Genomic DNA, 72,089 nt, shown 5'->3' with positions numbered 1-72,089 from the left:
TAAATTTTTTGTAAGATATAGGGTCTTGCTATGTTGCCCAGGCTGGTATCAAACTCTTGGCCTCATGTGATCCTCCTGTCTTGGACTCCCAAAGCACCGGGATTACAGGCATGAGCCACTGTGCCTGGCCTACCACACATTTTTAACTAAAATCGCATGTATCACTTTTTTCCTTTATTGCTTCTGGATTTTATGTCACAGTTACACAAGGTTTCTCCACTAGCGTGTTATAAAGAAATTTTTCTGTGCATGTACTTCTGTGGACAGGAGAAAGAAGAGACAGATTTGGATTATATTGGGTGTTGGATATAAAGAGAATCCGTAGGGTCGGTTACCATCATGCAAGAAATATATAAAAACTATTCCATTAAATCAGGAAAATTAGATATCCAGAACAGGGTCCCAGCCTTGTGCTTGTCTTTGACAACTCAGTCTCTACTCTTTTCTGTCTCCTGTGGATCTGAGTTAATCCCCCCATAACTGGGAGACAAGGTCTTACATGAAGTAAAAAAAACCACCCTATTTTCTCAGATGGAGCCTTTGGACAACTAAATGGGAGTGACCACCCTCTTCACCCACTGAGTGAGACCACTTGGCTCCCTGGCTTCAACCCCCTTTCCAGTGGAGTAAACGGTTCTGTCTCGCTGGGGTTCCAGGTGCCACTGGGATACAGAAAAAAAAAAAAAAACTCCTGAGGCTAGCTCGGTATCTGCCTGAACAACGGCCCAGTTTTGTGCTTGAAACCCAGGAACCTGGTGGTGTAGGCACACAAGGGGATCTCCTGGTCTGTGGATTGCCAAAACTGTGGGAAAAGTGTAGTATCTGGGCCAGATAGCACAGTCCTTCATGGCTTCCCTTGGCTGGGAAAGGGAGGCTCCCCCGCTCCTTGCACTTCCCTTGTGAAGCAACGCCCCACCCTGCTTCTGTTTGCCCTCCATGGGATGCACCCACTGTCTAACCAGTCCCAATGAGATGAATAGGGTACCTCAATTGGAAATGCAGAAGTCACCTGCCTTCTGCATTGGTCTTCCTAGGAGCTACAGACCAGAGCTGTTCCTGTTCAGCCATCTTGCCAGCCAAACTCCAGAATTATTTCTTATATTCTTTCTTATCTCTTATATTTCTGCAGTTTTTCACCTTCAATTCCTTCTTAACCTACAGCAGACTACAGCCCCCATCCCTCCAGTAACACTTCTTACATGTGCTGTAAGCTTGATTACTTGTCTGTATACTTCATCAAATTGTAAGCTCTCAGAGGTCAGGGACTATGCCCTCTTATTCATCTTTTTATTTACAATATCGAGTACAATTCCTGGAACATAGTAGGTATTTTGTAAATATGTATTGAATGAGTGGATAAATTTGCTTAAATCAAAGCAAAGCCTTTCTCCTGTTCTGGCTTTTCACTCCAAAAAGATGAAATTTTCCTCTTATTTGGTTTTTCCCTCCAAAAATGACAGATTTTCCAGAATATACATATTCATTCATTATGTGTCAGGGTTCTTATCTCCCCTTATTCATCTTCTTGCTCTATTACTTAAATGAGTGTGTACATGGAATTATAGTGGTCTCTCTTTTCAACATTGTCACACTGAATGACATAGAAAGGAGCCTGATTATAGTAGATGGAAGCAGAAGCCTATGGAATTATTCAGCTGGGCACATGCACTGGTTCGCCTAAGCAGACTCAGACCAATTGGAGGAAGGATGACCTATCCCAGTTGCTTTGGTTGTGATGGATGGTGAATAAACCCTCTTGGTATAGCAGCTGTACTGGGACACTGGAAATCTCCCGGCCTGAAAATATTTGTTTCTGATATCGATACTTGTGACAGTAATCCTTTGGTATGATCAAAGAAAGATGTATTACTTACACACACAGGGAAATCTCAAGGCAAGAGGATGAAAGGTTAGCCCTCTGGGAGAGAGCCTAGGGGCAGGTGAGGAGGGAGAGACAGAGAGAGAGAGAGAGAGAGACTGGCAAGTACACAGGCATTTTATAAAAGAGGAAGTTGCCAGCAAAAAGTTTAAAAGAGGAATCAAGAGGGTGCATTAGCTTGTGGTATGTGTGTGGGGGCAGAGTGACGGTTATCAGGATACTAATGCTAAAGGAAGGCAAAAGACACAGTAGGACAGTAGGAATGTGGCTTCGGGGTTGCTGACACTCAATCAAATATCAGTGGGGATACAAGATTTTTTTTCCTGTGGTCTTCGCAATTATGCCTAAATCTGAGTAAGCACAGCAACTGCTCAGGTTTCCTGTAAATAAACATATACTTTGTCTGAGAGAGATCAAATTTGCAAAGTCGATTCACAATAATTTGACCAGCAACTATTATAGCTCCCTGAAAGATAGGGCAGAGCCAGTCACTGCATGCAGAAGGAGATAGCCAAGAGAAGGTATCAACTGGGGTCTGGAGAATCTCTTAGAGTACTCTTGTAGTATTATTAATTACTTTGGTTTGTTCTATTTGTTTAAATATTCTGGAGACTTGTTCTGTCTTATTAACCTACATGCAGCAGGAGGTCCTCTTTAAGGCAGAAACTTTACCTTGACGTGGCAGTAGGTAGTCCAATGCTAATCTTTTGTCAGCTACCACAGCAACTAGAGGGCTTTGTGCCACATTAAGGGCTTCTAAGGCTTAAGATGCTTACTGTATATGGTCTGCCAGGACTGTGGCAATGTCTGAGTGGCCTTATGAATTCAGTCTGTGTTACAGAATTGAAAATAACTAAATGTGTGCCTGTTATACCAGAGATTGTCATAAGGTCCAATATGATAGAAAAAGATAGGTTGGTGCCTCTTTCTGTGGGGAGGCTAAATGAGAGAGGCTGTTGTGGGTTGCATGTTTGTGTCCCCTCAAAATTAACATGTTTAAACCATAATCCCCAATGGGATTGTATTTGTGAGATCTCTCCATGGTGTCATTCATCAGGGTTTAGGTATGGTCTAGGCAAGTAAGGACCTGCCAATAAGCTTTACTTCTTTGTCAGGTATCCTTAACATTGCATAAATAAGAAGGATATGAAACCACAAAGACACATATAAGCAGGATGGGTGGGATCTTTAGTTAAGCAGTTCACAGTAACCATGGCGGTGTTGGCATCTGGTAGGTAGGAAACAAATATCTGCATAGATTGAAACTTGGGGTATAAGGCAGGAGGTGAGAAATAAGAAAGAGCAGTTGGAAATTATAAGGGATCCAGGTGGGTTTACAGGTGGAGTGAGAGACAGGGTTTGTTTTTGGAAGCAAGGAGGAGATCAAAATCTTTGTTTGGTGGGTTTGGGCATGGAATTTTGGGGCAGGACATCCTAGGGTATCATTGTTAATGCTAGGACTGTCAGTTGTGCTGAGATCATCATTTAGAAAGAGTTGGTCTCTTTGGCAGAGGTCATCATCTTGGAAAAGGTGGATTGACGGTCTGAGGTCATCATTCTTGAGGTGATGATTGTTGGCCTGTGTTGTTCATTACTGCTTGTGGATGTTAACTGTAAAGAACCTAGTGTAGTGGGAGGTCGGGGCTCCTGATATGAGTCTGGAGCTACATTTAAGACCTTGAAGTAAAGTGTTACCTTTGAAAAATTATTACAAAAGTGTCCAGAGATTTGTCTTTTGCCCTAGCAGTTACAGAGTCACTTCTTATAGAAAAACTGTGAACTAATTGAATACTCCAAATAAGAAGGAGGAAAAGAAGCCCAAGGACTTTGGCATTGAGCAGAAGTGGCAAAGTCCACATCCAAACCGTGAACTAAATTCAGTCTTAGCCAGGACAAGCATAACCAGAATAAATGCTCTACAACATTTTCAGGCTTTTGGCATATAGTCCCTGGTATGCTCAGGGTGTTTGTTTATTATGATGAGATTCATGGCTATTGTCATCTTGAATCCTGTAGTGGCTCCTCATTCAACATCACTGTGATGGGTTGGAGCCAGAGCTGGTATCCTACTTAATAATACTGGCTCTGAGAACTAATTTCAGATCTTTTATTCTTCATTGGAAGATCTACACAGTTGTAAGTTTGGGACCAGTTGCAGAGATCTCTATTCCCTGTTAAGAACCTACGTTAGTTAACCAAACTTTAAAACCATTATAATGGAGAATGACTGCAGACTTTGGCAGAATGCCTTTTTGTGGCATATGGAATAAACTTTTGGGGTGGGGGAGGTTCTGGATTTTATTGATCCCCACTCTATTATCTTCCCTAAATCCAGGCATCAATGTGGCATAATTTATGCCAAAATAGAAAAGAGGTAATAAAATGGGAAGGTGTCATTAAGTGGAAGGTGATATTGTATTTGGGTATCATATACCTAGAGTCATAAGTGAGAAGTGCCCATTTTATGGTTAGAAACATGATAATGAATGTTTAAGGAACAAAATGGCAAGTTCATAAAGAGATATAATATATAGATATATTTAATGAAAGCCTGAGTTTAACATTGTTTTGCATGATAATCGACCATAGTTATGTGTTTTCCCCAAGAACTTATTTCCTCATCTTTGAAATAAAAATAAAAGTACAGGCCGGGCGCGGTGGCTCACGCTTGTAATCCCAGCACTTTGGGAGGCCGAGGCGGGCGGATCACGAGGTCAGGAGATCGAGACCATGGTGAAACCCCGTCTCTACTAAAAATACAAAAAATTAGCCGGGCGTGGTGGCGGGCGCCTGTAGTCCCAGCTACTCGGAGAGGCTGAGGCAGGAGAATGGCGTGAACCCGGGAGGCAGCGCTTGCAGTGAGCCGAGATCGCGCCACTGCACTCCAGCCTGGGTGAAAAAGCGAGACTCCGTCTCAAAAAAAAAAAAAAAAGTACAAACAACATAAAAGTGTTGGAAAGTATAAAAGAATGAGTGCCCATATCTTAAGTGGTATTGTTCCTGGCACTTAAATTCTCAATATATGTTAGCTGAATATATCATAATTTGTATTCCTACCAGCCAACCAGAAGGAGAATGAAGATTAGTGGAGATAGAGGAAGTTTAATGCATTTTGTTTAGTCCAGTACCCTCCCTCTGGTACAGTAATCTGAATAGACCCATATAGACCCTAGGCTGGAAAATGGGTGGTCTGGGCAGTTCCTTGGACTGTTGAAGTGCAACTGGTCTGCTCTGGGTGTAAGCAGTTAACATCTTGGCATCTGCTTATGACCACTTAGGTAATCTCTAAGAAGACTGAAGCTTTCTCTACAGCACTCCACTTCTTCTGAGCCTTCACCAGCATCACTCTTAATGCTCCACTCATGGCAATGCAGTCTTTTTCTAGCATGTGCCTCCAAATTCTTTCAGCCTCTACCCATTACCTAGTTCCAAAGCCACTTCTACATTTTTAGATATTAGTTGCAGCAGCACTCCACTTTTGGTACCAGTTTCTGTCTTAGTCTATTCGGGTTGCTATAACAAAATACCCTAGACTGGGTAATCTACAAACAAGAGAAATTTATTACTCACAGTTCTGGAGGCTGAGAAGTCCAAGATCAAGTTGCCAGCAGATTTGATGTCTGGTGAGTGCCTGCTCCCTGCTACAAAGATGACTCCTTTTAGCTGTACCCTCACATGCCAGAAGGGCAAAAGGGGCAAACAAGCTCCTGCAGGCTTCTTTTATAAGGAAACTAATCCTATTCACAAGGCCTCTGCCCTTATGACCTAGTCATTTCCCAAAGACCTCACCTCTTAATATTAACACATTGGGAAATTGATTTCAACATATGAATTTGGGAGGGACACACATTCAGACCATAGCAACTGTCAAAAATTTTGTGGACATGATTTAAAATCACCAGCTTTCCATTTTTTTATTTTACTTTAAGTTCTGGCATACATGTGCAGAAAGTGAAGATTTGTTACATAGGTATACATGTGCCATGGTGGTTTGCTGCACCTATCAACCCCATGCTTCTTTTTTATCCTACTAACTTCCTTCATTTTATCCTACCAACTTTTCACAACAAATACCAACAAGTGATATTGTTTTAAACTTGTTTTTTCATCTTTTTCTACATTAAGAAGAAACTTTTAAAACTGTTTCTTGTTGTTGTTATTGTTGTTGTTATCACTAAATATGTGCTCACTGGTTTTGGAAAGGATTGAAGAAAGTTTACATGGTCCTTGTACTCTGGGAACCCCAGGAACTCCGTGATTGCTGTGTGCCAGGTACTATGCTTGCTCCTTGACACAAATTACCAAAATTATTTCCTTCAGCATAACTATGATCCAGAGTATTATCATTTCTATTCACCAGATGAAATCTTAGGTAACACAGTCACTGTATAGAAAAAATTATATTGTAACTCATGTTCCTATGACATTATATTCAATGTTATTGCCTTTAGTATTAGAGTCATCATTAAAAGAACCTAAGGTAAGACCAACAAAAATATGAGAATTGACTTCATAAGTCATCTGTATTATATACTTGAATGTCTAATGTGAAGACATATTAATAGAAAAAGAGCTATTGAGAGACATTGTAACTGTTCTATAAATCATATGGGTTCTAGAAATGGAAAATGTGGGCCAGGCGCGGTGGCTCATGCCTATAATGCCAGCACTTTGGGATGCCGAGGCAGGTGGATCACAAGGTCAGGAGATTGAGACCATCCTGGCTAACACGGTGAAACCCCGTCTCTCCTAAAAATACAAAAAAAAAAAAAAAATCCAGGTGTAGTGTCACGCACCTGTAATCCTAGCTACTCAGGAGGCTGAGGCAGGAGAATCGCTTGAACCTGGCAGGCAGAGGTTGCAGTGAGCCGAGATCATGCCACTGCACTCCAGCCTGGGTGATAGAGTAAGACTCCAAATCAAAAAAAAAAAAATGGAAAATGTGGCTTGATTTTGTGTATCAAAAAAAGGCTGAGTGTACTGGCTGTGCTCTTATGATCCTGGTACTCTTGTGAGAGTCGTACACTGGGTATCTTGTGATCAATGTCTTGATCAATGATAACCTTGTTGTATAGGTGTGTGGTCTTATGGGAATGAAGTTCTATTTGAAAGAACAATCTTGGTTTGCATTTTAAATTCTGGTGTTGGTGAGAAAGGACAAAAATGCAACTCATTACCCAATTGTTACTTGAGTATAGAAAAGGGGCTTCCAGTTATGAGAAAGAAGACATCATATATAACCTAGGAGGGGAACTGGTCCTTTAAGGCAATGGACACTTTGGTTTGATGAGTACTTGGGTGGACTCTCATTGCATACTATGTTAAACTGGATTCTATTTTGTAGTAAAATGATAACCAATAACTTTAATTCAGGGTGCTTTAAACCACTTCCACATCCTTACCATAAAGCTGGAACCGGTACCTAGGGCTACTGAATCCAAGACTTCTGCTCTTGCTAGTAATTAGCCCCAGTGTGCCTTTTGATGCCGTCATGCCTCAATGTGATGACCCAGAAGATGTTTAAATAAAATAATTTATCTAATCCTCACATTATTCTCCTGCACAATTCTGGATATTTGAGAAGCAGGATAGATAAAATTCAGGCTGACAGGTAAGGTAAAAAAGAGAGGTGAAGGGATTTACACAAGGTTGTTGCAGAGTTACTGGGTTAGATCTCTCACCAGAACCCAGAGAGGTTTCCTGAATTCAGTCCAGTGGACCCTCCAGCAGCCAAAGTACTGAATTTGTTCCTTGATAAGTAGTATCTCATTTTTCAAGGAAAGTTGTGTGTGTGTGTGTGTATGTGTGTGTGTGTTTGCGGTGGGGGGGGAAGGGAAAGAGACTTATCACATTATTTTCAGTATTCAGTGGTTATAGGTTGAATTACCTTATGGAATTAGTAAATAAGAAAAGAATAATTTTATCATTTTCTTTTATTTCATGTATTTTCCTAATCACTGATTTTATCATATAGTGTGATCTAGGAGAAAATTTCCCATTGAGTTCCAAAAGATGGTACAGAGGGACACAGCATAATAGTGGGATCACTTGATAGAAAAATGGATTCAGGAAACCCATGCTGTTGGCCCCATGAATAGTATTCATCATTGTCATTAGGGGTTACTCCCTTCAGGTACCCATTTTGCTAGCACCGTAATAGACTAACCGAGACTGGCTGAAGGTAACTGGCTGGGTTGTCCTGTCTACTTAAGTGTTTAGTATCTTTTCTGTGGTAGATGCTCTCTAGTGGGCATTAATGGGCAATACAAAGATTTTCACTTTCTGCCTATTCCCATTAGTCCATCCACATGCCTCCTCCCCAGACTTTACTGTATTTGATATTCAAATATTTCTCTTTCCAGCACCCTGACCAACCTGACAAGTCATTTTCCACTGCCTGTGAGTTTATATATATATGTGTGTGTGTGTGTGTGTGTGTGTGTGTGTGTGTGTGTGTGTATTCCTACCTCCAGCCAATTCTCCTTACCAGATGCTCTGCCCTGGTATTCCCTATGCACATTGGGAAGCTTTGCCCTTAAAATGGATGTCTTTCAGTTACCTTTGAGTGAGGCTTAGTGCAGCAGCGTTCCATTTTCAGCTTATACCCGCATATTGAGCCAACCCCTCCAGGAATCAGGCTCTGTCATTTTCCTTCTCCATCAGCTAGTCATAAGGGATCTCCCATGGCCATAAATGTGAGCTGAGACCTGAGGCTCTGATGCAACAGTGTTGATAAATTGGAAGTCTGGATCCCCTCTCCAATCGTTTCACTGTGCTTTCTGGACCTGCCTATGCCCAATCGCAGCCGTACCACTACCAATTTACAAAGAAATGTTGCTGGACCACTCAAGTTTATGATCTTGTGTGTCTGACAGTTTCCAGTTTATGATGGGAAATTCTGGCTATATGTTCACTTGATGTTGAAGAATCAGGTGTTCTGTGTCTTTTAAGGCCTAATAATATGACAGGGAATCTTTTTTGAATGCTAATTCTTCACTGCAGATAGCATGGCCCTGATTCAGAACATCAGAGATTATTTGTAAGTCTACTGTTGAAGCTTGCCATAAATTCCACATGGAATCTATTTCCTCCAAATGCACTTCTAATAGTATAAGATCTGTTGGGTCATATGGCCCAAGAAGCAGGGCTACTTGCACTCCAACTTGGACCTGCTTTAGAGTCTTTTCCTGCTTTCAGCCCCAGTCAAAGTTGGTAGTCTTGCATGCCACTCAGTAAGTGGATCAGTGCAGTATTCCTGTTAGAATATATTGCCTCCGCAATCTGAAGCAGTATATCAGGTGTGGTGTTTTCTACTTAGTGGTGGACAACACAAAATACTACAATGTGTGTAATGTTTCTGTAGGATTGTGCCAATATGCCCCAAACCACTGGACCCCTAGAAACTCTACTGACATGAATCTGCAATGATTTTATTCCTCACCCTATGGAGCACATGTGTTTTACTGATGACTTAAATGTACCTGCCAATTATTTCTCGTTTGATCCAATTGATATGGTGTTATCTATATAGTGGATCAAAGCAATGTTCTGCAGAATGTCCACACAGTCCATATCTCTTCAGACTACGTTATAACAGTGGCAGTGTTACCATATCTTTGGGGCAAAGCCCTAAATTAATCCTGTTTTTCAAAGCATGTGAATGTGAACTGCACTTGGTCATTCTTCATGATAGTGATGGGAAATAATTCATTGCTAGATTAGTGGCCACACACCATGTACCTAAAACCATGTTCATCTGTTCTGACAAAAATACCACATCCAGTACAGTAGTTGCATCGGGGCTAATACTTGTTTGAGTTTGTGGTAGTTCACTCTCCTCCTCCATAATCCCTCTAGACTAGTGAATTAAATGGGAAGATGATAGACATCTCTACCCTTACATCATTTAATTCATTAAGAGTGGCACAAATTTATGCCACTCCCCACAGGATTTTTATTTACTTATTTATTTATGTATTTATTTTTGACATGGAGTCTCACTCTGTCACTCAGGCTGGAGTGCAGTGGTACAAACTCCACTCACTGCAACCTCCAGCTACCTGGTTCAAGCGATTCTCCTGCCTCAGCCTCCTGAGTAGCTGGGGCTAGAGGTGTGTGCCACCACACTCGGCTAATTTTTTTTTTTTTTTTTTTTTTTTTTTTTTTTTTGGTATTTTTAGTAGAGACGGGGTTTCACCATGTTGGCCAGGCTGGTCTTGAAATCCTGACCTTAGGTGATCCGCCCACCTTAGCCTCTCAAAGTGTTGGGATTACAGGCATGAGCCACCACACCTGGCCCACACAGGATTTTGTATGGTTGTTTTATTTATTGTTCTGGCTGGAATAGTAGCAGCTCTGAAGCTGCTACTACTGAATTTCCCCAGAATGATAGCTTTCTCCTCACAGGCTAAGGAACAAATGTGGAGATTCTATCATCTGTCATGTATATCCATTCTAATTATATATTAGTGGATCAGGGAAACGACAAGCAGATTAGTTTGTGGATTCATTAGAATGACAGTGAACCAGACCTGAGCAGACTCAGTAGAAACACAGTGAGGGCCTCCAATAGAGGGCCATGATGATGCTTCAGGTCTTCAGGCACCTAGTTGACATAGGGTCAGCTACAACCCTGTGTCCAAAGGCCTAAAAAGTGTATAAGTAATTTCCCTCAGTGTACAGTTAGCTAACTAAACGGTCATAGGTCCCTTTGGAGAAGGACTATCAGAATCATTACCACATAAACTTGCTATAAAGCTGCAAGGTTTTCCCTTCTTGGAACCTCATGTCTGTGCTATCCCTGGAGGCTGAAAAGACACAATACTCAGGGCAGTAGGTCTATTGGATTGAGCACTAAAGTGAGAGTCAGCAGATGTGTATCCCATAAGCAGATACACATCAGTCTTTGCAGCACCTAAAGTAGGTCACTGTCTCTCTTATCATGTTCAGCACTCAGTGAATGACAATTGTTATAATTAGTTAAGTATACTGTGGTGCTTTTGAGTAGTTTTGGAATATGAGGCCCGGTAAAAATGTTCAGACCCTCACCCAAACACTCCTGGAATAGAGTTATTTTAAAATCATTCTTTCCTGAAGAAAAGACTTGTGGTGAGTGGCTCTGTTGAAGAAGAGTTCAAACATCTAGATTTGGTTTAAGTACACACACACACACACACACACACACACATCATCAAGCTAAATTCTCAGCCTCTTCCCTTAGCACAAAATTTCACATTCTATAATTGTCTTAAATTCTTTCAGAATGCCCACCTGAAATACACCCTTTATCAATAACAAAAAAAATGGCTACAATGACATTTATTCTGATGTTCTTTATATCCAGAAGATGATTATTAGCTAGGTTTAGGATCAATATTAAATTTTAAAAATCTAATATACACTATTACATGTCAAATTACTTTTATCTTCATTGTCACTTGAATGCGGAGAACAGTTTTTATCCAAAAGAACAACTCTAGACACTACCTGGAAGGAAAGTTGATGCCTTTTAAAGCAAGACCTGCATGGCGATGTAAAGAGGATGAATAACATAAAATATAAAAATCAGAGATCAGGAAAGCACATGAAACAAAAAGAAAACGGAGTGATGAAATCGTTCACTGACTCCATACTCCACTGTGTGATTAAGTGACCAATGCCTAACTATGTTCTTCCTTTAACCAATTATAAAGGAGAAGCTTAGGTTAAAGGAAAACACTTTCCTATGGTTAAAGTCAAACAGTGAAAACGTTCTGGAACTTTCTAGATGTTTACATAGGAAAGGAAACATTAACAGTGATTCTGGCATAGATCTGGATACGAAATCACATGCTAGGATATTTCCTTCAGACCCTCTCTAGGCTGACAAGATGTGCGTGTGTCTGTGATGAGGGTAGGGAGCAGAGAACAAGAATGAGAATATATGAAAGTGTACACTATGAGACAAATACATTAGGCATACACAGATCTATTTTTATAAAAGTTCTGTATAACTTCTTTTTCATTTAAATATATGTATGTATATATATTTGACAACATTTCATATCAACAAAGATAAATTTCTATAACTTCCATTCCCAACCAGGTACATCATATACTATTGTAATTTTATCTATCACTATTAATCCTGAAACAATGGGGAAATATATGCATTAATTGGCTTGTAGTTTCATCTTAAGCCTGACTTACCACAGGGTATCTACTCATAGTATATTCATATATACTTTCCAGATATGTTTTATGTGTGTTTATATATAATTCAAAAGCTATATGTTCATATGTGCAAATACATTTTTGTTCAAAATTGAGTCACATTATACATACTGCTATTGTCTCAATGTTCCCCAAAATTCATTTGTTGAAACTTAATTGTCAATGTAATAGTGTTAAGTGGTAGTGCCTTTGGGAGGTGATTATTTGTATATCTCAATGTATCTTTTTATTTGTCTTTAATTTTAGTATTGTTGAACAACTTTGGATGTTTGCCATTGCTTCTCACTTTTGAATCATTTGTTAATAAAATTAAACATTACTATTATACCTAGTCAGATTCATTCCTATGTCAGTCATATTACTTATATGCTATTAAATTCTGTTTGGATTATTTCTCCCATTTTCTGATGCCTTTAAATGTATTGTGGGCCAGGCACGGTGGCTCACGCCTGTAATCCCAGCACTTTGGGAGGCCGAGACGGGAGGATCACGAGGTCAGGAAATCGAGACCATCCTGGCTAACACGGTGAAACCCCGTCTCTACTAAAAATACAAAAAATTAGCCGGGCACGGTGGCAGGCGCCTATAGTCCCAGCTACTTGGGAGGCTGAGGCAGGACAATGGCGTGAACCCGGGAGGCGGAGCTTGCAGTGAGCCAAGATCGCACCACTGCACTCCAGCCTGGGAGACAGAGCGAGACTCCGTTTCAAAAATAAATAAATAAATAAATAAATAAATAAATAAATAAATAAATAAAAATGTATTGTGTTTGTTGATAATGGCTTTTCAATTTCCCCATATTATTCCAAATGAGGTATGTTATATTTCACTGCAAATATAGTGAAATGACCACTGGTATGCTTTTTGTTTTTTGCTGATTTCTCACATATGCAAAAATATTCTCTTTTATTTCTTTTTAGCACCTCTACCCCTACCTTACACCCAACTTCCCTCCCCTAATCCCACCCTTGTTTCCTTTCTATGATTTGGGGGACCGGTAGTTGAAATTCATTTCAATTAATACAGTCTCCTCCCTGTGGGTCAATGATATAAACAGACCATTTTAATCAATAAGTAAAGAACCATGGAGAAGTTATTTACACTCACGAGACTGAGTTTTGCGTTTTTAAATGGAATTAATGAGCCCAATATAACATCACTTTTGTGAGAAGACTGAGAAATTCTAGGAAATGTCTGGCCCATAGCAGGCTTTCCTTAATTACTACTCTCTGCTATATTCCACCTCCTCTTTCCTGTGAGATAAATTACGTTGGCATTCACTTAATAACATTACTGTCATAGAGAGCAATGATAAGTATAAGAGGAGGAAAAGGAAGTGTGTGCTTATTGTCACAGTGCATGACTGAGGTTTGGTGGCATTTTCATGTTATGGCATGTCACCAAATGCAGTTGAAGGATGGGGAGAAAATTAACTAATAATTGTATTTTATTTTGTGCATTATCCTACCACTTCTTTTTACCGTTAAAGTGGCAGAGACAGAATTTTCCGTGGATCCTAAGAAGGACAAAGTAATTCCATAATTTAATATATATTTGTTGACTGATACAGTTGTTACTGTCAGACAGAGGTCAGGGAACTGCAGAAAACCACTGCTAATCTCATAGATCCTCCAAAGCCTTTGAGTACAAGACTTACAGAAGAATGCTAGGGTCATGAAAAAAATTTGTTTTATATCTGCCAGATTCCACATAAAGAACGGTTTTTATTTCCTTTCTATTTAAAAAATATCATACAAATACATAGCATTGGTGATACCTAAACCATATTCAGAATCCTGCTGGCAAGAAGTTTAGGAAATGTAATTCATAGGATTCCAGCTTCTGCAACAGAGGAGAGAACATAGAAGAGGATGAAAAAGCTCTGCAACAAAGGAGAGAACATAGACGAGGATGAAAAAGCTTCCAACTGCCAGATGACCTTATCTGCGTAAGTCTCCTGGATTTTACTTCTTTAACCTTTCTGATTCTTTTAAGTACCTGATATTCTACATTAAATATTTTCTGTTTGAAATACCTAGTGTAGTTTCTTTTCTGCTGACTGAATCTTGAGTGATGCTCACTCCTCCAGAGATTCTGATTGAATATTTCTTACATAAGTGGATTGTGATTCATATTTCAAAAAAACAATGTTTTTGAGAGATCCCTCCATATCAGAAGGAATAAAATCACACCCCATTTGTATGCTTGCCTTGTCCTACTAGCTACTTGAGCAGATTATTTCTTGTGTCTGGCCTATCCAGTAATTTCCTTGACGAATAAAATTTGATCTAACTTACATAAGGACAAGGTAGAAGTCTAGAGAAACTACCCATTGACTCAGGTAATCTTCGGTAAATTATTGAACCACAAAAAACAACATAAAGATAAGTGCTTAAAAGCCCAGAACTCCCAGTCTCTCTAATTGGTTATTCAGCTCTAGCCAACTGTAGCCATTCAGGAATGCACAGCCAGTACTGCCAAATCTTCATGTTGTTAAGAGACTTTTATTTTGCATGAAATACCCCTTTCAAATGTTGATGAGGACATGAATAAACAATTGTGTACGTAGAAGAAAACATACCATAAGCCAGATCTGGGGACTTAGAGACCTGGGCCTAGGGATCCCTGCCTTTCAACTTCTGTCCTAGGACTTTACTGGGCTGGAGCATGAGTCATCGAAAATAAGACGCTGTCTTTTGTCTCAAATGGTCCCAGGTTATTGAGAAGTACAAAGTATATAATTCATTACAATAAAAATACAAGCCAGATATAGGTGTAGCACAAAAGAAGGCGAAATTAACTCTAAGGAGAGACAGAACAGGTTACTTGGTGAAGAGATGTGTTGTCTAGGTTTCTAAGGGTGTATAGGATTTCATTAGGCAAGTGCCTAAAGTGGGGGAAAAGGTGTTTCAGGAAGAGAGAAGAGCATATACAATAACATTACATCATGAAATAACATGGTCTTCACAGGAATCTTTTTTTTTTTTTTTTTTGAGACAGATTCTCGCTTTGTCGCCCAGGCTGGAGTGCAGTGGCACAATCTTGACTTACTGCAAGCTCCACCTCCTGGGTTCAAGCCATTCTCCTGCCTCAGCCTCCCAAGTAGCTGGGACTACAGGTGCCCGCCACCATGCCCAGCTAATTTTTTTTGTATTTTTAGTAGAGACAGGGTTTCATTGTGTTAGCCAAGATGGTCTTGATCTCCTGGCCTCGTGATCTGCCCGCCTCGGCCTCCCAAAGTGCCGGGATTACAGGCGTGAACCACCATGCCTGGCGGTCTTCACAGGAATCTAAGAAGATTTAGGGATTGCTAAATCAAAGTAAAAGCAGAGGGGAGAGATGGGGACAGTGGAAAGAGATGAGGTCAAAGAGGGGAATGGGGAGACTAACAGGGCAAAACTGTGTCTTTTGACTCTGTCCAATAAGCACTGGACAGCCAGTGACGACTGGCAACAATATGGTAATAGATTGGAGGGATTGAGATCAGAGGAAAGAAGACCAGTGGGGTAGATGCCACACTTCTGACCATATATCATGAGGACTTGAAATACAGCAATGGATCTAAGACTGGAAAGGAGAGAATACTTAAAGGAGACTTGCACAAATGCACCAGGAGGTGTGCCCATCAATAAGGAAAAGGGTGAGATATTCTACAGCATCGACAGTGCATAACTACAGCTACAAGCAACAACATAGATGAATCTTAGAAACAGAGTGTTGTGTGAAGGAAACAAGTCCCAGGCCAAGCATGGTGGCTCCTTCCTGTAATCCCAGCTACTCCAGAGGCTGAGGTGGAAGTATTGCTTGAGGGAAAAAAAGCAGAAACAAGTCCCAGAATGCTACCTAGAAAAAGATATAAATATTTGTGAAAATTGAAAACAATCAAAACTAAACAACACTATTTAGGCACATATCTATGTGATAAGAATATATGTTAAAATGCAAAGAAATAATAAATATAAATCAGGATATTGGTTTCTTTGAGAGGAGAGGTTGAGGGGACAAGATGAAATTTAAATTATCAGTAATATTCTAGTACTTCTATTGGGTGCTGAATTCACAGGAATTTATTGTAATTAAGATGGGCAGATCTGTAGACAGGCAGTCCTTTAAGAGGCCACGAAAACAATGTGTCAGGACCAAAGATTCTGTTCTATTCTCTGTACTAAGTGCTTTAAGAAAGCCAGGGGCCGGGCATGGTGGCTCACGCCTGTAATTCCAGCACTTTGGGAGGCCGAGGCAGGTGGATCACGAGGTCAGGAGTTCAAGACTAGCCTGGCCAACATAGTGAAACCCCATCTCTACTAAAAATACAAAAATTAGCTGGGCATGGTGGCGCATGCCTATAATCCCAGGTACTCGGGAGACTGAGGCAAAATTGCTTGAACCAGGACCCGAGAGGCAGAGGTAGCAGGGAGTGAGATGGCACCACTGCACTTCAGCCTGGGCTACAGAGTGAGACTCTCCCTCAAAAAAAAAAAAAAAAAGAAAAGAAAAAAGAAAAAGAAAAAAAAAGCCAGATGAAGATATATTTCAGAGATATTTTGGAGGTGAAATCAATAGGTTTCCTATTGATATCCTGAAATCAACAGGTTGAGACATTTTTTCCTCTTAAATTGGTTCTAGCTTAGCTCTCCAAAGAAGCCTCACTGTGCGAGGCCCACGTGCTTTTACATCCCGCGCTTTTTGCCCTTTGCCCTTGGCCGTCATTGCTTCCCCTCCAAAGGGAGGTGAGGTGACGCAAGGCAGTGGGGGAGGGGGAAACGGCCGGCTGCTTAAAGCTCTCCGATTGGTGGACTGAGGAGCGAGAACGAGGCTCGAGCTGAAGCGTTGAAAAGAGGGACAAAGGGGGTGGGGCTAACGGAAGGCGGGGCTAAAGGAGCTTAACGGAATCGAGACGCAAGTGCAATTGTCCGCGCGCCTCGCTGCGATGGCGGCGGCGCCGAGCACAGTCAGCCCGCTGGCGGCGGAGTCTTCCCCTCAGGAAGCTACCGTCTCTGCCGCCTCCTCCTCCTCCTACACCGCCTGCGCGGCGGCGGCGGCGGCGGCGGCGGCGGCAGTAATTGTTCCTGCCTCCTCCGCCACCTCCGCCCCTGCCTGCCCGCCTGCCGGTGGCTGTGGCGACGGCGGCGGCGGCGGCTTTGGCGGCTCCACTATGGCGGCGGCGGGGAGGGGGGGCAGTAGTTTTAAAGTAGACACCCGCCCTTGCCTCAGAGAAGGTGAGTTCCCGTCCCGGGGTGCGGGGGCGGCCCCATCTCCTTCGCTGCCTCTCTTCAGCCCGTCCGAGATTGGGCTGGGCGCGGTTCGCCACTGCCCCACCCCCCACCTGCCGTGGCGCAGTAAAGGCCAAGCTCGCCCCGCCCCGCCCCGCCGTATTAGCCCCGAGTGTGCAAGATGGACTGAAGCAGAGAGGGCCTTCCCTACCTCTCCCACCTGTAAAGGATGGGGGCCCCCAGGCAAAAGAATTGCAGGTACTCATGAGGCAGGAGTTTGAAGGGAAAAAAAAAAAACCACATAATTTCTCTCCCAGCCAGGACACCTTAGTGTGCTGTAGGAAGCTGAGGTGTGATTTGGAAGAGAGAGGAGGCAAGGTAGAAGTGCTGTGGGCCAAGAGGGTCAAGGATAAGGGAAGGGGGACCGATGGAGAAAGGGGCGGAGATAAAAGAGGAAATGCCGAAGAAATAAGGGGGAGTAAACCCCCCTTTGGTGTTCAACGTCCTGCAGTGTAGAAACTCGAAGTAGAATATTTACAGAGAGATGGCGTTAGAAATTTGGGCAGGTTACAAGTGTATACTTGAGCTTTAAAGTAAGATTGTCGGATTTTAGGAAGGTAAGGTCTGGTGGAGGGGACTCTACTAGGGAAAGAGGAAGAGAGTGTGGCAGAAGTACAGATTTCAGGAATCACTTTGGAGAGTTTTCTTTGGCTATTTGAGGATGTGACCTAGTAAAGCAAGGTTTACAGGTCCATCTTTAAGGTGGTTTGGCTTTTAATAAGTTCTGTTGTACCTACCAACACATATTACTCCTAACATAAAAAGATTTCTTGACTGTCTCAATATAAGCGGTATTCACACAAAGTTCTGTATACTTGTAAACAGCCTACTAATAGCAAACTGTAAAATTTGCCATTGAAATGTGTTTTTAAGCAGTTTGGGAAATGTTCTTAGCTGGTGGAGACCATTCCACTGCAGAGCATCCCAGTAAAGCATTTTGCCATGTAAATTTCGTAATTAATTTCCAGAATTTGCTGTGTTACCTTATGTTGCTAACTTGCCTCCAAAGTGAAAGATTGTGGACACCAAAATAGAGGAAAATAAGTTCCTTTTTCTTAGGAAGATACCCCATTAAAATTATCGCATAAAAATAATCTCTTCTTCACATTCTTAAATGATATATCCCTGTGTGCTATTCCATAACCTTTCACACCTTTCACTTTGGAGGAATGGCAAAGTAGAAAAAAAACCCTTACAATATTTGTATAGGCACATTACATAAATGCCACTTATTAAATATGGAAGTTAGAAATACACTAATGTTTTGTTTATCAACTCTCTAAAGCCAACCTTTGAAAGACTCCATTTAGTGTCTTCAATCAGCCTTAATGGATGGAAACATGAAATCTGGATTTTAAATTTTTATATCAACCTCTATGTCCATAACCAGCTAGTAGGCAAGAGCAGTTTTATAGGCATCAAGATCACAATTCAATTTGGTTCTCATCGTCTGTTCACAGTAAGGTTTAAGACCAGTATCTCATGGAAAAAAAAAATATGGCTTTTTGCCTGGTGATGTAACTGGTTTGTTTGCAGTATCTTTTAATATATGCAAATATTAAAGGCTTTCAGAGAGCTAATTTCATAAAGTAGGAGCAATACCTTACTTATATTATTGCTAGGCAGTAAAATGAGGAGCACCCTGGCATAGGAGTGTGATGCAGTTAACGTAGGTTCAGCTGCTAATTAATTCACTGGACTTTGTGACCCTGAACAGGCCCCATGCCCTCTCGATTTGGGTTTTGACATTTTTGAAATAAGGGAATAAAACTACCCACACTCTGAGGGTTGATTTCAGATCTGAAAGTATCAACCATGATTTTGCTGTTCTGGATTGATACTCTTTCAATCACATTTCCATGGTTGTGCCCTAGAACAATAACTCATAAATCGTAAGAAACCTTTTCTGATAGTTATCACCTGACATTCAGTGAATAATGAGATCTATGTTGAGTTAGTATTGAGACAATTTACTAGCATATGAAAAACCAAATATAATTGTTAACCTAAAAATTCTCTTACCATTTCATTTTAGCTAAATATCCTTCATTCACTATTCAGTCCAAACTAAAATTCTCTCACCTTTTCACTTAACAAATGGCAAACATTTTATATATTGCACTGTTCGAAACACTACTAGGCCTCAAAATATTTTTGTTTTTCTCTCTCTCTCTCTCTCTTTATATATATAGAATATATATATATATACACATATGCCATAAATGGTTGTCAATTATGATGGCGGATCGAGGAGAAGAAAGGAAAATGTTACTTGGTGGTGTGCCAGTATCTTTTGCTTGTTTAAGTCCTAGTTAAGAGATTGCTCTAAAAGGTGTCAAAGAATTGTCAAGATTCAATTATTGCAAGTCCACTCCTTACAGGATCATTAAAAGTGGTTTGGAAAAGCATTTGCTGATCCATTTTGAACTGTAGCTGTTATTCTTGAGGATTTCATCTGTCTTGGGGTGGATAATGAACAAATGTCAATGGAGATTAGAAACTAGCAAACAGGGAATATTAGAAGCTTTGAAAGATTACAAATGGGACATTGAGCAGTAAACCTAGAAATAGAACAAAGAAAGAAAAGAAATGTCATCTGAAAAGACACATATACACTCAGAATTCACAGTAAAGGGAATTATGAGATTTCGTAGGACACTTCATATTTCATTTTTCAAAAATGTTTAATGGCTCAAAAATGAATTTTCACTCAGGAATAATGTTCTGGTATATTCATAGTAAAAAAAATATTGCTTATTTACCTCTTCCTTTTAAGAAAAAATATATCAAATGTATCCTGTTTTAGATTGGAAGACCTTCTGGCTTTTTATTTAGCTATTAATCCGTTTGTGTAGCAATGACCTAACAAGACTATCATTTGTCTCCATATTATTCAGTAAAGTTTCAAGTTAAATGATAGTAAGACCACCATAAGAAAATCTAGTGGGTAGGCTGGGCACGGAGGCTCACACCTGTAATCCCAACACTTTGGAAGGCGGAGGTGGGCAGATCACGAGGTCAGGGGATGGAGACCATCCTGGCTAACACGGTGAAACCCCGTCTCTACTAAAAATACAAAAGATTAGCCGGGCGTGATGGCACACGCCTATAGTCACAGCCACTCGGGAGACTGAGGCAGAAGAATCACTTGAACCCGGGAGTGGGAGGTTGCAGTGACCCGAGATTACGCCACTGCACTCCAGTCTGGGCAACAGAGCGAGGCCCCGTCTCAAAAACAAAAAAAGAAAGAAAAAGAAAATCTAGTGGGTAACCTTTCATGTATTCAGGAATCATTTATTGAACACTTCTATGTGTGTGTGCCAGGCACTATGCTTAGTGTTAAGGATATACGGACAAATTAAACACAGCTATACTAAACAACTCAATAATAGTGTTTGATAGTAAAATTATAAAATATTTAAATAAGGGAAGGAATGCAGTTTTAAATGTTACTAGTCAGAATCCTGAGCCACAGGACCATTCCATTGTTTATTATAAATCTGTACTCTGTAGCTCATAGTATTTTATATACTACAGGCACAGTAAAGCAAATTATACTGTAAATCTAATGTTGGTGTGAGGGAAGAATAGTTAGTAAACTGTTACAGAATTAGTTTTTAATTCTCTGCATTGGCAGGTGGAGATGTCTGGAGAGAGGTAAATTATTATTTGTTCGTTTCTGACCCTCTCTATTAGATTTCAGTGTGTGAAAATACTAAGCTTGTTTTAAAGACTAACTTAAGCATACCCCTTACTATATTTATTACATATCGGTTAAGATAAAAACTTTGATTCTTTCCCATCTGAAACCAGCCTTGCAGATTCATTCACATTTACTAACCTGTCGGAATGAATGCCATGTATTTGGTGGCTTTCTGATGCAAAGTAGCTGTCATGGGACCAAGTGTATTAATGGATTTACACAGTACCTTAATTCAGTTTCTGACTTCACAAGCATGAACCCTGAGCTGGCTAGCCACAAAGTGCTTATGATTATGAAGGTAAAGGACTTGGTTTAAATAAAGACAATGTAAATGTTAAACATATAACTAGTACTCCCAATTATTTTGTTAATTCTGTTGTAATTTATAATTGTTAACATGCCATGGGAAACCCTTCATTATTTGTTTGATTGTGTTAACTGTGTAAAGTAGCTAAAACTTGGCAAACTCATAAGTCAGGTGTTAATCTTAGGAGCTGAAAAACTAAGGACACTAGATAGCGTTATAGCTGTGAGTCATCATGCTGAGAGGTACAGATCTGCATTTCTACCACAGCTATTATTCTTGAAAACTCCTTAAACAGAGTGTGACCCTTAGGGGAAAAAGAGTTAAAACGTTTTGTGTAGGTTAACTCAGTTCCCCAGTCTCCTATAACTTAGTGCTGTGCTCTGCTCATTCTTTTCTAAGATTATGATGGTATTAAAAGATGGCAAAGGTCAAGTCAGTTTTTTTTAATTCTATTTAATCAAGAATGCTTGAGGGAGTTTAAAAGTGTAATCATGGAAAATATAGCATATGTGCTCTTTGCACAATTAAAATGATTATTTCTCAGATTTTTTTAATGCCTGACTTTAAATCTGTGACTGAGAATGAGATTTATGTTTATGATATTGCAGCCAGTCCTGAAGTTTGCTCCATTTTTGTTACTTTATTAAAATAGTATATACAACGAATCTTTTACAATGCTAGATGTTTTTGCATCAAGATCAGTTGGCCTGTGAACTTCCCACTTCAGCAAAGCATTAAAACTTCTAATAGCAAGTTTTTCCCATAAACATCTGACGGGTTATCCTGAGGAGGAAATTTGGGGGTTTGTGCAACTCAACCTAATTGTCATTTAACAAATCCAAGTGAGATTCATTTTATTAAATATAGCCAGTTATATCTAAAATAGAGTCACCTAATTTGAATAGCTTAAACTTGGGGGTTAACAAAGAACATTTAATTGGAATGAACAGAGAATTCTCTTGCCCGGAACTGAAGAAATATGGTAATTTTCTGGTTCCTTTCCTCAGAGATCCTGCATGGTTTACAATTCCATAAGCACGGGTGGACCAAATTCATTATTCTCACTCAAGCCATAAATGTTTTATTTTTGTCATAAAAATGCATTTCATCTTAAATTGCCTGTTGTTATGTAGTAGCATTAATTAGAAAGTTTCAAATATGATAATTTGGATTTCACACTCAGCTGCATTTCTGAATGCAGAAGTTAATGTTACTTTACTTTCACATAATAGTGCTGCTATTTGGAGTAGGCACAATCCAACAAAAGTAGCTAAAAAGTAAGTTTCTATCAAGTCAACCTCTTGGCTTTTTATATCATTGAAGGCAGATATTCTGGTCCAAACTGAATTGAGTATTTTATATCAACATAAGGGATTTTAGTAATGCCCAAGTCCATAGAATGTTAGCTATTAGTACTCCTAATTGCATTTTACTGACTTAAGAACATCCCTCTACTATTACTATTGTCTCTTCCCAGACTACTAGAATTTTTTGATAGACCAAATCCACCTGAGTCTAGAATCATATGTTTTACATTTTACCTCCCTCAATTCTTTAATTCCTATTACCTTTCTGGGCCTTAGCTTCCTCATTTATGAAATGAGGACATTGGATTGGTGCTAAACTGGAGGCAGTTTTGCCTCATGGGATATTTGACGTTGTTTGGAGATATTTTTGGTTGTCACAACTATGGAATGCTACCTGCATCTGATTGGCAGAGGCCAAAGATGCTGCCAAATATCCTACAATGCATAGGACAGGCTCCTCACCACAATCAATTATCCGGCCCAAAGTGACAATAGTGCCGAGTTTCAGAAACCATGAACTAGATGACCTCTAAAATAACTCTGGTCTAAATAAAATGATTATGTATAATATTAAGTAAAAAGTTCAAAGCTTCTGGATTAGTGAACAAGCATACTTTATCAAGTGCCTACATGTGTTGAACGTTTTAAAAATGATTTCATTTAACATTCACCAAATCCTAGAATTCAAAATTACACATTGTATTTCTGTACCTTTTAGGTGAAATAAAAAACGGTCCATAGTGGTTACATAATTTGCTGAAGGCTATATAGTTGTGGGTAAAGATGGGATTTGAATCTATTTGACCAGCTCAGAATCTTATTTATTTTTTTCTACATCCCAGTGCTGTAGGTCATAGTTTTTCTCCCCATTACAAATTATTATGAAAGATTTCTTTTCTTAGGTCATGAAAACATTTCTTGTAAGAGGGAAATGAAGAGGTAAAACACTCTTATTTATAGAAAATTGGAGTTTATTCATTCTCCTACCAAATGCTGAAGCCGCACTTACATGTAATCAAATACATTACGTGGAATATATGAGCTCTCTGATCAGATCCCATTTATAATTTGTCACAAAACTACGATTTCATTTCAAATAACCATCATAAATGTTATTCAAAAGTGGATTGTTTATGTCATGGTAGCAAAACAACCATCACTTGCTCATGCAGTTTCCTCTGAGCAGCAGGTTGACTCTACAGGGCAGCCGTCCTTCATGCAGTGATTCAGATGCTTTTATCTTTTATTTTTTTCAATATTTTATTTTATGTTTTATTGTGGTAAAATATGCACACCATAAACTTTGCCATTTTAAGGGTGAAATTCAGTGGCATTAAGTACATTTACATTGTCAAGCAAGCTTCACCACTGTCCATCTCCAGAACTTTTTCATCATCCCAAATTGAAACTCTGTACATATAGGTCATAGTTTTGTTATATGACCATATTTCTCCACTCTGAAGAACTTTGTGATGTATTTAATTTATGGAAAGTAATGTATATTTAAAAGTTACGCTTAATTTGTTAACAGTTGGCAACTTGAATAGTTTCTTATTACCACAAAGCACAGCATTGCAAAGCAATTTTACCCTCTTATATCCTGAGTATAAATGGGACCATCTAGTAAACACTGGTCTTATCTTTTCCACATCTTACTATTTTTAAACCCTTACTTCATTATCACATGTAGGTTATCTTCCCATTTTGAACCTAGTTTTTGATAGTACTTTCTTATTCCCCATTGTTTTTGTTTCATGTTAAAATGGAAATAAATGATATCAGCATCAGAAATTCCTGTATATTTTAAAGATGGTACATTCCACTTCATATTTGAGAGCATGCCTTTGTGTCATTAAGATCTCAATACCAAGTTTCACTAAAGTAGGCTTTGATTCTGATTATAAAATCTTGCTCCTCGGCCGGGCATGGTGGCTCACGCCTGTAATCCCAGCACTTTGGGAGGCTGAGGTGAGTGGATCACGTGCGGTCAAGAGTTTGAGACCAGCCTGGCCAACATGGTGAAACCCCATCTCTACTAAAATTACAAAAATTAGCCAGGCACAGTGGTGCATGCCTGTAATCCCGGCTACTTGGGAGGCTGAGGCAGGAGAATCACTTGAACTCGGGAGGCAGACGTTGCAGTGAGCCAAGATCTCACCACTGCACTCCAGCCTGGGCGGCAGAGTGAGACTTCATCTCAAAAAACAAACAAAAAAAACTTGCTCCTCTATCCTTATCTCTTTTCCAAGTTTATAGTAGCATAAAAAAGTTCAAATGTACCAGGGAATGAAGAACAGTTGAAAAATTCTAGGCTAGAAATATTGAAAAAATATGCCTAAAATTAACCAGGAAGTATTTACCATACCATGTTCAAAGAAGTGTATTTTTTCCAGATGAGACTTGAAATCATACTTCACAATATTCAGTATATTGTCATTTGATATTCTAATGTGTAATCTGTTTATATTTTTAATTCTAGCTCTCCTAATTTCTTACTTACTTAGATTGAAAGATAAAAGACCATCTGCCATGAATTTTGTACATTTATCATTGGGGAAAACTCAACTATTGTACCTAAATCATAACCAAAATATTAATTTTGCAGAAAAATTTCTTTTTAACTCGAGTTGCAATTATTAAAATATTACACTTGGTAATAGAAATGCCTCATGGATTTTTACAAAGAGATATTTTGGAGAGAGCCAGCTTTAGGGTTAGGATATAGACAAGAAAATAAAGATAATGGAGGAGTAGAAGAAGAAATATTGGGACCCTTTGATTTTTTAGGCCCTTAAAGGTTTGTGTTATCTGTATAGCTGCTTAAAACTTTAAATCATCTTCTGTGCTTCGTATTTGGAAGCAGCTAGGTGTTTGGGTCCTCTGTTAAGTACCCCACCAAAATTTTGCTTCTGTATATATTCCCATCTAAGATACATTTTTTCATTGATCACCATCAACCCATATAAAGTCAGGTAGAAACAGAAATCTGAAAGGCTGTGATATGTTCTTAGTCACACAGCTAGTTAATAGCAGGGTGAAAACTAATGCAGTCTCTCTCATCCTAATGCTTTTTACAACTCTTAACTACTTTTGGAATTAAGAATCAGTATAAACCCACACTTAACAACCAACCAATAAAAATAAATTTATTTCATATTCTAATCAGTTAAGGAAGAGAAAAGACATGGGGAGAGTATAAAGAAGAAAAGAGAGGAAGATGCCCCTAAGTTTCTTCAGCTATCCCTTGGTTCCCATTTCTACTAGAATCAGCTCTTAAGTCCCAATTCTATGCCAGAACAGTTCTATTCCTGGCAGGTAGTGAGTTCTCAGTAAACATTAGTTCCTTCCCAGTCATCTTCCTCACAGTCAACATTATCTGCTCACCTATCTAATTTAACATCTGCTCCCTGAGGCTGGCCTTTCCTCTAAGCTGTCACCCTGAAACAGGCTGAAAGACATCTGTATTGTCACCAGTTTCCTCTCGACTTTCAGAATTGGCTATTGGTCATTTTTTTCTGGGAGTCCAAAAATCATGTCTCAAATAGTGGGGGTTGGGGGTTGGGTGGATCGAAAGAAACATTTAGCATCTCTTGTGAATTAGACATATTTCTTACATATGTCAAGCCTGGAGATGACGTCTCTTTTTAAGATTAGCCTTGCCTGTAATCCCAGCACTTTGGGAGGCCAAGGCAGGCGGATCACCTGAGGTCAGGAATTTAAGACCAGCCTGGCCAACATAATGAAACCCCGTCTCTACTAAAAATACAAAAATTTGTCAGGCATGGTGGCGCACGCCTGTAGTCCAGCTACTTGGGAGGCTGAGGCAGAAGAATCACTTGAACCCCGGAGGCAGAGGTTGCAGTGAGCCAAGATCACACCACTGCACTCCAGCCTGGACGACATAGCAAGATTCCATCTCGGAAAAAATAAAAAAGACTAGCCTTTTTAAGAGCAAGCTCAGGGAAACCTTGGGCAGACTTAGATTTGAATCCTGGCTTTGACACTTACCAGCTGTGTGACTTTGGGCAAACTGTTTAACCTCTCCAAGCCTTAGGTATGACTTTTAGAAAGTAGACATCATCAAATTCATGTCAAATTTAGAGGAAATGCAACCTGAGGAGAATTTGGCAGTATACAGTAGCCTCTGGAAAACAACACCCATTTTATAAATTTGTTCTCAGTGGAAACCCCCCTTCCATGAGCCTCCTGGTGGCAGATTCTAGAAGATCCAAAAAGATCTTGAAAGCCTGGAAATGGTGGTTTGACTCTAACAAGGTAAAACTTAAAATCAAAAATATAAGTATATATTGGATCTGTTTTGGGATCCAGAAGAATTTCTATCTAACTATGTCCTGGAGGGATATATTTTAGCCAGTTCTAGATCAAAAAGAACCATGTATTTAACCGAAAGTTAGCTGAGCATGAGTCAACAGTATGATATGACCATCAAAAAATGGTGAAGCTATTGTAGACTATATTAATAGAAGATAAATATTCAAAATAAGGAGTTAAATATACTTAATACTACTGAATTGTACACTTAAAATGGTTGAGATAGTAATTTTACATGGATTTTACCACAATTTAAAAAAATAAGTACCCCACCAAAATTTTGCTTCCGTATGTATTCCCATCTAAAATATATTTTTTCATTGATCACCATCAACCCATATAAAGTCAGGTAGAAACAGAAATCTGAAAGGCTGTGATATGTTCTTAGTCATACAGCTAGTTAATAGCAGAGTGAAAAAGGTGGTCCCATTTTACTTATTTGTTGTTATTACAGTATTAAAGTGATTGTGTTTAGGTTATATCTTATGAGTGGCAGGGATTTAGGCAAACTAATAAAATGATTAGAAATTATGACATACTGGGATTAATTCACAAATAGGGCAGAAAGGGAGGGAAGAATAAATATGTCCTAAATAAATAATGCTGTCTTAAAATATTGAAGGATTGTCATTTTAGAAGAAGGTTTATACTTACCCTTGTTGTATCACCTGGGAAGCTTTAAGAAACAAAACAAATAGTAAAATATGACTGGGAACCGCTCTCAGAGATTCTAATTAGTCTGGAGTGGATCCTGGGCACTGGTATGTTTTAATTGGTGATTCTGGTGTGCAGCTAGGCTTGAAAACAACCGTGGTGGAAGGTTGAACCAAACGACTAGTTTGGCTAAGAGATTATGGCCAAATATAGGCTAAAAGCGGAGATTATTTAGCCTCAACTTCGGAGAATTAAGTAGATTTGAAGTAGTGCAAAAAAGATGTACATTTATATATCCTTATTTTTTTTCAAAAATCTCTTCATGTTAGACTAAAGCATAATTTAGCTTGATAAGTACCATTCTAGATGGCAAGACTTTTATATCAATCAGCTTAGTCACCAAATAGATACTGGACAGCTATTATGTGTAAGATTCTAGGCCTGTCCTATAGGGCAACGATTCCCATCCTAACTGATCATAAGAATCACTTATGGATGAATTGAACCACTCACAGATACTTTGATTTTAATTCAGCATGTATGATTTTGAAAAGCTATGTGTGTGGATGTGATAGAAAACCCTGATTAATAATTATTTTTACATTAGGATTTGTTCCTGAATATTTGAGTAGATATAAACCATTTGACTGAATTAGGAAAGTATGCTACTTAGAAAAAATTTGGATAAATCCTTTTAAGTACATTTTAATTTTTCTTTTTTTTCCTTTATTTTCTCCTTGCAGAACTCACAGTCTACCTTTTAAATACATTGTAAATGTGAATCATCATTCCAATATCTTTTATAATTTCATGTTTTCATGTATTTTAATTTTCAATTACTGAAATCAGAGCATCAACACATTTATTTTATTACACCCATAAACAGAATTTGTCATTGACAATTGTAGACGAATTTATTGCATGTAAAGTCAAAGCTCCATCTCCTGCATCAGGAACAATATTGCTTAAGCTTAAATGTAATAGATCTAGGCCGGGCACAGTGGCTCACACCTGTAGTCCCAGTACATTGGGAGGCAGAGGCAGAGGCAGGCAGATCATTTCAGCCCAGGAGTTTGAGACCAGCCTAGGCAACATGGTGAAACCCTGTCTCTACAAAAAATAAAAAAAATTAGCTGAGCATGGTGGTGTGTGCCTGTAGTCCCAGCTACTTGGGAGGCTGAGGTGGGAGAATTGCTTAGCCCAGGAGGTGGAGGCTGCAGTGAGCCATGATTGTGCCACTGCACTCCAGCCCGAGTAAAGAGTAGGACCTTGTTTCAAAAAAAAAATGTAATAAATCTAAAAGATTATTGTATTCATAGCAAGTTCTAAACTCAAGCTTTAATTCTCTCTAGTTTTGATATACCTCTTCTATTCTTTCCTTCCATTCTGTGCCCACTACCCTTCTTCTGGTTCAATCCTGAAGCCTGAAACTGACCCCTGGTATACCCACTTTAAGTCACTCCTTTCCCCCCGTTGAATGCAGAATTAAGTCCATATGCCCTTGTGAAGCCCATCATGACTTGGCTTTATTCTAAGCTTTCCATTATTGTCGTTCATACTCTTGCCTCCCCTGAAATACTTTTATTCCACTCTTTTTGTTTGAATTTTACACATCTTTTAAAGTTTAGCTCAAAATCAGTTCTACTCCAGAAACCTTTTTTTCCCCCCAAATTCCTCAGCAGGAGCACACTGTACCTTCTTGTGTCTTATAACACTTAGACCATGTTGGTCTTGGGATCATAGTTCTTTTGATACACATCTCATCTTCCTTACTAAATTGTCAATTTCATGAAATTAGGGATTGCATCACGTAGTTTGTCGTCTCCAACATGTGGAACAGTTATGAACAGCATAATGAAAAGAGTCAAGATAATGCAAAGTTAAGTTCCAGCTAAACCAAATGACATGTGACAAGTTATTTTGATTTCACTGAATCCTAATTTTCTATTCTTCAAAATTTTTTAACATTTAGACAAATGTGCCACTTACCTTGCACATTTGTCTTAAGGTCTAAAGGGATAATCTATCATTTTTGACATACAGAGGGCCTTATTAAATGTTTGTTCTTTCTTATCTCTCAAAAATATCTACCATAATACTTTGAAACTAAGCTCAATACATAACAATAAAACTATATGATACCCAGGACACTGAGGGCCTGAACTAGGTAGTGTTATGAATTAAAAGGAAAAGGTAGATGTTGAAAAATGTTATAAGCCAAAATTGATATGAGTCAATAATTTTCTGGGGAGAAGAATGACTGAGATTTTAATTCTAGGAATATTATGCCATTTGATTAAAAAAAAAAGAGACCAAGAACTTGTTTGAGGAAGAGTCAAAGGAAGTAAGTCTAGGCAATGCCATTCTAAATGAAAAATTACAAGAGCACTAGTATTTTCATAGGCTTCATGGAAATGATCTGGAGCCCCAGTCGTGAAAGGGTGTGTTTAAAAAAAAAAAACAGCATTGATATTTATGAACTTGAGTGTCAGTTTCAAACTTGGAGAAGTCTGGAATTAAGGGTTGATCTAGGAGAGAAATAAGTGTTAAATTTTAGGAATTCTTGAACCTTTAATAGTTTCCTTTTGTTTCCTTAAAATAAATGGTTCATCTATAATAAGTTATATTGTAATCAAAGAGTAATATTTACTTACTTTCTTTTTAATTTTTACTTTTCTTTTTTTTTTTTTGAGATGGAGTCTTGCTCTGTCACCAGGCTGGAGTGCAGTGGCGCAATCTCAGCTCACTGCAGCCTCCACCTCCCAGGTTCAAGCGATTCCCCTGCCTCAGCCTCCCAAATAGCTGGGACTACAGGCGTGCAAGAACACGCCCAGCTAATTTGTTTTTGTGTGTGTGTATTTTAGTAGAGATGGGGTTTCACCATGTTGGCCAAGATGGGTCAATCTCTTGACCTTGTGATCCACCCACCTTGGCTTCCCAAAGTGCTGGGATTACAGGCATGAGCCACCATGCCCAGCCTTTACTTTTCATGGGTACATAGTAGGTGTATATATTTGTAGGATACATGAGATGTTTTGATACAGGCGTGCAGTGTGAAATAAGCACATCATGAATAATGGGGTATCCATCCCCTAATCTATCCATTGAGTTTCAAACAACCCAATTACTGTTTACATTATTTAAAAATATATGGTTATTACTGACAATAGGCACCTTGTTTTGCTATCAAATAACTAGGCTTATTCATTCTGTTTATTTTGTGCCCATTAACCATCTCTACCTCCCCACCAACCCCCCACTACCATTCCCAGCCTCTGGTAACTATCCTTCTAATCTGTATGTCTGTGAATTCAGTTGTTTTGATTTTTAGATCCCACAAATAAGTGAGAATATGCAATATTTGTCTTTCTGTGCCTGGTTTATTTCACTTAACATAATCTCCGGTTCCATTCATGATGTTGCAAATGGCTGAATCTCATTCATTTTATGGCTGAATAGTACTCCATTGTGTATATGTACCACATTTTCTTTATCCATTCATCTGTTGGTGGACACTTCGGTTGCTTCCAAATCTTAGTTATTGTAAACAGTGCCGCAACAAATATAGCAGTGCAGATATCTCTTTGATACACTGATTTCCTCTCTTTGGGGTAAATACCCAGTGGTGAGATTGCTGAATCATATGGTAGCTCAATTTAGTTTTTTGAGGAACCTCCAAACTGGTCTCCTTAGTAGTTGTACTAATTTACATTCCCACCAACAGTGTATCAGGATTCCCTTTTCTCCACATCCTTGCCAGCATTTGCTATTGCCTGTCTTTTAGATATAAGCCATTTTAACAGGTGAGATGTTATTTCATTGTAGCTTTGATTTGCATTTTACTGATGATTAATTACGTTGAACACCTTTTCATATGCATGTTTGCCATTTGTATGTCTTGTTTTGAGTGCTGTCTATGCAAATCATTTGCCCATGTTTTGATTGGATTATTAGATGTTTTTTCCATTGGAGTTCTTTGAGTTCCTTCTATATTCTGGTTACTAATCTTTTGTCAGATGGGTGGTTTGAAAATATTTTCTCCCATTCTGTGAATTGTCTCTTCACTTTGTTGATTATATCCTTTGCTGTGCAGAAGCTTTTTAACTTGATATGATCTCATTTGTCCATTTTTATGTTGTTGCCTGTGCTTGTGGGGTATTGCTCAAGAAATTTTTGCCAAGACCAGTGTCCTGGAGATTTTCGTCAATGTTTTCTTGTAGTAATTTTATGGTTTGAGGTCTTACATTTAAGTCTTTAATGCATTTTGATTTTAATTTTGTATATAGAGATAGGGGTCTAGCTGCATTTTTCTGCATATGGATATCCAATTTTCCCAGCACTGTTTATTGATGAGATTATCTTTCCCCAGATTATGTTCTTGGAACCTTTCTCAAAAATGAGGTCACTGTAGGTGTGTGGATTTGTTTCTGGGTTCTCTATTCTGTTCCACTGGTCTGTGTGTCTGCTTTTATGCCAGTACCACAGTGTTTTGGTTGCTTTAGCTCTGTAGTATAATTTGAAGTCAGGTAATGGAGGAACAATTCCTCCAGTTTTGTTCTTTTTACTTAGGATAACTTTGGCTATTCTGGGTCTTTTGTAATTCCATATAAATTTTGAGATTTTTTTCTATCTCTGTGAAGAATGTCATTGGTGTTTTGATAGGGATTGCTTTGAATCTGTAGATTGCTTTGGGTCCTATGGAGATTTTAACAATATTGATTCTTCCAATCCATGAACATGGAATATTTTTCTATTTTTTGGTGTCCTCTTCAATATCATTCATCAGTGTTTTACAGTTTTCATTATAGAGATCTTGCATTTCTTTGCTTAAGTTAATGCCTAGGTATTTAATTTTATGTGTGGCTATTGTAAATTGGATTACTTTTTAAAATTTTTTAAATTTTACTTTAAATTCCAGAATACAAGTACAGAACATGTAGGTTTGTTACATAGGTATATATGTGCCATAGTTTGCTGGACCTATCAACCCATAATCTAGGTTTTAAGCCCTGCATGTATTAGCTATTTGCCCTAATGCTCTCCCTCCTTTCGCCCCCACCCGCCAACTGGCCCCAGTGTGTGTTATTCCCCTCACTGTGTCCATGTGTTCTCATTATTCAACTCCCACTTATGAGTGAGAAATGCGGTGTTTGGTTTTCTGTTCATGTGTTAGTTTGCTGAGAATTATGGCTTCCAGCTTCATCCATGTCCCTGCAGAGAACATGATCTCATTCCTTTTTGTGGCTGCATAGTATTCCACGGTGTATATGTACCACATTTTCTTTATCCAGTCTATCATTGATGGGCATTTGGGTTGGTTCCATGTCTTTGATGTTGTAAATAGTGCTGCAATAAACATACATGTGCATGTGTCTTTATAGCAGAATGATTTATAATCCTTTGGCTATATATCCAGTAATGGGATTTCTGGGTCAAATGGTATTTCTCATTCTAGGTCCTTGAGAATCACTACACTGTCTTCCACAATGGTTGAAATAATTTGCATTCCCACCAATAGTGTAATAGTGTTCCTATTTCTCCACAGCCTTGCCACCATCTGTTGTTTCTTGACTTTTTAGTAATCACCATTATGACTGGCATGAGATAAAAACTATGGAATGCTTCATGAATTTGTGTGTCATCCATGTGCAGGGGCCATGCTAATTTTCTCTGTATCATTCCAATTTTAGTATATGTGCTGTTGAAGTAAGCATTTGAATTATTTTTTAATTTCTTTTTCAGATTGTTCATTGTTGGCATATAGAAATGCTAGTCCTTTTTGTGTGTTGATTTTGTTTCCTGAAAATTTACTGATTTTGTTTATCAGTTCTAATAGTTTTCTTGTGGAGACTGTAGGTTTTCCCAAATATAAGATCATATCATCATCTGCAAACAAGGATAATTTGACTTCTTCCTTTCCCATTTGGATGCCCTTTATACCTTTTTTTTTTTTTGTCTGATTGCTCTAGCTAGGACTTCTAGTACTATGCTGAATAACAGTTTTGACACCGAGCATCCTTGTCAAGTTCCAGATCTTAGAGGAAAACCTTTCAGTTTTTCCCCATTCATTGCAATACTAGCTGTGGGTCTGTTGTATATGGCTTTTATTATGTTGAAGTATGTTCCTTCTATCCCCAGTTTTGTGAGGGTTTTTATCACAAAGGAATGTTGAATTATGTCAAATGCTTTGTCAGCATCAATTGAATGGATCATATGGTTTTTAATCCTTTATTCTATTAATATGATGTATCTCATTGATTAATTTGTATATGTTGAACCATCCTTGCATCCCAGGAAAAACATCCTACTAGGTCACGATGAATGATCATTCTAATGTAGTGCTGAATTCTGTTTGCTACTATTTTGTTGAGAACTTTTGCATCAATATTCATCAGAGATCTTGGCCTGTAGTTTTCTTTTTTGGATGTCTCTTTGTCTGGTTTTGGTATCAGGGTAATACTGGCATCATAGAATGAGTTTGGAAGTATTGCTTCCTCCTCTATTTTTCAGAATAGTTTTAGTAGGATTGGTCTTAGTTCTTTAAATGTTTGCTAGAATTTAGCAGTTAGGTCCCAGGCTTTTCTTTACTGAGAATTTTATTTTATTATGGCTTCTATCTCATTACTTGTTGTTGGCCTGAATGGTTTTGGATTTCTTCCTGGTTCAATGTCAGTAAGCTGTATCTATCAAGGAATTTGTCCATTTCCTTTAGATTTTCCAAATTACTGGCATATAGTTGCTCATGGTAGACACTAATGATCCTTTGAATTTCTGCAGTATCGGTTGTAATGTCTCCTTTTTCATTTCTGATTTGATATATTTGGATCTTCTTGCTTTTTTTCTAGGTAGTCTGGCTAACAGTTTGTCAATTTTGTTTAACTTTTCAAAAAAACCCAGCTTTTTGTTTCATTGATCTTTTGTATTTTTAATTTCAATTTCATTTATTTCTGCTTGATATTTATTATTTCTTTTGTTCTACTAATTTAGGGGTTGTTTTGCTGTTTTTTTCTAGTTCTTTAAAATCCATCATTTGATTATTTATTTGAAGTTTTTCTAAACTCTTTTTAAATGTAGAGACTTATAGCTATAAACTTCCCTCTGAGTACTGCTTTTGCTGTATTCCATAGGTTTTGGCATGTTGTGTTTCTATTGTTATTTGTTTCAAGAAATTTTTCAATATCCTTCTTAATTTCTTCATTGAACCACTGGTTATTCAGGAGAATATTGTTTAATTTCCATGTATTTGTATAGTTTTCAAAATTCCTATTATTATTGATTTCTAGTTTTATTCCATTGTGGTTCGAGAAGATGCTTGATATTATTTCAGTTTTTTTGAGTGTTTTAAGAGTTGTTTTGTGACCTAACATATGGTCTATTCTTGAGAAAGACCTTTGTGCTAAGGAAAAGAATGTGTATTCTGCAGTTGTTACATGACATGTTCTGTAACTATCTGTTAGATCCATTTCGTCTGTAGTGCAGATTACATCTGCTGTTTCTTTGTTGACTTTCTGTCTGGAAGATCTTTCTAAAGCTGAAAGTGGGGTGTTGAAGTCTCCAGCTGTTATTGTATTGGGGCCTATCTCTTTCACTTGAGTAATATTTCCTTTATATATCTGGGCACTGCAGTGTTGGGTGCATATCTATTTAAAATTGTTATGTCCTCCCTCTGGTTGAACTGACCCCTTTATCATCATATAATGTCCTTCTTTGTCTCTTCTTACAGTTTTGGTCTTGAAATCTATTTTCTCTGATCTAAGTATAGTGACTCCTGTTCTGTTTTAGTTTCATTGGCATGGAATGTCTATTTCTATCCTTTCATTTTCAGTCTATGTGTCTGTATAGGTGAAGTATGTTTCCTCTAGGCAACAGATTGGTGGGTCTTGTTTTATCATCCATTCAGTTAGTCAGTGTCTTTTGATTGGGAAGTTTAGTCCATTTACCTTCAGTATTATTATTGATAAGTAAGGACCTAGTTCTTCCCTTGTGATTTTTGTTTCCTGGTTGTTTTGTGGTCTTCTCTTCCTTCTTTCTTTCATTTCTGTCTTCCTCTAGTGAAGATGATTTTCTCTGATAATATGATTTAATTTCTTGCTTTTTATTTTTAGTGTATCTATTGTATGTTTTTTGGTTTGAGATTCCCATGAGGCTTGCAGATACCTTCTCATAACTTATAACCCATTATTTTAAACTGCTAACAACTTAACACTATTTACATAAATAAACAAGCAAAAAGAAAACTAATAAAAACTCACCTTAACTTCATCCCCCCACTTTTTTTTTCTAACATGAATTTGCTATTGCTTATAAGATGATGGCTTAACAAAGGAACAATCTCCCTTTTTGTAAAACAAATATCTGTGTTTCTAACGTGAGTTCTGCAGAGAAATATAGAGGGAGAACAGAGCAGCAAAAGCCATCTCAAAATCAGTGAGACTCTATGGAAGCAGCTTTACATTTTGAGTCTTCCCATACAAAGCTTTCCAATCTCATTGCATATAAAGATTAATTGCAAAAATAATGCAGGGATATCTAAAAACCTGTTTATAGTACACTGATACTTTGTCATATGGAATTCCAATCTGTGACTGGCTGCCATGTGCCCTGATCAAACAATATACACACAAACCAGACAGCTTTTTACTGAGACGGTCAGTATCCATAGTGATTCCATAAAAATGCCACTCTCATTTCTGGAACACTCTGCCATATTGTCATTTGGGAATGAATATCAGAGTCAACCTGCACCATTCATAAGCACTTTCCCCCCAAAAAATGTAATGTGCAATAATGGCAAATTCTGACTTCATTATATGAAAGGCATTTGTTGGGTTTCTCACCAATTTGAGCATCTCTGGTTTGGAATACAATGAATCCTTGGACAAAAGCTTTCCCTGAATCCACTACACTTGTTCCATTTCTTTTTTGTAGGTTCTATAATGTAGCACTAATGGGCGTTTGAGGCTGAAGGTCCTAAGGGTTGATTATCTCCACATTTCCCTACTATTTGGATGCAGGGATGGATGACCTAGAGCTTGCTGGTCCCATGGTCATTTCCCATCAGTGTGGACTCTCTGAGGGTGTCTGAGGGGAGTGCTGTGTGAAAAGGCTTGTGTGTGAATATACGTTTCTCATGTGTATGATTGGGTCAAATCTAGAAAGGGATGAGCTATGGCTTAAGGTCTTCCTATGTCCGTAGCACATGTGGAATGGGTTTATCCAGTGTGAGTTCTCTGGTGCTTGGTAAGGGAGGAGCTGTGTGTAAAGGCCTTTCCACAGTCCCTGCACACATATGGCTTATCTCCTGTGTGGATCCTCCGGTGCTGAGTGAGGTGGGTGCTCTGCCTAAAGGACTTTCCACAATCGTGACACTCATAGGGCTTTTCCCCAGTGTGCGTCCTTTCGTGCTGGCTGAGCAAGGAGCTGTGGCTGAAGGATTTCCCACACTCATTGCACCCATAGGGCTTTTCCTTGGTGTGAATCCTCTGGTGTTCGATGAGAAGGGAGCTCTGGCTGAAGGCTCTGCCACACTGGTTACATTCATAGGGTTTCTCTCCTATGTGGATCCTCTGATGCTGAATGAGGGGAGAGCAAGCTGGCTGAAGACTCTGCCATACTGGTTGCATTTGTAGGGCTTCTCCCCAGTGTGGATTCGCTGATGTTTGGTGAGGGACGAGCTGTGACTGATTGCCTTGCTGCAGTCATTGCATTCATAGGGCTTCTCCCCTGTGTGGATTCGCTGGTGTTGGGTGAGGTGACTTTTTAACTTTTTATCGTTTTTACTTATATCTTACTGTACTATGTCTTGAAAAGTTGTAGTTATTCTTTTTGATTGGTTCATTATTCAGTCTTTCTACTTAGGATAAGAGTAGTTTATACACCTCTGTTACAGTATTATAATATTCTGTGGTTTTCTGTGTATTTACTATTACTAGTGAGTTTTGTAACTTCAGGTGATTATTTATTACTCATTAATGTCCCTTTCTTTCTGTTGAAGTACTCCATTTAGCATTTCTTTTAGCACAGGTCTGGTATTGATGAAATCCCTCAGCTTTTGTTTGTCTTGGAAAGTACTTCTCCTTCATGTTTAGGGATATTTTCACTGAATATACTATTCTAGGGTAAAAGGGTTTTTTTTTCTTTAGCATTTAAATATATGATGCCACTGTCTTCTATCCTGTAAGGTTTCCATTGAAAAGTCTGCTGCCTGACATATTGGAGCTCCATTGTATGTTATTTGTTTCTTTTCTCTTGCTGGTTTTAGGATCCTTTCTTTATTCTTGACCTTTGGGTACTTGATTATTAAATGCCTTGGGGTAGTCTTCTTTGAATTAAATCTGCTTGGTGTTCTATAATGTTCTTGTACTTGGATATTGATATCTTTATCTAGATTTCAGAAGTTCTCATTATTATCCCTTCGAATAAACTTCCTACCTTATTTCTTTCTCTACCTCCTCTTTCAGGCCAACAACTCATAAATTTGCCTTTTTCAGTCTATTTTCTAGTTCCTGTAGGTGTGTGTCGTTGTTTTGTATTCTTTTTTCTTTTGTCTCCTCTGTATATTTTCAGGTAGCCTATCTTCAAGCTCACTAATTCTTTCTTCTGCTTTATCCGTTCTGCTATTAAAGGACTCTGATTCATTCTTCAGTATGCTAGTTGATTTTTCAGCTCCAGTATTTCTGCCTGATTCTTTTTAATTATTTCAATCTCTTTGTTAAATTTATCTGATACAATTCTGAATTCCTTCTCTCTGTTATCTTGAATTTCTTTGAGTTTCCTCAACACAGCTACTTTGAATTCTCTCTGTGAAAGTCTCTGTTTCTCCAGGATTGGTCCCTGGTGCCTTTTTTTTTTTTTTTTTTTTTTTGAGATGGAGTCTCGCTCTGTCGCCCAGGCTGGAGCGCAGTGGCGCAATCTCGGCTCACTGCAAGCTCCGCCTCCCGGGTTCACGCCATTCTCCTGCCTCAGCCTCTCCGAGTAGCTGGGACTACAGGCGCCCGCCACCACGCCCGGCTAATTTTTTGTATTTTTAGTAGAGACAGGGTTTCACTGTGGTCTTGATCTCCTGACCTCGTGATCCGCCCGCCTCAGCCTCCCAAAGTGCTAGGATTACAAGTGTGAGCCACCGCGCCCGGCCCCTGGTGCCTTTTTAAGTTTATTTGGTGAGGTCATGTTTTTTGGAATCGTGTTGATGCTAGTAGATGTTCTTCGGTGTCTGGGCATCAAAGAGTTAGGCATTTAATGTAGTCTTCACTGTCTGGGCTTATTTGTAGCTGTCCTTCTTGGGAAGGCTTACCAGATATTTGAAAGGACCTGGGTGTTGTGATCTAAGCTGTGTCTTCTTTCTGGGGCACCCAGGCCCTGTAACACTGTGGTTCTCGCAGACTCATAGAGGTGCTGCCCTGATGGTCTTGAACATGATCTGGGAGAATTCTCTATATGACCAGGCAGATGGTCTTGAACATGATCTGGGAGAATTCTCTATATGACCAGGCAGATAATCTTTTTCTCTTCCCTTACTTTCTCCCAAACTTACAGAGTCTGTCTGTTCTGAGTCACCTAAATCAGGGGATGGATTGACAGAAGCATCCCTGTGGCCACCACCACTGTGACTATGCTGGGTCACATCTGAAGCCAGCACAGAGCTGAGTCTTGCCTAAGGCCCATTGTAACCACTCCCTTACTACTGCCTATGTTTTCTCAAGGCCCTGGGGCTCTACAATCCACAAGTAGCAAAGCCAGCCAGGCCTGTGTCCTTCCTTTCAGGGCGGCAAGGTCCCCTGATCTCTGGGTGAGTCTAGAAGTGTTGTCTGGGAGTCAGAGACTAGAGTTAAAAAAACCTTAGAAGTCTACCTGGTATTCTATTGTATTGCAGCTGAGCTGGTACTCAAACCACAAGACTCAGTCTTTCTTATCCTTCCTTCACTTTCCAAAAGCAGAGCCTCACCCCATAGCCACGGCCGCCCCTGGCCACAAGGCAAGGTGTACTGCCAGATTACCACTGGTGTTCCCTTAAGCAGGGGCTCGTAAGTGCACTTGTGGTGAATGCTGCCTGGCTTGGGACTCACATTTCAGCACTGGGAGCTTGCCTCTGGCCCAGGGCAGTCCCAGAAATGCTGTCCAACAGTCAACTCTAGAATCAGGGACCCCAGGAGCCTGCTTGATGCTCTACCCCACTGTGGTGGTGTTGGTACCTAAGGGGCAAGACAAAGTCCTCTTTACTTTTCCCTCTGCTTTTCTAAAGGAGAAGGAGTTTTGCCCCATAGCACCACAGCTGGTAATTTGCTGAGCCCCACCTGAAGCCAGCACGTGTCAGAGGCTCAACAAAGCCCTCAAGGTAGTTCCTGGGTATCACTGCTGGTTATTCAGGTCCCAAGGGCTCTTCAGTTAGCAGATGATGAATGCTGTAAGGATTGGGTCCTTTCCTTCAAGTCAGGGAATACCCTTCTGGCTCAGGATGTGTCTTGAAATGTCATTTGGGAGCTATGGCCTGGAACAGGGTCCTCACAGCTCTCACTGGTGCCCTATCCTTGTGTGGCTGAGCTGGTAACCAAGATGCAAGGCAAAGTCCTCTCCTCTCTTACCTCTCCTCTCCTCAAGCTGAAGGAAGAGGTCTCTTTTGGAGCCTCAAACCATGCAGCCTGGGATTAAGGGAGGGGTGATTTCAGCCCTTCCTTGGCTGCCCCAGCTGGTGTCTCAGTATGTCATGTGCCCCGCCCCCTCACCCCAGTCCACTGTCTCTGGGCCTAGTTCAGCCCTAGGACTCGCCTATGAATTGCAGTACTTATGGCCTAGACTGCCTTTCAGGTTTACTTAGAGACTGAGAGCACTTTGGCCCTCAGAGGTAAGGTTTGTGGGCACTCAACTTTGAACCACTGGGATCAACAACTCCTCTGGCTAGAGCTGGTTTAAATGCTCCTTCCCTGGTTGGGTACCAGCTGAGTTTGGTCTGGTTTTCCTTTCTGCTCTAACAGGACAGCACCGAGTTCATTGCATAACAATTGCTGTGTTCTCCCTTCCAGCATCCAGAAATGCTCTCTGCACCAGGCTGCAGCTGCAGGGATTGGGGAGGGGTGGCATCAGCTATTCAGGACCTTTTTTTTTTTTCTATCTCTTAAGTGCCTCTTTCAGTGATCTGAAGTTAAAATTGGGTGCTTTGAGCTCTCACCTGATTTTTGGTTCTTGTGAAGGTGCTTTTTTCTGTGTAGATAGTTGTTAACTTGGTGTCCTTGTGGGGTTGGGGGACAATCGGTAGAGCTTTCTATTCTGCCATCTTGCTCTGCCTTCTATATTTACTTATTCTTATTAAAGATTTTAATGAATGGGTTCAAGATGATACCACTATGCTCAATTTGCACATAGTAGTTAATCCTGAAAAAGGGAAGTCATGAAATGCATTTTAATCAACTTCTTTACATTGCTGATGTTAGAATCAAAGATAAATCATATATTCTAAAATAATCTCAAAAATAATTGAGGTGATACTATATGTAATAGAGATAAATTTGTAACTATTCATTGTTATTTTTTACACATTTCTAGTTACATTTATTCTTGAGTATGCACTTTTAAAAGTAAGCCTTTATAGTCCATGTAATGGTATTGAAAATTAGGTGAAGATATCTAACATAACTTTTAAAATAAATATCTTCAACGGTTTCTATCTAATATAGGTATAGTTATTCCTGCTCTGTTTTAGTTTTTCCTTTTCATATTTTTCTTGTTTTCTCCTCTTACTGTATATTTTCAAATAGCTTATCTTTGAGTTCATAGATTATTTCTTTTGCCTGATTAATTCTAAGGTTGATGCTATTGCATTTTTCATTTCATTCATTGTATTTTTAAGCTCCTGAATTTATTTGATACTTTTAAAATATAATTTCAGCCCCTCTGTTAAATGTCTAATTTGGTCATTTATTATTTTCTTTTATTTCATTAAATTCCCTATTTTTTTGAAGTTTATTGAGATTTCTGAAAACAGTTATTTTGAATCTTTGTCAGACAGTTTGTATAGAGGTCAGCTACTAAGAAATTGTGTTCTTGTGGTGGTGGTATGTCTCTTGGTTTTTCATGTTTCTCATTGCCTTACATTAATGTCTGCACATTTAAAGAAATGTAAGGACTTATTCCAATTTTTGCAGACTTAATTTTTCTGGGAAAGCCCTTCACCAGTCAGCCCATCCAGAGATTCCTGGGCAGGCCATCTGGTATGATCCCTGATGTGCTTGTTGCTGGAGTCCTTGGGCAGGCTGGCTGGCTAACTGGGTCAGCAGATGGGTGGGCCTGGTATCTGGGTCTTCAGGGTTGGGCCTGAAGCCTGAATCCACTGGGGTGGACCTGTTGATTGGGTCTTGAGGAATGGGCCTAAAGCCTGTGTCCATGAGGGCAGGCCTGGAGCCTGTATCCACAGGAGCCAGCCTGAAGCCTGGTCCACAGGGGCTCACCTGGTGCTGGGGTAGGCCTTGAACCTGAGTCTATAGGGGATGGCTGAACACTGGATGGGCCTGACACCTAGGTCCACTGGCATGGGCCTGGAGCTTGAGTCCATGGAGGCTAGCCTAGCACTGGGGTGTCTTGGATTATTGAAATGATCACTGAGGTGCCTGGTTCCTGGGATCACTGAGATAGACCTGGAGCCTGAGTCTGCAGGGTGGTCTTGGAGCCTCAGTCCAAGGGGTCCTGCCTGGTACTGGGGTCTACAGGAGTGGGCATGGACCCTGGGTCTTCTAGAATAAGCCTGGAGCCTGGGTCCTCTGGAGCCTGGGGCCTGGTGCTGGGACCAGTGTGGAACCTGTAACCAGAGTCTCATCTGGAGTCCAGGGTTGTGGATGCTAGCCCAATGCCTGGAGCTACTGGGGCTGCCCTGGAGCCTGAGTCTGCAGAAGCAAGCCTGGAGGCTGGGTGTGCAAGGGCTAGCTTAGAGGCTAGGTCCCTGGGGCCTAATGTGGGTCTTGGAGCCACAGGGCCAGCTTAGGACCTGGGCACACAGGGATGGTCCTGGCATCTGGGTCCACAGGGGCAAGCCCAGCACTGTGGTCTACTGGAACTGGCCTGGGCCCTGGGTCTGCTGGAACACTGAGATGCAGGAGCTCCAGTAAGGGCTACAGGAGCCAGCCTGGAGGGCAGGGCTGTGGGATCCTGCCTGGTTCTGGGGTGGGCCTGGAGGCTGAGTCTGTGGGTACCAGCCTCTTGGGGCCTATATTAGCTCCCTTCAGGGGCTGGCCTGGAGGCTGAGTCTGCAGGTGCCAGCCTTATGACTAGGGCTGTGGGAGTTGGCCGGGTGCTGGGGCTGACCCTGGCCTAAAGCCAGGAGCCTTGGGAGCTAGTCCAATGCTGGAGATGGTCGAGGGCATGGTACTGCTGAGGTTGGCCTGATGTTAGGGTAACCTGGAAACCAAGTCTACTGTGCAGGCCTGGAGCTTGGGGTTGAATGATTCAGCTTGGCACTGGAGCAGGCCTGGAGGCTGAGTCCACTCGTACTGTCCTGAAGTCTGGGGCTATGGGGGCCTTCCTAGCACTGGATATTACTGGGGTGGTTCCAGTTTTGGAGTTGGAATCAAAGTTCGGTGCTCACTTCCCTCTCCTTCTCTCACACAGAGGGTATCTCTCTCCACTCTATGCTGGGCTTGGTAGAGGGCTGATGCTGATAGCGTAAAACTCTCTTTCCTACCTTCTTGAACGCACCTTATTTCTGTGCTACACCCAGGTGCTGATATAATCTCCTACATATTTGTTTTGTTTTTTTAGTTTTTTGGCTCTTGTGAAGATATTTTCATTTGTGGATAGTTATTTTAATTGATGTTTCTGTAGAGAGATGAGTGCTGAAGAGTCCTATTCCACCATCTTGATGATGTCCGTCCTAATGGTTTTTTAATTAGAAAGTCCTGCATGCTTTTCTGCAAAAATTAAGACAGTTGTACAGAGAGTTAAACATTAAGTTGTCTCTCCTTGTTCCTTTTCTAGGCCCACTTACCAGAGTTAACCATTTTTAAATTCAGTTTATTTTATTCCAGATTTTTCTGTGCATATATGTGCATATGTTTAATTTTTGTTAGTATTGGATTGGATGTATTGTATTTGTTCTATAGCTTTTTATTCATTTAATAAGCAATTGGCATCTCTCTGTGAAAGCATGTGGTACCAACTTATTCATTTTGATAGCCAAATAACAATGAGAATTTTGATGTTTGTGACTCATACTGTATAAAAAATGGATAAACTTTGGCAGAATACATTGTAGTTCTTAAGAATTTTAGATGACACTATAGACCTCAAGTGTAAATGCAGAAAGTTTTGGCATGTGTTATTTATTACAGTGAGAAACACTTTAGCATACATTTCTAGATATGTATACGAACATTACATTATAGCTTTGAGGGGCTTGTGTGAGACTTGTTTGGCCACATTAGTAGGCTAGTGTTTGTACAATGATGAAGGATGTTTGCCCACTATGGGCAAAGATAGTTTGTGGTTCCTTGTGATTTCTAGATAACATTGAAGGCATAGCTTCATGTTTCTTGGACCTATAAAATGAGAGTGGTAAAAATCTCTTGATTCTTAACGAGAATCCTGTGACAAATGACAGTCCTAAAACAAAGCATTTCTTAGGATTGTCTGCTGTTAAACACAAAATATCAAGCCTGTTTTTTGTTTGTTTGGTTGTTTTTCAGGTTTGTTTTTTGTTTGTTTGTTTATTTGAAACAGTGTCTTGCTGTCGCCCAGGCTGGAAGACACAATCATAGCTCACTGCAGCCTTGACCTCCTGGGCTCAAGTGATCATCTCAGCCTCTGGAGTAGCTAGGACCACAGGCGCGTGCCACCATGCCCAGCTAATTTTTATTTCTATTTTTTTTAGAGATTGTGTCCCAGGCTGGTCTCAAACTCCTGACCTCAAGTGGTCCTCCTACCTCAGCTTCCCAAAGTGCTGGGATTACAGGCATGAGCCACCACACCTGGCCAAGCCTGGGTTTTTAAATCCAGCCTTTAATTACTGGTGTCCCAAGTCATTCCATGAAGCTCATGAAGTTACTGGTGCCCCCATAATGATTCCTTTAGAATGCCATTGCCTAGACTTATCATACTAAATAAATAACTCTTGCCATATCTGACATTAGAGGGATACTTAGTATGTGCATATTAAATTGCACACTCGAACAAAAAGCTGTTACTGTAGCCTCACAAGCACTCAAATTTGAAGTGTCATATGAAATCATATATAGTTGAGGAATGAAAAATGATACCTCTAAATATTTATTAATGTGATATATTTGTCTTCCCTTTTTTATTCACAGATGCCATTTGGAATGAACAGGAAAAGGCTGAACTTTTTACAGATAAGTTTTGTCAAGTATGTGGAGTGATGCTACAGTTTGAATCACAAAGAATTTCACATTATGAGGTAGGTTAAAAATAATGGAAATAGGGTCTAAAGCAGGTTTTTAAATGTAGCAAGTAAACTTCCTGTAAGTCATCTTACTTGATTCTTATGAGAATCCTGTGAAAAAGGTAGTATTATTTTCCTTTGACGGATGAGGAGATTGGCTCAGAAAGGGACAGTAATATACTACTTTAAGTTCGGGGAATTCAGATTTAAACTCAGTCTTTTTACTCCAAAGCTTGTTTTCTTCTCTTCACACCACTCCCTTTGCATCCATCAAGCCATCTACCCTTGTATTAAATATAAGTGAGGCATTATGAAGCTTGCATAGGAAACTACTAATGTGAATCAAGGGATATTATGTAGAACTCCCAGAGTCTTCCTTTACAGCAAATAAAGACTATAAAAACAAAATGAACCAGTCTTGCACTTGATTGAACCACGTGTTTTTAGACACAGGAATGTAGAATCCTAGAGCTAAAAGAGAGAATGTTTAATGTCCTTACTCTCTTAGTTTATAGATTAGAAAACTGAGACCAAGAGGGTTAATACTTCTCCATGGCTAGTCACTGGTGTGACTAAGCCTAAAAATGATTTCTTCTGATTTCATATCCGGTGTTCTTTCCCTTCATTTGGTGTTGCTTCATGTTTCTACATCATCTAATGAGCTGTTGGATTTCTTTCATATCTGGTATCTAGGTTACCAAAAATACTAGATACATTCAATTAAAACTAATGTAATGCCAGTTCTACTTTTTTAAACATCTCATCTTGTTCTTCCCATTGCTAATCTTATTGGTAATTATATTTTAGTCCTAATGTTGGTTGAAATTAATTTACTATAATTACAGATAGGGAAATTGTGTGACTGTGGATTGAGAGGAGGTAGGGTTAAGTCTTAATTCCACCGTTGACTAGTTACATAAGCTTTGGCAAGTCACTTTACCTTTCTGAGCATGTTTCTTGGACCTGTAAAATGAGAGTGGTGAAAACCTCTTACTATACTTGTGAGAATTAAGTGAAATCAAATGTATGAGAGTGCCTAGCACATCTTTAGACTCCATAGATCAAAGATTTAGAATTAGTAACAGAGACAGACAGTCCAGGGGCTCTGTGATAACTACAATTTATCCATTTGGACCATTTTAATTTATATTGGAAAAACAGCTTTTTATGGAATCATAAAGTACTATTCAGTCTAGAAAATAGGCAAAAATACAAGAAAATGAATATAAATTATAATTCTATCACTTGTAGTTAACCATTATTGAATTTCTCTTTTGCTTCTGTGATTCCAGTATGATTTCTGAACACACACACACACATATACACATGCATTTTTACAAAAAAGATATACAGACTCTCTCAGTATTGTAAAATATAACAGTATTGCAGAAGTTTTGAATTTTAATGAGGTTGTATTTATTAATATTTCTTTTGTGTCTGTGCTTATGTGTTTAATAAACCATTCTATGCACTTTTGTCATATACTTTCCTCTATTTTCTTCTAAAACTTTGAAGATTTATTTATTATTTTATAATCCATCTGGTATTGATTTTCGTGTATGGAGGGTGACAACAGGTTTTTCATATGGATAGCCAGTTGTTCCAGCACTATTTATTGTATAGTCCATCCTTACCTCATTGATTTGTAGTGGCACCTCTATCGTATGCTAATTTCCACATATATATTGGTTTGTTTTGAGGCTTTTATCCTGTTTTATTGTATTGGCCTGGTTTCCTATATCTACAACAATTTCACCTTTAAAATAAGTCACAGCTTTCAAATGAGTCACAATATCTGTAGAAGAAATTTATATGACGTTAAAAATTTTAAAATCATAAACTAAATTAAAAATATATGCCACACATTAGTTGATATTTATAACCTATATAACTAACGAAGGATTCGTGTCTAGAATATAGAAAGGACTACAAATCAATTAGAACAAGAAGCAAGTAGAAAAATGGGAAAGTGATGTGAACAGTCCATAGAATAGATACTCAGCTTCACTAGTGACCACACAGGACATGCAAGTTAAAATAATAAACTATCATATAAGAACCTTAATACTGGCAAAAATTAAAATCTAATAACACTTAACACTTCAAGATAATATAGGGAAACAAACACTCTCATCACTGCATTTGGAGATGTAAACTGCTTCAAAATTTTATAATACCTAGTAAAGTTGAAAATCCACACTCCTTATAGGCCAAGAATTCCACTTCTAGGTATCTATTCTAAAGGAACTTTTGAACATGTATATTGGGAGATCTATTTATATATGTTAATTGCAGCAATGCTTGTGTTAGCAAAATAAACTGAAACATAATTGTCCTAAACAGGGAACTGGATAGGTAGCATATGGAGTAGAATATTATAGCATGAATGAACTAGAGCTATATGTATCAATATCAATAAATCTCATAAATAAAATACTGTTTTAAAAAGCAATTTGGAAAGAATATTTATCAAATAATTCCACTTTTTATAATCAATTTTTACAAGACAGTAATATATAAAACTATTTATGGATACGTGTGTATAGTAAAAGAATAAAAGCATGAAAGGAAATCAGGTACACCAACTTTAAGAGAGACAGAGGAAGAAAGGATTGTGAGCAGGAGGGTATAGGATTGTATCTGTAAAATTTTACCTCTTTTAAAGGAAATTTGAGAGAAATGCAACAAAGCGTTAAAACTGAATAGTGGGTATGGGTTTCGAGTATATTGTTTCCTGTTCTTTCCTATACAATGGGTATATTTCACATTTTAAAATTATGTAGACCATCTATGACAAACCCACAGCTAATATAATACTGAATGGGGAAAAGTTGAAAGGCGTTCCCTCTGAGGAATGGAACAAGACAAGGATGCCCACTCTCACCACTCCTCTTCAACATAGTACTGGAAGTCCTAACCAGAGCAATCAGACAAAGAAAGAAATCAAGGGCATCCAAATCTGTAAAGAGGAAGTCAAACTGTCACTGTTTGCTGATGATATGATTGTTCACCTTGAAAACCCTAAAGACTCCTCCAGAAAGCCCCTAGAATTGATAAAAGAATTCAGCAAAGTTTCCAGATACAAGATTAATGTACACAAATCAGTAGCTCTTCTATACACCAACAGCGACCAAGCAGAGAATCAAATCAAGAACTCAACCCCTTTTACAATAACTGCAAAGAAAAAAAAATCAGGAATATACCTAACCAAGGAGTCAAAAGATCTCTATAAGGAAAACTACAAAACACTGCTGAAAGAAATGATAGATGACACAAACAAATGAAAACATATCCCATGCTCATGAATGGATAGAATCAATACTGTGAAAATGCAATCTACAAATTCTGTGCCAAAAGCAATCTACAAATTCAATGCAGTCCCCATCAAAATACCACCGTCATTCTTCACAGAATTACAAAAAACAATTCTAAAATTCATATGGAACCAAAAAGCCCACATAGCCAAAGCAAGACTAAGCAAAAAGAACAAATCTAGAGGCATGACACTACCTGATTTCAAACTATACTGTAAGGCCATAGTCACCAAAATAGCATGGTACTGGTATAAAAATAGGCACATAGACCAATGGAACATAATAGAGAACTCAGAAATAAACCCTAATACTTAAAGCCAACTGATCTTCAACAAAGTAAACAAAAACATCAACTGGGGAAACGACACTCTATTCATCAAATGGTGCTGGGATAATTGGCTAGCCACATGTAGGAGAATGAAACCGGATCCTCATCTCTCACCTTATACAAAAATCAACTCAACATGGATTAAAGACTTAAACCTAAGACCTGAAATTATAAAAATTCTGGATGATAACATTGAAAAAACCCTTCTAGATACTGGCTTAGGCAAGGATTTCATGACCAAGAACCCAAAAGCAAATGCAATAAAATCAAAGATAAATAGCTGGGACCTAATTAAACTAAAGAGCTTTTGCACACCAAAAGGAACAGTCAGTAGAGTAAACAGACAACCTACAGGGTGGGAGAAGATCTTCACAATCTATACATCTGGCAAAGGACTAATATCCAGAATCTACAACAAACTCAAACAAATCAGTAAGAAACAAACAAACAATCCCATCAAAAAGTGGGCTAAGGACATGAATAGATGATTCTCAAAAGAAGATATGCAAATGGCCAACAAACACAAGAAAAAACGCTCAACGTCACTAATGATCAGGGAAATGCAAATCAAAACCACAATGCGATACCACCTTACTCCCGCAAGAATGGCCGTAATCAAAAAATCAAATAACAGTAGTGTTGGCGTGGATGTGGTGAACAGGGAACACTTCTACACTGCTGGTGGTAATATAAACTAGTACGGCCACTATGGAAAACATTGTGGAGATTCCTTAAAGAACTAAGAATAGAACTATCATTTCATCCAGCAATCCCACTACTGGCTGTCTACCCAGAGAAAAAGAAGTCGTTATTCGAAAAAGATGCTTGCACACGCATATTTATAGCAGCACAATTCACAATTGCAAAATCGTGGAACCAACCCAAATGCCCATCAGTCACTGAGTGGATAAAGAAACTGTGGTATATATACACTGGAATACCACTCAGCCATAAAAAGGAATGAATTAACAGCATTTGCAGTTATCTGGATGAGATTGGAGACTATTATTCTAAGTGAAGTAACTCAGGAATGGAAAATCAAACATGTTCTCTCTGATATGTGGGAGCTAAGCTATGAGGATGCAAGGCATAAGAATGATACAGTGGACTTTGGGGACTTGGGGGGAAGAGTGGAAGGGAGGCGAGGGATAAAAGACTACAAATATGGCACAGTGTATACTGCCCGGGTGTTGGGTGCACTAAAATCTCACAAATCACCACTAAAGAACTTACTCATGTAACCAAATGTCACCTGTACCCTAATAACTTATGGAAAAATACAATTAAATTAAATTTTAAAAATAAATAAAGTTCTGTAGAGAGAGTGATTATCTCATATTATGTGCTCAGGAAATGTTAGTTTCCCTTCCCCCTATACCAACATCTTAGTTATTCTTACATATTTGGTTATATATTTGTTAGAGATTATTTCTAATGTCTCTTAAACCCAGAAGGATTTCTTTTCTCACATAAAAGAATTTGCAAGGGAGGTAGTAGAGGGCTGATATGACAACTTTATAACATTATCAGGGACCTAGGCATTTTTTTTTTTTTTGAGACAGAGCCTCACTCTGTCGCCTAGGCTGGAGTGCAGTGGCGCAATCTCAGCTCGCTGCAACCTCCACCTCCCAGGTTCAAGTGATTCTCCTGCCTCAGCCTCCTGAGTAGCTGAGATTACAGGCGCACACCACCACGCCCAGCTAATTTTTGTATTTTTAGTAGAGACGGGGTTTCACCATGTTGGTAAGGCTGGTCTCGAACTCCTGACCTTGTGATCCGCCCACTTCGGCCTCCCAAAGTGCTCGGATTACAGGCGTGAGCCACCACACCCGGCGGGCATTTTCTGTCTTTCTGCTCTGATGGACTGGTTTTCCTCCTCAATGTCCACCATGGTCCAAAGATGACTGTTGGAACTCCATCCTTTGTATTTTAATTCCAAAAGCAGTAAGGAAGAAGGGTAGAATAAGGGCTTATGGCCCAGTCATTTCAGGAGGCTTCCCAGAAGTTCTACATAACACTTTAAATTATATCTTACTGACCAGAATCTAGTTACATGGATACATCTTGCTGAAAGGAAGGCCTAAAAACATAGTCTTTTAACTGGGTACATTGCTCAAGATCTGTAACTAAGTAAAAAGAAGATATTTGATATTGGGCAGCAACTAGGAATCAATTTCAAAAACAAGAATCTAAAAGTTATTGGCTTCTAAATTTAGCATTATTTTCATTTTAACTGACATTTAGAGATTTGAAATCATGTGAGTCTGTACCAAGTTTGACTAAATATATTAACACACATGAGTGCTATCCTCAAATTCAGAAAGGTGTGAATTTTGAATGACTCTTTTATTGAATAAACAAAGTCATATTATATCTTTTTTCAGGGTGAAAAACATGCTCAAAATGTTAGTTTTTATTTTCAAATGCATGGGGAACAAAATGAAGTGCCTGGTAAGAAAATGAAGATGCATGTTGAGAATTTTCAGGTGAGTGATGTGTGTTGGTATTGTAATCTAAACTTTGAGTTATTGAATCTTTCTAACAAGATTGTGCCTATTTCAGGTGCATAGGTATGAAGGAGTGGACAAAAACAAATTTTGTGATCTCTGCAACATGATGTTTAGCTCTCCACTTATTGCTCAGTCTCACTATGTGGGAAAGGTCCATGCTAAAAAACTGAAGCAATTAATGGAGGAACATGATCAGGCATCTCCATCAGGATTTCAACCAGAGATGGGTAAGGTTCCATTCACCTCTTGATCTTCAATGCAGGATCTACCTATCATGTTTTGTCTAACTGTGCCATATCCTTTTTATTGGGGGAGACTTTCACCCCAGTTGAAATAACTTGATTATTATTCTTCTTCCCAGTTAATCTCTGTGTCTGTCTTTGTCATTTAATATGGAGATTTGAATTGCTAGTTGATTTTTAAGAAATGTTATGACCTCTCCTTTTCAGTTCACCAAATTCAAACAAAAGCAAGTTATTTGCTATACTGCTATAAGGAAACAACAGTAAGCAGCTGGAGCTTTGTCAGTTTCTAATCAAATAATAAAATCTTCACTTTTTACTTCTTCCCCTTGGCATCTTTTTTGCGTTAGTATTTTCCAAAACATTATCTCACATGAGTGTTCAAATCAATGTCTTCACCATAATGTAGATATGTGTTTCCTACTAACTGTAGGCAAAAAAAAAGTTACTCTCTTTCTATTATGACGGCCTATTTCTTTCTTCCTATAAATATAAAGTACTACCAGCATCATCAGTTAGTTACTGAGTACTTATTTTATGTTAAATCCTGAAGATACAGGGAATTATAAAAACATTGCGTCTTTCCTTCTTCTGGTGATGTTGGGTCACCAGCACATATGAGAAAACTGACTCAAAGTTGCCCAAGATGACAGAGTATACCCTGGAAAACCCAACTTGTATTTTTATAAATGCATGTGCTAGAACAAGAAAAGATGATTAATCCTCTGTAGTAAATAATTTACCACGTTCTTTGTAGCTTCAACACTTTAGGACTAAGGCATGCCGCATGGAAAATTCACCAACATCAATTTTGAACTCATAGTATAATTTGAACTCATCAATTTTGAACTCATAGTCACCCAGCAAAGGCAATGCCACAAGATATGTTATTAAAACTTTTCTTAATAAATGAAGCCAGAATTGTTTTTTTTTAATTTAGTCTCTAATTTTTATACATTTTTTCTGCCTGTCATTCCAAAGACAGACAGAATCAGTTTGCCCTAAAAGAAAAAACATCCTGTAAAAGCTTTATCTTCAGTCCCAAAATTTATCAACTTGGGCTCAGAGAGGAGGATAAATGAAAGAGCTATGAAATACTGGAATTGTAGGAACATGTATAGTTTTATAGTCTTAAACAACTACATAGATTTTATTCTGATGCAGACATCACAAATATAGAATGAATAGACGCCTTACTTTGTTACTCAAGAAAGACTAACTTAGAAGTTAGTATCATATGTTTTATCCTCACTAATTTTAAAGAATCATAAGATGGCTATCATATTTTCACTGATTTTTATATGAATATAAGTAGGCAATGCCTAATACAGAATACTACTTCCTTCTCATATCAAACTTGGTGACAAATTCATATTCACATTTTCATTCTCACAGAAGGAAATTCTTTTTTACTTTAGACGCTTTATCCAGCAGCTGTCTGTTGAAAAAAAAAATCCGGGGAGTGGGTTTTTAGAGAATTATAAATTTCCCCAGTACTTTACAATAAATGCAGTTCTAATATCTGAAAATGTGTTTATCACTTCTTATTACAACTATTTCAGCAGGAGTGCCTCTTACTACTTCTGCAGAGTCAACATTCCTGAAGCCCCTTCCCGTCAAGCCTCCTCCAGGTGGGATTAAAAATAAGACTATGCCTTCCTCTCCCAGCAGTGATTTGGGTTTGAATAATCTGAACAAATTTTGCAAGCTCTATCCTGCTTCTTTAATAGTCCAGTAATGACTCAACAACGTTACATTGGGAAAAAAAAAAAAACACAAAAGAAATGAAGCCAGGGAGATATTTGTAGACTAAATAAGAGAGAAATCTCTTCCAGCAAAATCAAATGCAAATGGTAAACATAAAATTATCCCAAAACTTTTTCATAGGAAGTTTGTATTTTATAAAACATACTAGCTTATTTACATACCATTTTACTCTTCTTGAGAGGTTGATAGTATTCATGGAATCATAGAATTTTATAAGGACTTACAAGTCCATCTAACTTGATCTATTCATTCTCTAGGAAATGAGAACCTGAATGGTTTAGATGACCCCTCTTAATTTTAGAATCAAATATAGGAATTCTCATGGTTTCATGTTATTTTAGGTAAATAAGGATCCTTAGGTATATACATAAGGAAGCATTTTAAATTAATATCATGTGGTTATATCATTTTTACTAAGTATGTTTTAAGTGTCTCTGGTGCTAGGCTAGTCATTCTTGGGGATACAGTTCCCTAAAGGAGCAAGCGTGTAAACTAGTTAGGTTAATAATACTTCATTGCAAGAGCCGACAGGCACATTTTTGTGTACATATTTTTGGTAACTAGATGAGTGAAGCATAATGGTCCAGAAAAATCTTCATATATTTAGATAATTTTCAATGGATAGAAGTGGGAAGAAGAAAGGATGAACCAAAGGGCTTGGAGCTAAGAAAGAGTGGCAAGAATTCAGGCACAGTAAAGAGACTGATCCTGACTGGAATGATCCACTTGCTCTTCTAACCATATATTTTTTTTCATTTTTCCCCCCACAGGCACCTTCTCACTACTAGTGTATTTTATTCCCCGTTCATATTCTCTCTTCCACCCACTTCTTTTCGTCCACTCACTATTATTTTTCAGATCTTTCTTTACCTAGCCTTTCTCCTTCATGTGAAAATGTTCATTCTTCTCTCCTCCTTGAAGCTCTATTCTTTGTCATATGTAACTATGCTCTGGTTATTCTCCTCTATTTCTGTTTCTTTTTTGTTTTCTCTATGGGCTCTTTTTTTATTCATTACCTAGATGTAGGTATTCCCATGGTTTCATCCTTGACCTTACTCTACAAACACGATTTCTATTTCCCTGGTTTCATTTCTCATCTGTATGCTTATGACCTTTCTGTCAAGCATTAGATTCACATATCCAAATGGCAGCTACTGCTTCACCTGGATGCCTCATAGCCATTTCAAATCTACCTAGTCATTCAAAGTAGAAACGTGCAGGTAACTATGAACCCCCAAACACCACCTTCTTCACTTCGTATATCTAATGAAGCACCAAGCTGTGACTCTTTTACCTCCTGAATACTACTCTCCCCTTCTCTCCAGCCCTGCCTTCCCACATTAGTTCAGGTCCTCAAGATCTTTCCTAGAGGTTTGCTACTCAGTGTGTGGGTTGTGGATCAACACCATTGGCATCACCTGGGAATTCGTTAGAACAATGACTCTCAGGCCCCACTGCAGACCTACGGAATCAGAATCTGCATTTTAACAAGATCTGTAGGTGATTTGTACTAAATAAGTTTTGAGAAGTGATTGCCACAACTTCCTAACTACTCTTTCTGCCTCCAGTTTTGTTTCCACAAACCCACCCCCAATTTAACCACTAGAGTGTTTCACTTAAAGTGTAAGTATTTCCACGTCATTCCCTTCTTTAAAACCCTTCATTGTTCCTTCATCGTCTAAATATAAAATCTAACCTTCATAGCTCTCCACCATCTTGTTTCTGCCTGCCTTCTCCGGGCTTATCCCCTGCTACTTCCTGGCATGATCTATGTGGGTCAGTACCTGCAAACTACATATGGTTTCCAGAAACTATTACGCTGTTTTTTGTGTCTATGCCCTCGTTCATGCTGCCACTTTGTCTGGAATATCCCTATAACACTTCCCCTGGCTAACTCCCACTCATTCAATTACTTCAAGGTTAATCTTATGTGCTTCCTTAACCTGCATTTCTAAGTATCTCTCCACGTGTCTGTCTCCAATTAGAATGTAAGGTCTTTGAGGCAAGGGACTTCATCTAATTCATCTATATTTCCAGTGCTATAGATAGAAACTCGCACAGAAATAGGACCACTTCAATAGAGATTAGCTTAATATATGCATCAGATAACTATTAATTATCTTTATTTGTTGAGTGCTTATCCTGTTTTCTACTCTCTCGGGTTTCTACTTAGTGTGATTCAGCATATCCCAGAAAGTTACATAGAGATACGTGTTTTTATCTAGGATTATGAAGAATGTTGATTTAGGCAAGTGTAAAATACAAGTGCTAGGGCTTCTGAAAGTAGGAGTGTATGTTCAGAGAAATGACAACTTTCACTTGTTAAGGTAATTTTCCTGTTGCTAGGTTGAGTGTATCTGAAATAAGGGGCTTCTAATTTTTTAGCATTAGGTAAATTTGAACTGAGTTAACTATGAGAAGTGTGTGCACTCCTGTCACTTCTAAATGGGGGGGGCCATTTTGGCACTCTGAAGTTTTAATGTTATTAGAATGAGGAAAGAAGGATTTTGGTGAAATTATCATCTAATGGTGGAGGAGAGGGGATGATCATCAGCATAATTTAATCCAGTCATTGGAATCACTTTACATTAGCCTCTGAAGCTAGAGCTCAACAGATTTTTCAACCCTACCTTGGCTCTTTCATTTTGAGAGCAGTAAACATTTGAACATTAAAAAATACCTGGATAATTTTAACTAGCTAATGAGAATTTCAAAGAACAGTAACAGCAGATGCCCTCATTACAAGTGAGCAAGTGGTAATAATTTAACACATGCCACCTTAACTGTTTCACTCATCACCCATTTTCTTCTGTCTGCCTTCCTCTCCATCTACTATTGTTTATATATGTTTCTCCCATATCTAATCTTTCTCTTTTTCTTCATCATTCTCACTGCTTTCTTCATGTCCCTCATCCAGCTCAGATCTTATTAGCACAGGAATGGCTACCATAACGATATGGAACTAAAGTATGTATGTATTTTTTATTTATTGTATTTGTTTTGTTTATCTTACTAATTTTTGGCCCCATTATTGCACGCAGATGCCTCACCTTCACCTATAACTCAACATACCTAAAACGGAATTAATAATCTTCTCTACAATCAACTTGAATTTCCCAAGTTTTCTCTTTGCTAGTAGTTCCAATGTTTATTAGTCACCTACACTTGAATCTTTGAGGCTATCCTTGACTACTTAATTATCTATATTCTATCCATTAGCAAATCTTATCAAATTTTAGAACTATTTCTCCTTTCTGTAGCCATTCATTACATTTCTACTACCATCACCTCACACCTTAATGCTGTAACAACCTTCTGGAAAGCTTTACTTGTACCTCATTGTTATTCTCTCACTCCCTAGTAGCAGGATTTCAACCCTGGATCAGTTCCACCCTCTACATTTTCTACTTCTGCATAAAGCCTACTGAGTGATGCTGTGGAAAATTATAAAGTATAGAGATTGGGTATGTTTTCAGAGTCTTGGTACCTAACCTCTTTGAGCCTTTAGTCCTACTTAATCTGTTTCCTTTTCCTTCACTTTCCCCTTAGCAACAATTTTAAACCTATATCATTCTTCAAGACTCTCTTCCTCTGCTCTACACTCCTTCTCTTCACACTTCTCAGACAAGCTCCTTTGTGATTTCATCAAGAAAAATTTGGCCATCAGATGTGGATTACTACCAAGTATCTTGGTTTAACTAAATCCTCCTGTAACCCTGAGTTCTCCTTTAACTACTACATTCTCCCCTTCCCTTCTTAACCAAGTTATTTTTAAAATGTAGTCCACTCTTACTGTCTCCACTTATTATTTACTCAACTCACTGCCGTTATTTGGCACTTATTCCCTCAGCCTTCACACCACCAATCTACCACCTCACTGTAACTAGTACTCACAGTGGCAAAGTGACTTCTAAATTTGTAAGTCCAATGAACATCTTTATTTAGCTCCTTTGACATCACTCTCTCCTGTTCATTCTTATAATTCGCTGTCCTTTGCTTTGGTGGACTTTTCATAGGCTCGTCGTTCTCTACCATCTTTCTTTAAAGAATGGCATTCTCCAGGGTTTTATCAGTATGTTGCTATTCCTGTGCCCACCCATACATTACCTTCAGGAGATTCCATCCACTCTGATTATTTTGACTCTCCACCCCCATGTTCTGACATCTCCAAAATCTCTCTGACCTATCTTCTGCCTTTCATACTCCTGTATATAACTGGCTGTTGGACACCTTTACATGAAAGTTTTGTAGATATCTTAGACTCTGTGTTCAGACTTACACTATTCACCATTGCCTACTCTCCCACCCATTAAAACAACACATACATCTGAAGTTCCAATTTCAGTTAATGGGATCACCACCCACCCACTTACCAAATTAGGTTTCTGGGAATTATTTTAGACTTTAGATTCTTTCCTCTCCCCAATCCGTCATATTCATTCTGTCGCTAACTTTTGCCAGTTTTAAAGTTAAATGTTATACCAATCTCCTTGCTTTTTTCAACCCCTACTGAGACCCATCTAGTCCATGTCCTCATCGTGTCTTGCCTGATCTCCTTACTTCTAGGCTTACTTTTCTTTAATTAACCCTTTGTATTGCAGCCACAGAAGAGACTCATCTAAAACACACAATTGACCAACCATATCACTTAATACATAAACCACTTCGAGGTTTCCCAAAGCACAGAATAAAAAATTTAGGCTCCTTAGCATAATATATAAGTCTTTCTTTGATCTGACCCATTTTGCCTCTTCCCATCTCTTTCCCTTATGTTTTACTCTACAACAATTCCAAATTTTAAGAAGTTCCTGTAAGCACTTCTATGCTTTTTTCATGAATTTTTGTACCTAAAACACTCTTCTCAACTCTTTTCAGGTTAACTATTCATCATCCCTCCAAGTTTAGCTAAGACATTATCTCTTCCAGTAGCCTTTTTCAGACCCCTGTATTATGCTAAGTGCCCCTGCTTCTTTGTGCTTGCATACCTCTTAAACATACCTCTCTTACTTTTACCAAGTGAGACTGAAATTTTTTGTTCATGTGTCTTTCTCACACTGGATTTGTGAACAACTTGGCTGTTTCATTCATCTTGTATCCCTGGCATTTAACCTGATGCTTGGTGCCACATAGGTATTCAGTGTTTGTTAAACCGATTATTTGGATTCAATACATTGTGCTCATTTCTGTCTCTGCCATACTTGATATTATTTTCATCCCCTGGAATGCCCTTACCTGCGTTCTTACAAATTCAAATCTTTTCTGTCCTCAAAGATCCATCACAATTTCTCTTACTGTTCTAGTTCTTTGTGTCCTCCCCTTTCTCTGATTTCTCATAGGCTTTACTGTTCATTGACAATTGATACAATTATAGCCCCTCAAGGGAATTAGCTTCTCTGAGACAAAGGATTATATTTTATTCTGCAGTATCCTTCTTAGTGCTTTATATGGTAATGAGGACATAATTTTTTCTCAATTCATATTTGCAAATTGTTTATTGAGAGTCAGTGTTGTATAGAGGGATAAACATAGATTTGGAGATATACTGATAGTCACTTGCCAAGTTGCACCACAGATTCCTCTGGTATAAAATGAAAATAATGTGACTGTACAGGATTGAATAATAATTAACTGAAGTGGTATATATAGAACCTATCACAGAATAGGTTTGTAACAAATGTTAGGTTTGTAAAAATGTTTTGTCCTGTCATAATTTTAAAATAGGTAAATTGGACATTTTCTATTTTTCTTTATAACATAAATCCGATATTCACATGCAGTTTTTTTCCAACTTTTATTTTACGTTCATGGGTGCATGTGCAGATGTGAAGGTTTGTTATATAAATAAATGTGTGCCATGGTGGTTTTGCTGCACAGATCATCCCATCACCTAGGTATTAAGCCCAGCGTCCATTAGCAATTCTTCCTGACAGCTGCAGTTTTGATTATGTGCAGCTCTCAATTGGCTTTTCCCCGTCTAAGATGTTAGACCAGTGGTTCTCAGCCTTGACTAATTAGAATCATGTTAGGAGCTTTTAGAACTCCCATTGCTCAGGCCATCCCTCCAATCAATTAAATTACCATCTCTGGGACTTACACATTCATGTTTTGTTTTCTCTTTTTTAACTCCCTAAGTGATTTTTATATTGAACCAAGATTGAAAATAGTGTTAGACATGCACTTTCCCAATTTGTGCTTTGAAAACAAAGACCTTAGTTCAGAGACTTATGAGATAGGGTTATGATTAGGGGAAGAGTAGGCCCCACAAGTTTTAGGTTAGTGAAGATTCTGAAAGGTACAAGCTGTAAAGGAGCCTGAGTTTCTGGGTGAACTCAGAAACAAGGAATCCTAGAAGGGCTGAGAGCAGAACAGCCAACAACAGAACAGAACCTCAGAATAGTCTCTGAAATAAAAGAGTGGAGAGTATAAGAAACAGAATGGAGGCAGGCGCCAGGAGGATTCAATCAGGAATTCTGACCTTGGGGCCATAAATAGGTTTCATATCTTCACAGAAAGGGTTTACACAACTTTTATATATCATTTTCTGAGATGTCTGAATCCTAGAAAAAGATAAAGAACATCAGTATGTGAAAAAGCCAAGGGCTAAGGTAATGGTAATCAGACTACAGTTCTAGAAATGCCTCTGAATCTTTAATACATGACTGGCAGCTCTTCTAAACCTCTATGTTACCTCTATTAGAATATTATTTCTGATGTAGTTTGTGTAGAAACAAAGCAGGAACGGAGGAGAACACTGTATACGGTATACTTTATAAGCACTAAATAAATATGTAAAAACTCTGAAATATAATCTGAGTTTATAGTCATAATGAAGATTATTGGCTCAATAATCTAGGGTAGAGGTGTCCAATCTTTTGGCTTCCATGGGCCACATTGGAAGAAGAATTATCTTGGGCCACACATAAAATACACTAACACTAACAATAACTGGTGAGTTAAAAAAATCACATAAAAATCTCATAATGTTTTAAGAACGTTTGTGAATTTGTGTTGAGTCACATTCAAAGGCGCCCTGTGCCACATGTGGCCTGTGGGCTCCAAGTTGGACAAGGTTGATCTAGGGCAAGTGCTCAACAGTGGCTGCACAGTTAAATCATTTGTAAAGCTTTCAAAAAGTAAGGGTGCCTAATTCCACTCCTAGAGATTCTGATTTAATTGGTCTGATATGGAGCTATAACATCAATATTTTTAAATTTTTCCATATGATTCTAATGTGTAACCAGCATTGAGAACCACTAATCCCGAGGAAACCAGGACTCCTGCTTATCTTGCACAACTTGGGTACCCTCAAAATATATGGTATTGGCAAAGTTAATCTGAGCCTAAGTTCCAGCACCTGTAAAAGATGGTAAGAATTTCCTAAAAGAGGTTGTTGTGAATATGTACTCTCCTGGGTTTAGTCCTTAGCTTTGCAAGAAGTCCAAAATCTTCAAGATGATCAGCCTCCAATCAGAGACTCACTAACCACAAACAAACTTGAAAGTGGCTGATAAATAACTAACTGGAAAGATATTACTTTAATATGTTTCTCACAAAGCCTGTGATTATCATTTGCCATATTTGTGATCATCAAAATTTCTTGTCCCTGCCCCAGAAACATTGAATCATGTTCTCCAGGGGAGAGCCTGGGAATCTATATTTTTAACTGACACCCCAGTTGATTTTTATCAGAGAAGTCTGGGGAACATTGTACTTTAAGTTATTGTATTGCCATTCTGGTATTTATTTATAGTAAGAGGAGATACATATTTCCATTTCCTAGTTTTTCTTGATGTCTGTCATCCAGGGTATCCTTTTCTTGGTATCAAAGAATATGGAAAACCAATTATAATCAGAAAGTGACTTAGTATGCATGAAATTAGAGCATAGAAAAGGATAGTTTTGAGGGAACATTTCATTCAGATTTTGACATAACCTGCTGAGTTTTCCTGGGCCCACAATAGCCAGTAGTGTGCAGCCTCATGTTCTTCAGAGTCAGCATCTTTCTTTCCCCTTGCAAGCAGTCTCCTGTTTCTATGAATAGTCTTTGCTCAGACAAGGCCAATATACTTGATAATAATTAATTTAGCTTCTTTTAAATGATTAGGTCACTTTTTGGTTTAAAAGAAGATTACGGTGGTTGTCCCTAAAATCTTTGCAGGTACCAATTTCTTTCCTCCTCCCTAGGGTCAGAATGATTTTATATTTGGCTTATGAAATGTATTAATTTGCTTCTTCTGATCAAAGATAAAGTGGAAGGGTGATGAGATTTTTAAAAAATTAATGTATCCCTTGCTTCTAATTCTACCTACAAAGCAGAATAGTGTGCTAGTTACTATATAGTTCCTAGTGTATAGCTTTTGACTCTTGAAGTGGTAACTAGTAGTTTTGTTTTAGAATTTTGCTTTCAGCTTTTATCCTGAGAGTGGGGCTCACTGAACCTCTCTCCTTTCTAAAATCTGTGGAAATTACTTTTGGTAACTAAGGCACTGCAGTGATCTCAGGTAAGAGAGTAAAAAATTTGCCTTTATTTGTTTTTAATGTTTTGGGACGTTTCAGGTTTTGGTTGGGTGGAAACAGAGTTGGGGCAAACAAAAAGAGGCTGGTTAAGAGATTCAGAGGCAAAGGTTGGTTGGCCATGCTAAATTTCAGGTGCCTGTTGCACCTCCATGTAGCAACAGTAAGTAGACAGATAGCAGATTCTTAGGGAAGAAGTTAAGCTAGAGAAGCAGTGTGGTGTGGTGTAAAGAATTCTGGGCATTCAATTAAGAGGCGTGGGCTCTGAGAGGCTAACACTACTACTAACTTGCTCTGTGACTTTGACCAAGTCATTTGACCTCTCTGGGCCCCATCTTTATTGGAAAATGTCAAGTAGATGGTCTCTAATAAATTTTTGTCCAGTTCTAACATTATGTAATTCTAAATGTATTTATACTGACCTTCTTAACTTGAACTCTTTGTTTTTTCAGCATTTAGTATGAGAACCTATGTTTGCCATATTTGTAGTATTGCTTTTACATCTTTAGATATGTTCCGGTCCCACATGCAAGGAAGTGAACATCAAATTAAGTAAGTATTTTTGCCAAAATTTTCCTATGATGCCAAAGACCAGAGCTTCTAGTCAAGCACTCTTTGATGTATTTTACAAACTTCTTAGGCATTCATGTCCCTATGAGTTAAACCTGGGTATGGTTGGCAATATTTGTAACATATTGCATACTAGTGTCCCTCAGGGAGTTCTAGTTTTAGTTCTAGTAATGATAGTGTACTGGCAAACCTGGCTAACTGGCACCCCTCCTGACTAGAGAGCAGTGTTCTTTGGAGAGATGCTGAAGGATCACTCTCACACTAACCACACAAATGCAGAGAATTTCTGGAAGGTTGGCTTGGTTCCAGGGATTCAGTGACCCAGTCACCATTTTTCCAGTGATGTATAGTGGTTAAGAACAGAGATCTTTTTTTTTTTTTTATACTTTAGGTTTTAGGGTACATGTGCACAATGTGCAGGTTTGTTACATATGTATCCATGTGCCGTGTTGGTTTGCTGCACCCATTAACTCGTCATTTAGCATTAGGTATATCTCCTAATGCTGTCCCTCCCCCCTCCCCCCACCCCACAACAGTCCCCGGAGTGTGATGTTCCCCTTCCTGTGTCCATGAGGTCGCATTGTTCAATTCCCACCTATGAGTGAGAACATGTGGTGTTTGGTTTTTTGTCCTTGCGATACTTTACTGAGAATGATGTTTTCCAGTTTCATCCATGTCCCGACAAAGGACATGAACTCATCTTTTTTTATGGCTGCATAGTATTCCATGGTGTATATGTGCCACATTTTCTTAATCCGGTCTATCGTTGTTGGACATTTGGGTTGGTTCCAAGTCTTTGCTATTGTGAATAGTGCCGCAACAAACATACGTGTGCATGTGTCTTTATAGCAGCATGATTTATAGTCCTTTGGGTATATACCCAGTAATGGGATGGCTGGGTCAAATGGTATTTCTAGTTCTAGATCCCTGAGGAATCGCCACACTGACTTCCACAATGGTTGAACTAGTTTACAGTCCCACCAACAGTGTAAAAGTGTTCCTATTTCTCCACATCCTCTCCAGCACCTGTTGTTTCCTGACTTTTTAATGATCACCATTCTAACTGGTGTGAGATGGTATCTCATTGTGGTTTTGATTTGCATTTCTCTGATGGCCAGTGATGATGAGCATTTTTTCATGTGTTTTTTGGCTGCATAAATGTCTTCTTTTGAGAAGTGTCTGTTCATGTCCTCTGCCCACTTTTTGATGGGGTTGTTTGTTTTTTTCTTGTAAATTTGTTTGAGTTCATTGTAGATTCTGGATATTAGCCCTTTGTCAGATGAGTAGGTTGCAAAAATTTTCTCCCATTCTGTAGGTTGCCTGTTCACTCTGATGGTAGTTTCTTTTGCTGTGCAGAAGCTCTTTAGTTTAATGAGATCCCATTTGTCAATTTTGGCTTTTGTTGCCATTGCTTTTGGTGTTTTAGACATGAAGTCCTTGCCCATGCCTATGTCCTGAATGGTATTGCCTAGGCTTTCTTCTAGGGTTTTTATGGTTTTAGGTCTAAGATGTAAGTCTTTAATCCATCTTGAATTAATTTTTGTATAAGGTGTAAGGAAGGGATCCAGTTTCAGCTTTCTACATATGGCTAGCCAGTTTTCCCAGCACCATTTATTAAATAGGGAATCCTTTCCCCATTTCTTGTTTTTGTCAGGTTTGTCAAAGATCAGATAGTTGTAGATATGTGGCATTATTCCTGAGGGCTCTGTTCTGTTCCATTGATCTATGTCTCTGTTGTGGTACCAGTACCATGCTGTTTTGGTTACTGTAGCCTTGTAGTATAGTTTGAAGTCAGGTAGCATGATGCCTCCAGCTTTGTTCTTTTGGCTTAGGATTGACTTGGCGATGCGGGCTCTTTTTTGGTTCCATATGAACTTTAAAGTAGTTTTTTCCAATTCTGTGAAGAAAGTCATTGGTAGCTTGATGGGGATGGCATTGAATCTATAAATTACCTTGGGCAGTATGGCCATTTTCACGATATTGATTCTTCCAACCCATGAGCATAGAATGTTCTTCCATTTGTTTGTATCCTCTTTGATTTCATTGAGCAGTGGTTTGTAGTTCTCCTTGAAGAGGTCCTTCACATCCCTTGTAAGTTGGATTCCTAGGTATTTTATTCTCTTTGAAGCAATTGTGAATGGGAGTTCACTCATGATTTGGCTCTAAGAACAGAGGTCTTGCTATTGGTTGGACCTGGATTCGAATACCAGATCCATTTTTCTACCAAGTGTGTAACTTTGGTCAGTTCTTATATAAGATTGTTATGATGAAATATAGTATGTGTAAGGTGCCTGCCCTGGCACATAGTAGGAGTTCAATAAATATTTAGTCCATTTTATTCTGTTATTTCAAGGAGAGGAGAATTGAATAGACAGTTGGAGATTGGGTAGTTCAGGTAGCAGAGGGTATTTGACTATTTATCTTTGTATTGATGTTTTTAAAGTCAAGTCATAGAGCCAGGCCTGGTGGCTTATGCCTGTAATCCCAGCACTGTGGGAGGAAGAGCGAAGGAGTTTGAGGTCAAGCCTGGGCAACATAGTGAGACCTTATCTCTACCCAAGAAAAAAGAAAAATTAGCCAGGTTTAGTGGCATGTACCCATGGTCACAGCTACTTGGGTAGCTAAGGTAGGAGGATCGCTTGAGTCCAGGGTGTTGAGGCTGCAGTGAACCATGATCACACCACTGCACTTTAACCTGGGCAACAGAGTGAGACCCTGTCTCAAGAAAATAAATAAAATAAAGTGAATAAAATAAAATCAAGACATATTCTTTCTGTTACATTGTTTTATTCTAGTACAAAATATTTCTATTATTTGTATCTGAATACTTAGAAGCTAAATAGTCTGACTTACCCCATTAACCTACATTTACATTCCTTTTTTTCAGAGATGAGTTCTTGCTCTCTGGCCCAGGGTGGAGTCCAGTGGCTATTCACAGGTTCCATCATAGTGCATTACAGCCTCAAACTCCTGGGCTCAAGAGATCCTCCTGCTTCAGCCTCAGTAGCTGGGAATACAGGCACACACACCACAACTGGCTAGATTTATAATTTAGATTTTTAAAAATCTCAAGATTACAGAATAAACACCTACCACATTTATAAGATGAATATAAGGAACTAATGAAAACTTTAAAAATGATATGACATTCAAATTAGAGCATCTGTCAGGAAATTAAATATTATTAGTCCCTACCCATACATTCCAACATGCCTTAACATTTTTAGTGCTACAACAACATCAGATATATTTGCTACTTTGTACCCATCTTCCCTTTCATCCCAGGCCAGAGGAAATTTCCTTTTCTTTTTTGCATAAAAATTGTGAGGTGCCTGGGAGATATATCATTGTCCATACTCCTTTTTGGGGGGCATAAAAGGTCATGATTTATGGCTTTATAATGAGGTAGGTTCTCACTGTCCATGCTGCTTTTTTGGCATAAAAATTCACAATTTATAGCTTTTATAATGAAGTAGGTTTTTAAAATTTGTTTGAGTATTTGTTGTTTTTGTTTTTTCAGACTAATGCTTTTCTTAAGAACAAAGAAAATATTTAGAATAAAATAATCTAATAACAAGAATTTCCTACTGTCTTCTTTACAGAGAATCCATTGTTATCAATCTGGTGAAGAATTCAAGGAAGACACAAGACTCTTACCAAAATGAGTGTGCAGATTACATCAATGTGCAGAAAGCCAGAGGACTAGAGCCCAAGACTTGTTTCAGAAAGATGGAAGAGAGTTCTTTGGAAACCCGCAGGTACAGAGAAGTGGTCGATTCCAGACCCAGACATAGAATGTTTGAACAAAGACTCCCATTTGAGACTTTCCGAACATACCCAGCACCATACAATATTTCACAAGCAATGGAAAAGCAGTTACCTCATTCAAAGAAGACATATGACTCTTTCCAAGATGAACTTGAAGATTACATCAAAGTACAGAAAGCCAGAGGACTAGATCCAAAAACTTGTTTCAGAAAGATGAGAGAGAACTCTGTGGATACTCGTGGGTACAGAGAAATGGTTGATTCTGGACCCAGATCAAGAATGTGTGAGCAAAGATTTTCACATGAGGCCTCCCAGACCCACCAACGACCATACCATATTTCACCAGTGGAAAGCCAGTTACCTCAGTGGTTACCAACCCATTCAAAGAGGACATATGATTCTTTCCAAGATGAACTTGAAGATTACATAAAAGTGCAGAAAGCCAGAGGACTAGAGCCAAAAACTTGTTTCAGAAAGATAGGAGATAGCTCTGTAGAAACACACAAGAACAGAGAAATGGTTGATGTCAGACCCAAACATAGAATGTTGGAGGAAAAGCTCCCATGTGAGACTTTCCAGACCTATTCAGGATCATATAGTATTTCACAAGTAGTGGAAAACCAGTTACCTCATTGCTTACCAGCTCATGATAGCAAACAGAGACTAGATTCTATTAGCTACTGTCAACTCACCAGAGACTGTTTCCCAGAAAAACCAGTACCCTTGAGCCTTAATCAGCAAGAAAATAACTCTGGCTCATACAGTGTAGAATCTGAAGTTTACAAGCACCTCTCCTCAGAAAACAATACTACTGACCATCAAGCAGGTCATAAACGGAAACATCAGAAGAGAAAACGACACCTAGAAGAAGGCAAAGAAAGGCCAGAGAAAGAGCAGTCCAAGCATAAAAGGAAAAAGAGCTATGAAGATACAGATTTAGACAAAGACAAGAACATCAGACAAAGGAAAAGAGAGGAGGATAGAGTCAGGGTAAGTTCAGGAAAGCTTAAGCATCGGAAAAAGAAAAAAAGCCATGACGTACCCTCCGAGAAAGAAGAACGTAAGCACAGGAAAGAGAAAAAGAAATCTGTTGAAGAAAGGACAGAAGAGGAAATGCTTTGGGATGAGTCTATTCTTGGATTTTGAATGTTTAGTTTTGTTTACCCAAGGTTGAATTGAAAAAAAAAAAAAACAGTCAATATGGATTTAGAAAAAGACAGGAACATCTGATGAAGAAAAGGAGAGGTAGATACAGTCAGTGTCACTTCAGGACACTTAGGGTTTTTTTGTATAAAAATTTTAATTGAATTAAAAGAAGGAAAAAAAAAGCCCAAACTTAACCTCTGAGAAAGAACATAAGAACTCAAGGAGAACATAAGAGAAAAGGAAACCTGTTAAAGAAAAGACAAGAATCTGTGTTTTGGAATGAGTCTATTTTTGGGTATTGAACTTTTAGTTTTGTTTGCCCAAGGATTAATTGAGGAAATCAGCTAAGAAAATGGACTTAGACAAAAGCAAGAGGATCAGATGAAGAAAAGGAGAGGTAGATAACAGTCAGTGTCACTTCAGGAAAGCTATTTAAAAAAACTTGAAATTTAATTGAAAGAAGAAACAACAACAAAAAAGCCTAAACCTAGCCTCTGAACAACACTAACATGAGAATTCAAGAACTTAAGAGAAAAGGAAACCTACTCAAGAAAAGACAGAAGAGACAGTGATTTGGGATGAGTCTACTCTAGGATTTTCAACTTTTCAGTTTTGTTCCTTCAAAGTTGAAGGAATAAAAGTTTGGTTTTATAAAATTCATGTTATTGGAATTTTTCTAGGTGGATGGCTACTTTAGTCTCTAAAAAAGCCAAGTGAAGTAAAAGTATTCAATATGCCTTTTCCTCAAGTTACTTTCCTTCATTTTCTTAAAAAAGAAAAAAAATTATTAAATGTTTCTCACATATCTTACATATAATGTAATTTCCCTAAATGAAGTTGTGTCTACTTCTGCTCATCAAATTGCTGTGATAGTGAATTATTTATTCATGGGAGATAATTTATTTTAAAGGACAGAATTACCAAGCATTACAAAATCAATTCTTTGCTTGGTTTTGTGTTAGTGTTGGTGGTATTTTATTGTTGTTTTTCTGTGTTTATGTGTCTCAGCTTTCTCCAAGGAATATGTATGAAATAACTTAAACTGATTTTTTCTTTGTTAAATCTAATTTGCAGTGTATTTTTGCATTTTCTAGTTCTGAAAGTGGAAAATGAAACAGTCTATAATAAACTTAGATGATATATAGTTTTAAAAAGCTCTCAAAAAGTACTGATATAAAAAGTCAGTCTATATTCTGGAAATGTTTATATTAAAGTGTTTTAATTTCTACATATTGTTTTATGCAAATGATCATTTCCCATCCAAAATTATTATTTTGGGAGTTGGAGGGGCAATAATTAAACAGTTGGCACTTAATACCTCTGGGGAGATCACACTGTGAAGTTGTAATAATTTTATATTTTCTGCATCTTATCTCACAGAGGCTGATATTGAATCTCAAACTCAGTTTAAGGTTAGGAAAATATGACCAATTAAATGCTTGAAACCGAAGAAGGAAGAATTGGTAAGTGGCAGAGGACCAGAAGGTGTTACCTTTGAATTGTTTGATTTTGACAGATTTTTTACACTGGTGCTCCCTTTATTTATGAGCAGTACCACTAAGTATTTGAGGATCACAATGGGATAGTAGAAAGTGTAATGGCCTGTGAATCTGAATTCCAGGATTCTGGTCTCAGTTGCACCATCAAGTTGTTCTGTGACCTGTGAGAATACCATTAGAATCCAACTTGGAATCACTAGGAATATGAAAAATAGGCTTTGTGTTCTCTTCATGTGTTAATCCTATCAAAAAATAAATTTATGCTTCACACAGTGGCTCATGCCTGTAATCCCAGCACTTTGGGTGGCTGGGGCAGGAGAATCACTTGAGTCCAGGAATTCAAGAACTGCCTGGGCAACATAGTGAGATCCTGTCTGTATTTTTTAAAGATAACAAAATAAATTTAGATGGTGACATATCTACATTTAGGCAAGGCATTTAATAGGTGACATGTCTGCATTTGGGCAAGGCATTTAATAGATGTTTTTGTTCTTTGCAATTTAAATAAAATAGTAAATGTGAGCTGAAGCATAATATGATTGATTGGGTTTATACCTAGTTAAATAAATAGTCCTAAATGGAATTAGATGCTTCCCAAATCCACTTTTCTTCCATGAGACTGTTGTAAGATTATTTTATGCTACAATATCATCCCCCCTTTTAAATACATTTGGTGTATTGGCGAAAGGAGAGGGGAAAGAAGAGCTAGAGTAGAATACGTAGACTGCGAATCACCAAGCACAAAATGGCCAGTTATCTTTTTTAAGCACACCAAGAACTGCAGCACCTTTTCACAAAGTGCAAGATAAGATCAATTGAATTGCCAGCATCTGTTAAATTGACGAATTCTTTCATAGAAGCTTGTGTTTAAAGTTGGAGAGGACTGAAAACTATATATTATAAAAATATTCCCTAAGATACAAAATTACTCTCATCTTTTAAAAATAAATAGATACAATGATTCATAAAAATTATCCACCCATTTTTAATCTGTAGTGGATAAGCCATGCAAACTTTAAAAACCAAAACCATTTAAATTGGTGATGTGTTGAGTAGACCAAAAAGGATATGGTATTGATTATGGTCTTGGGACATGCACCAGTGACTTGCTCTGGAAAAGTGGTTTTCAAAAATTTTAAGACAATTTTTTGCCAAAAATAAATTTTACATTAACCTCACCATAAAACAAATTTTACATGAACCTAAATACATAATTTTCTGGTTGAAGGTGGAGAAAGGGTCTGGAGCCCAACTTTGGCACATTTGTTATGCTCCCAACTTCTGCCTCTGAGCACTTAGAGGTAAGAGTATCTGTAAGTCAAGATGTTTATGTGTAGGATCCCAAATGATCTCCACTTCTGGAATTAAGTGTTGAACTCACTAAGATGAAATTTAATGATATAAATAGTAAATCCTACATTTGGGTACTTCAATACAAAAACATATTTGAGGAAACATAATTTAAGATATTATATGTGAAAACAATGTTGAGGATTTTATTACATGCTTGGTTTGAAAGACTAATATGCTCACCCAGACATTAAAAATCACATATGGATGGTCTAAGTCAAATATATAAGAGAATATTTGGAACAAGTTAAAAGTATCTAACTTCAGAGATAAATCCTGAACTGGGTAGAAGATACAAGGAGGCAAGTACTGGGCAAATTTGGAAAATAGTTTTCAAAAACTGGAGCTGTAGAAAAATAGAATTTACTGTCTTGTGTGCATGCATTGAACAAATAAGAGCTAACTGTCAGCATTGTGCCAGGAAGGAACCTGAAAAAAGAATGAACACAGATTGTTTTTCAAAAAGCTCACAGTCCAACAGAGGAAATGGACCAATAAATAGGCAATTACTAAATAAGTTTTATAAAGGCTTCAATCAAAGTGATGAAGGACGCTGTGGGTTGCAAAGGTAATGAGCTTAATGGGATGGGAAGAGGGCATTCAGAAAAGGCTTCCCAAAGGACATCTAAGCAGACCATTTTCTCTCAGTTCAAAGATTTATTTATTTGATATATATACATGGTTATCTAATAGGCGCTGCAAACTCAATATAGCCAAATAGAATGTTGCCTTCTGTCATTACCAATTGTTCATCTAGTTTCCCTTATTTCTGTAAAACCATCTAATTGCCTAAGCCAAAAACCATTTTTTAGCATCTCTTCTCTCCTACATTAGACCATAGGCAATTCCCCTTGATTATATCACCAAAATGTTTCTCTTAATGTTCAGTTCTCTTCATCTTTACTGTCATCACCCTACTCTGAGATATCATTATTTCTTGACCAAACTGGGAAAATAGGTTTGAGAGCAATTGAAACATTGGAAGAAGTGATCACAGGTTCTAAATTACAGATAAGTAAAACTGCACAGAATCATCAAGAGATCAGAGAGAGCTGTGGTGAACTCATCCCTTAAGGATTTCAGAACTATCCAGCATATGTTTTCTTCGAGAAGAAAAAAATCCACATACAGAAAGAAAACCACTTATTTCAGAAATCAAACTGAACAGGGAAGAGAGATTGCGGGTAAGGGAAAAGGAAAGTTCAGATAGTAGCAGATGGAGGAAGAATCCAGAGAAATCAAATCCCAGAAAGTATGATGACAGCAAAATAAACATCAAAAGGTGAGTGTAACACCTTGAGAGACAAGACCTATAGGATGTGAACACATAGAAACATGCATACACAAAGCAGATAAAAACTCTGACCTAGTATTTCTAAATGAGCTGAAAGAAAACATTTAAACCTTTGAAACAGTATAAATCAGAAAAAGTAACCCAGAAATAAACAACAGAAGGCTATGAAACAAAAACTGACAGGACTAAAGAAAAAATAAAAACAAAAAAAAATGAAGATTAACTTGGAATACATGACACTAGAAACTGGTAACGAGAGAAATGAAGAGGAAAATGAAGATAAACAGAATTTAAAAAAATATATACTAAAGATCGATAAAAGTAATAGATAAAAGATAGCCAACAGAGATACAATTACATTTGTTGAAATGGAGGCTGTGTTTTGCTGCCCGGAACCACTCCCCACCCCTTGCCATACCTTCTCAGGTCAGGGGCATTCACTTCTCCAAATTCTGGAGAATTGCCCTTGTCTGAAGGCAACTGCCTCTTCTAAGGTTATGCAGCCCGCATCCACTGATGGAATGATGTAGATAGACAAAAGCCAGACCTCCTGGTTCAATTTTGGGCAACTTTGAAAGGTCATCTCAGTTACCAAACTCACCATGGGATCAGCTGAGGCCTTCGTTGTGACTGTATCAGTTCAATTCTTTCTCTGCTATTCTTTCCTCCCTCACCAATTCACAAAGGTTCTTTTGAGCATGCCCCTATAAATTGTCTACAATCGAATTTTTATCTCATAG

The 72,089-nt window shown here is 38.4% G+C and overlaps 2 protein-coding genes and 1 non-coding gene across 7 annotated transcripts; 1 reads left to right on the top strand and 2 right to left on the bottom strand.

The window, feature by feature from the left end:
* Window positions 1–16,975: 16,975 nt before the first annotated feature.
* On the top strand, window positions 16,976–68,434 carry ZMAT1 (zinc finger matrin-type 1). 5 transcript variants are annotated; one of them, XM_055267964.2, is made up of 7 exons: window positions 16,976–17,310; window positions 44,956–45,062; window positions 51,074–51,175; window positions 51,252–51,426; window positions 53,004–53,072; window positions 62,175–62,274; window positions 65,895–68,434. In XM_055267964.2, the coding sequence occupies exons 1-7, from the start codon at window positions 17,022–17,024 to the stop codon at window positions 67,204–67,206; spliced, it is 2,154 nt and encodes a 717-aa protein (XP_055123939.1). In that variant the 5' UTR covers window positions 16,976–17,021; the 3' UTR covers window positions 67,207–68,434. The 5 variants fall into 5 exon arrangements, with proteins under 5 accessions (XP_055123939.1, XP_055123940.1, XP_055123942.1 ...); XM_055267965.2 differs by having other exon boundaries at window positions 16,992–17,310; window positions 53,007–53,072; XM_055267967.2 differs by lacking the exon at window positions 53,004–53,072 and having other exon boundaries at window positions 16,992–17,310.
* Window positions 33,275–33,381, bottom strand: LOC129476513 (U6 spliceosomal RNA). Its single transcript, XR_008654954.1, has one exon. It is a non-coding gene; the product is annotated as a U6 spliceosomal RNA (small nuclear RNA).
* Window positions 36,818–37,323, bottom strand: LOC134736020 (zinc finger protein 135-like). The gene has a single exon (XM_063634878.1). It carries the CDS (start codon window positions 37,288–37,290, stop codon window positions 36,880–36,882), a length of 411 nt encoding a protein of 136 aa, XP_063490948.1. The 5' UTR covers window positions 37,291–37,323; the 3' UTR covers window positions 36,818–36,879.
* Window positions 68,435–72,089: the final 3,655 nt, after the last annotated feature.

This window comes from Symphalangus syndactylus, chromosome X, assembly GCF_028878055.3.
Source record: "Symphalangus syndactylus isolate Jambi chromosome X, NHGRI_mSymSyn1-v2.1_pri, whole genome shotgun sequence".
Classification (NCBI taxonomy): domain Eukaryota; kingdom Metazoa; phylum Chordata; class Mammalia; order Primates; family Hylobatidae; genus Symphalangus; species Symphalangus syndactylus.
Note: the sequence above shows the minus strand (reverse complement) of the source record. Positions and strands in the feature narration are given on the sequence as shown.

What these genes read in the sequence shown, in the direction of transcription:
- ZMAT1 (XM_055267964.2), top strand. Translation starts at nt 17,022, where the DNA reads ATGGCGGCGGCGCCGAGCACAGTCAGCCCGCTGGCGGCGGAGTCTTCC. An exon ending in CCGCCCTTGCCTCAGAGAAG is followed by an intron (nt 17,311 to 44,955) that starts GTGAGTTCCCGT and finishes TTTTATTCACAG; the next exon opens with ATGCCATTTGGAATGAACAG. An exon ending in AAAGAATTTCACATTATGAG is followed by an intron (nt 45,063 to 51,073) that starts GTAGGTTAAAAA and finishes ATCTTTTTTCAG; the next exon opens with GGTGAAAAACATGCTCAAAA.
- LOC134736020 (XM_063634878.1), bottom strand. Translation starts at nt 37,290, where the DNA reads ATGCAACCAGTATGGCAGAGTCTTCAGCCAGCTTGCTCTCCCCTCATT.